At 35.8% G+C, this 72,089-nt stretch overlaps 1 protein-coding gene, 2 long non-coding RNA genes and 1 pseudogene across 3 annotated transcripts; 1 reads left to right on the forward strand and 3 right to left on the reverse strand.

The window, feature by feature from the left end:
* Positions 1 to 9,502: 9,502 nt before the first annotated feature.
* LOC145116147 (uncharacterized) lies at positions 9,503 to 10,553 on the reverse strand. Its single transcript, XR_013711892.1, has 2 exons — positions 10,358 to 10,553; positions 9,503 to 9,988 (listed from the first exon to the last, which is right to left on the reverse strand). It is a non-coding gene; the product is annotated as an uncharacterized LOC145116147 (long non-coding RNA).
* On the forward strand, positions 9,724 to 10,676 carry LOC145116148 (uncharacterized). Its single transcript, XR_013711893.1, has 3 exons — positions 9,724 to 10,148; positions 10,217 to 10,471; positions 10,547 to 10,676. It is a non-coding gene; the product is annotated as an uncharacterized LOC145116148 (long non-coding RNA).
* A 7,290-nt stretch (positions 10,677 to 17,966) lies between these two features.
* LOC145112356 (pentatricopeptide repeat-containing protein At5g14080-like) lies at positions 17,967 to 19,777 on the reverse strand (annotated as a pseudogene).
* Positions 19,778 to 26,894: 7,117 nt separating this feature from the next.
* LOC145112357 (protein FAR1-RELATED SEQUENCE 5-like) lies at positions 26,895 to 29,961 on the reverse strand. The gene is made up of 6 exons (XM_079048528.1): positions 29,297 to 29,961; positions 28,987 to 29,184; positions 28,467 to 28,810; positions 28,324 to 28,388; positions 27,484 to 28,098; positions 26,895 to 26,900 (listed from the first exon to the last, which is right to left on the reverse strand). The coding sequence occupies exons 1-6, from the start codon at positions 29,959 to 29,961 to the stop codon at positions 26,895 to 26,897; spliced, it is 1,893 nt and encodes a 630-aa protein (XP_078904654.1).
* Between the last annotated feature and the right edge of the window lie 42,128 nt (positions 29,962 to 72,089).

A 72,089-nucleotide genomic window follows, 5' to 3' on the forward strand; every position in this document is an offset into this window, starting at 1 on the left:
ACAACAACAGTGAGTTCATACCCCTACGCTTTTATGAATTTTAATGTTTTCAGGGGGGGGGGGAATACAAGCCAAACACAAATGATTTTCACAAGTTTTAAATTTATGGAATTGATACAGTCCAATTATTTCCACGTTTTATAAAATATTTCCATACTTTATCCCTTTCGTACTGTGTTGAGCATAAGGGACACTTTTTGGGAATTTAACTGCATAATATCCAGAACGACATACAAATCAATTACATAACATTTCAAGCAAACTATAATAGGTATAGTTTGGGAATTCAATACATAGCTTTTACTGATTCAGATTGCATACACAGGAAAACATATAAACTACGACAGATTTAGTTTATGATATACATATTTCAAGGGTACAACATTTGATAATTATTTAAGTATGATTATTATCGTATACCGCTTCCAACGGATTCTAATACAAGAAAACACTTTAGAATTACATGTAAACTAGATTGTACAACATTGTGAGGCTCTACTTCAAAACTGTACCCTTAGGTGTACAGAATTAAATCCTATCATAGTATAACCAGAGTCTCCTGGAGGGAGAGCGTGAGATTTGTGAATAGATCTATTCGGGATTGACAATCCCACACCTGAACTGGTAGCTACAGTTAGTCAGGCATGCCTGAGGTGACAAATATCATTTAACCAACACTTAAAGAACGTTGTAAAGGTCTCTAGGTCATATCAAGCATGGTTATACGACTCATAACAGTATTAATTAATTTTTGTTTACGGGATTTCATTCTTCATTAGTTTTATTTTAAGTAAAGAAACTACTATACATACTGGTGATAGTCAGGGTTTTTCAAACAGAATATGCTATACATACTGGTGGTAACAAGGCATACAAACTGATATGTTATACACTACTTCGGCATACAATATTCAAACATATAGGTTAGAAAATATTGGATTTTCTTGGGAAGCATACAAACATTTTTCATATTCAATGATAGGTTTTTATTACAAAAACATGTTTATAAACTCACCAGCTTTATGCGAATACTCTTTCAAAATTGCTTGTATTCTCAGGAAATCAATAGATAGGTACCACCTGGAGTTTTGAGAAGACGAAGTAAAGTAGAGTCACGTCTTTATATTTTGGTCATACTTTTGATGTATACAAACAAGAATTAAACAAATGTAAACATTTTTCATATATGTATTCAATGTTTGGTTGTGTTTACTATGATTGCTATGATACAATTGTTGTGATACTATACATGACGTCATCCATCCCCGAACGTTTACGTCGTTCCGGTTTGGGGTGTGATATATATATATATATATATATATATATATATATATATATATATATATATATATATATATTAATTTATTATTATATTAATTAGTGTAAATTGTTTTAATATCAATAAAATGAGGAAATATCTTAAACATAGTTGTTCCCCTGTTCATCGTTTTCTCTAACCACTCGTAGCCACTGACCGCACCTACACCACCAGCACCATCTCTGTTCATCTCTTCTAGTTCTCTGACACCTTGTCTATCGGCAATAACATGTCATCGGTAGCCACTCCCACCTCTGACTACTTCGTCCCCCCTCCCACCGTCGTCTCCTTTTTTTTACCTCCGTTTCTTACATGTCTCCTTTCATCTCCGTTTTTAATCTACCTTGGTCTTGTCAGCTTCTCCGACCACCTCCCCGAAAACTGTATCATTTTAGATATAAATAAATACAAAACCGAGATCAACATGGTGGTAGATGAAAATTGCATCATTTAAAATCTAGATGAATACGAACCCCTTCTGAAAAAACATATTTTAAACAAGAAAAAAGGTGTATACGAAATCGATATGGAACATGGTAATAACTCTAAGGACTCGTTGTGGATCAGTTTAGGCCAAAATCTGTTAGAATCGCATCTTGTGGTGGTCAGGTTTTCTTTGCTGGACTTTAGGTGTTTGTGTTTATGCTTGTGTGAAAATATAAACGTGGATGATGATTGTTCCGATAGTTATGGTGGTTGCCATAGAGATGATGATGAACATCCCAGAGAGAGGGGATAATTCATAACACATAAGGGGGTGAGAGTCTTAATTTTTTACAAGTGGGTCTTCGTTTTCACCATCTTCATTTTTTTTAATTCAAGTAGCCATGGTAAAGAAAAAACAAATTCCCAGTCAATTATTTTACTTGTACATAGGTTCAATGCGGGTCTTTGTTATTCTTCTATTTATGCTAGATTGTTTTGGTGATTCAGAAAAAAAAATCACAATGGAACACGAATTCGGAGATTTAATGTTGTTTTGTCTAGGATTTTAATGGGTTTAGATGTTTTTAGGTCTAGAATTCAATGGGAAGATGACTGGAAAATAACTTTGTAATCAAGACTCTTACTACTGGTCTTGTAAACCGTGTTAATAAAAATAAAATAGTCAAGATTTCGACCACCAAAGAAGATGACACGAGAGCTTAGAAGGTGGAGAGGGTGAACGGATTAGTATAAGGGGTAGGGGTAACTATGGCCCATACATTCGTATAAAATCATAATAGCAAATAAATAATATACAATTTGAATATGAAATCCATAAGGGTAAAAATGTATTTTTATGTTTAGTAGGGACCAATTACGCAACAAAATAAATTTTAGGGGACTCACCGAGTTAAAAATAAAAGCTAAGGACAAAAAGTGCATGATACCCCGAACCAAAGAGACCATTCGTGTAATTTACCCAATAAAAAAATGTCCTTGTTATTGTAATCTCCCCGATTATGTGACTTTAAAATCTTGATCTTCATATTTGTTTCATTTTCCACAACAGCCTTCCACTTTTAAAAGGTTCAAAACTTTAGATTTATGTTTGAGAAAAAACCCAAAACTTTCTCATGGAATTTTCGATGAAGGTAACACAATACCAAGATCCTCCTAATAAAAAGATTGATGTAGGAACATATACATAAGAATGAAGTAGTTGTAACTTCCCAATATTGACAAAGGTAACTGTCACACCCTGGCCGTCGGCGGAAATATCGGGCAGTGTAACGTCATTTCTTGTATCATAGTTATCAACTTCCTGAAAACACATGCAATTTAAAATACGTCAACATAAAGTTGGTAAGTTCACAGGTTTTGACTCTAAGTAGAAATAATACTTTTTCTCAATTCAAAAGTATAGTTTTGAAAGTATCGTATTGACTCTCCAACATTTAGTATATATATATCCTAGGTATAATGGTTTACTTACCAAATAAGTAGTATACCTATAAGTCTCATACAAATTTTTGTAATCCCATACAAACTAAGGTTGCTACGTATAAATCTTATTTCAATTCTATACGAGTAAAACCGCTACGTATAAATCTATTTTAATTCTATACGAGTAAGTAGAATAGGTATAGTGGTCTACTTAATATACAAGTAATATACCTACTAGATTCTTATACTTAGAGTATAAGTCTTTTAGAAACTTATACTTAACATTCATACTTGTATATCGACAAAGTATAATGCTTCTAAAGTTGTGATACCATGAGTCTGTAATCGCGACTGTATGACTTAGTTTTATACCTCTGGTTATTGTTACAAGGATCACACCTTGTGGTAGTACAAGGATCACACCTTGCGGTAGTACAAGGATCACACCTTGCGGTAGTACAAGGATCACACCTTGAGGTAGTTTCCACACGCTTCATCGACGTCGAAAGGTAGTAAATTAGGAAAGTTCGTCACCCGAAGCCTGTTCATACACGACTTCCTCGCTCACACGGGATTAACGGTCACAGGTCAAAGAACTACCACTAAGATCCCCAATCTTAGATGATGAATACAGTAGCTCATGTAGACTTTGGCGGCGTTCTATAGTTCTAACAAAAAAAGCAATTTCATGTCTAAAACCCTAAGTTACTAGACTATGCTTTTAAACATTACTCCTAATTTCATAACATTTAGGCAGTATAACAGCTATAACTTGATGTAAAACCAGGTTTTATCTTGACATAAAACCAACAATAGCATATAACACACTTAACAAACAATAGATATAACTTCCGAGTATAACTCTGCGTCTATCACACAACATAGTATATATAGAAACCCGGAGTATAACTCATAAGCTACATCACACATAATATATATATATATATATATATATATATATATATATATATATATATAGAATTCCCGAGTATAAATTCGGGTATATATTAGCATACTTCTATAATACTAACGTGCTAACAAGTTTAACATAGTTGTGAGATTTCAAAATATCATATCTACTATAGGTATATATGAGACAAAATAACTATATCCTGGTTAATATAACTATATATGTTGATACGAACATACTATCACATAGACATAATATTAACTTATATACAATATTTAGCTTGCGTTTTCCCCCGAAAACATTAAAAGTGGGGCCGTGAAACTCACCCTAGTAGCGTGATCTATAGAATCTAAGCGGTCAGAGGCTCGTCGTTGTTAGGCTCGGGAAGGGAAATGGCCTTCGGAAACGAGAGAGAATGAAAGGAAAAGGTGTAAGGAATGAATGAGCTTTGATCGCTATTTATAGGCTGTTCTGGGCCATTTCACGTCGTGACATACCCAGGGTCACGTCGTGAACATCCATGAGTCACCCCGTAGCTTTAAAACGTGTTTTCTAGCCTCGATTAGTGTCCCTGAAACGTTTCACGTCGTGAAATTAATGTTCACGTCGTGAACCATGACGGCTAGGGTTTCTGCCACGTGCCATGCACTTAGACAGCTGCATCTTCGGAAGGTCGTAACTTTTGTATACGAACTCCGTTTTTAACGTTCTTTATATCCACGCGTAGGTAATACCGAGTACTACAACTCTCTATTATATTCTAATAGTTAATTCTAAGCCTATTTTAAATTCCTCTTGTTATAGAGATATTATAGTGTTAGAGTTTATCATAACTTCTTCACGCGAAGCCAGATTTCGACATTCTCTATATTTTTGGAATCGTATGGACGTATACTTTGAGTGGTATCATAAAGAAAGTTCATATTTGTATTAGAATTTATCATGAACTACATAGTAAGTTTATCACATTACTAGTTTCACAAAATCACATTACATGATTGGTATAATCACATGTGATTGTTATTGACCTATTTTGACTAGTGTTACAGTAACCTTCTTTTGTTTGCCAAAAAAACATGGCTGACAAAAGTCAACTGTCACACTATTTGAATTAGTGAATTCTACCTTTTGAATTTAATATGTTCGTCCTTTTCTCACTCATATATCCAAGTCTTTGGTTCCACATAATAGACATTTGTATATCCTCATTAACCGCGTTTGCCTAAAATTAGAAACTACAACTATATATAATCTTCCCTGCTTCTATCCTCGAGCAACTACCACGTTCCTTTTTGTTACTTTTCACATGAGATTATCGAATTCTCAACATGGCGATCTTCTTCATCCAACTACCCAATAGATATCAACATCCTATGTAATTATAGAATATATACTTGTATATAATATTCTTCAATGTCCATTATGTACCTATTGTAGTCCTGAGGACAACATCCACAACACGCATTATATCGAGAGTCTTGTTATCTTCTAGCCTCACCTTTTCCATTGTAATGCTTAAAATTTTGCATTCCTTTTTTGTAACATTTTGCATGAAATGATGCATTTGAATCAATGATCCATGATTCAATCGAACTTTCAACCCAACAAAATAGGGCATCATCAAAGTCGTTACTACATTCACTCCATTCTCGCCTTTTTTCACTGATGATTTTGAGCACTGATATCTGAAGTGACCATTGTCTTTGCAATCTATTTTTGATTCTTGGATTGAAGGAAGATGTAAGGGAAGCAGTACGAATAGCCGAACCAGAATCTTTGACTCAGGCTATCTGTATGGCTATCAAGATAGACTAAAATCAGACCAGGGGATTGAGCCGCAGTAGGGTTGGTTCTGGAACTCCAAAGCAGGGAACAAATGTCATAGAGAAAAACAACACCACCACACCAACAGCTTCAGTTAAGCAGGGGGTTAGTGGACCAGGTGCGTTTAAACGTCTTACTCAAACGGAGCTAGCGGAAAAACGAGCACAGGGTTTGCGTTTTAGGTGTGATGGCAAGTTTGCTCCAGGGCACAAGTGTCGTAGCAAGACGTTGCAGGTCCTTATTGTGGACGAGGAAGTTGACGATAGATTTGACTTGGAGCATGCCCACTTTAATACGGCGGATGTTTCGCTCAATGCGGTTACTGGGTTGAAACCTCCTACGACGATGAAAGTAAAAGGTGATGTCCGAGGACTAGACGTGATTGTTTTGATCGATAGTGGGGCTACGCATAATTTCCTATCAACGTGAATCATACACCTCTAGGGGGTTGTTATAGTAGGAGAGGGAACAGTAGGGGTCAAGCTAGGCAACGGGCTGATGGTTAGAAGTCAAGGAACCTGTAAGGGTGTAGTTCTCAACCTACCAGAAGTGCAGGTGGTGGGAGATTTCCTTCCATTCGATGTTGGAGGATCTGATATCATATTGGGTATACAGTGGCTGTGAACTCTAGGGGACATGAACGTTAATTGGGAAGAACTACGCATGTAGTTCTAGGATGGAGGTCCGCTTGTGACAATTACAGGTGATCCAACCCTATCGAAATCCTTGGCTTCACGTAAGACATTTAGTAAAATGTTGCAGCAAGAGGTGGAAGGTTTCTTGGTACAATTGGCTGCCAAGGTTGATACTAACGAACCGCCTGAGGTACCGGCTGCAATTCAAGCGATTCATGACGCCTACTCGGATGTGTTTAATATGCCTAGTGGTCTACCGTCGAACCGTAGCCATGAGCATGTCATAACTCTGAAAGAAGGAACTCCACCAGTCAGTGTGCGGCCGTATCCTTATCTGCATGTCCATAAGAATGAAATTGAAAAACTCGTGGGGGAGATGCTTAGTGCTAGAATTATTCAGGCTAGTACTAGCCTGTTTTCGAGTCTTATGTTACTCATAAAGAAAAATGACGGGAGTTGGTGGTTTTATGTGGATTATCGTGCACTGAACAAAGTCACAGTGTTAGATAAATTTCTGATTCCGGTGATTGATAAGTTGTTGGATGAGTTCCACGGGGCTACCGTAGTTTAGAAAATTGATTTGAAGGTCGATTATCATCAGATTCGTATGAAGGCGGGGGATATTCCGAAAACCACTTTTAGGACCCATGAGGGTCATTACGAATTTTTAGTAATTTCGTTCGGGTTGACTAATGCACATGCTACTTTTCAGTCTCTAATGAATAAAATCTTTCATCCGTTCCTGAGACACTTCGTGTTGGTTTTTTTCGACGACATACTAATTTACAGTAGAACGGAACCTGAACACGCGCTGCACCTGGGGAAGGTTCTGGACACGTTGCAAGCTCACCAGTTGTATGCTAATAAAAAAAATGTTTTTTCTTTCAGAATAGGATCGAATATCTGGGCCATATAGTGTCAAAGGAAGGGGTAGCGGCTGACCCAACTAAGGTTGCGACCATGTTGACGTGGCCTTTAGCTAAAATGCTTCGTGAGCTTCGGGGATTTTTGGGTTTGATGGGCTATTATCATAAGTTCGTTAAAAATTGTGGGAAGATTGCTTGGCCATTAACGGAGCAACTTAAGAAGGACAACTTTAAGTGGACGGAAGAAGCCACAAAAGCATTCCGAAAGTTACAAAAGGTAATGACTGAAGTCCCCGTTCTTGCATTACCTGACTTTGATAAGGATTTCGTGGTGTAAACCGACGCATCGGGATACGGTTTGGGAGCGGTGTTGTTACAAGAGGGAAGACCATTGGCTTATTTCAGCCATATTTTGGGAACGAGGGCCCGGTTGAAATCCGTATACGACCGAGAGCTTATGGCGATTGTACTTGCAATACATAAGTGGCGTCCATATTTGTTGGGAAGGTGTTTTAAGGTACGAACAGACAAAAGGAGTCTAAAATATTTGTTAGAGCAAAGGACTGTTATCGAAGATCAGCAAAGGTTGTTATCAAAATTATTGGGTTATAAATTTGTGGAGGAGTATCGTCCATGGAAGGAGAACAATGTGGCGGACGCTTTGTCAAGACGGGTTGAACCTCCATAATTGTCGACCTTGGCAGCCACGAGCCTCGTTGATTGGGAGGGGTTATGGAAGGAGGTTGGAGAAAATGAAGAATTGAGTGCTATCCGACAACGACTCTTAAGTGGTGAAACCATGGCGGGTTATACGCTGATACGAAATCTGTTGTTGTTTAAGGGGCGACTGGTGATACCAAGTAACTCGGCTTGGATACCAGCTATCTTCAAAGAATTTCATGCTAGCGCAGTGGGAGGGCATTCGGGTGTTCAAAAAGACTTATCAGCGGCTCTCGAGGGAGGTCTATTGGAAAGGAATGAAAGGAGATGTAGCAAGGAGGGTGGCGGAATGCGACACGTGTCAACGGCAGAATTACTCGACCATGGCGCCGGGTGGGTTGTTACATCCTTTAGAATTACCGAACAAGGTGTGGTACCATGGATTTCATTGATGGGCTTCCTCGATCGGAAGGATACACGGTAATTTTTATTGTGGTCGATCGTTTGAGTAAGTATGCCCACTTTGTACCCCTCAAGCATCCCTATACAACGGTTACGGTGGCTAATGTGTTTCTAAAGGAAGTCGTTAGACTTCATGGAATTCCCGAGTCTATTGAGGACAAGGCCATTTTTTAGGGCGGGAGTATTGATACGAACACCAGCTAGGCCACGTTGTTTTTAATTAGTCAAAGAGTTAATACATTTTATTAGGAACCCATTACTTTATTTTGCATGCATGTTCTTAGTTAGTGGTAGTAGTGGTATGTTTGCATATTTAGTTCCCTGTAACTTTCGTTGAAGGAAAAAACAAAACAGAAAATTGCTTCAAGTCCTTGTCTTCTCTCTTAAATTCTTGGGAGATTAGCCTCCTCTAATTGGCTTCTATCAGTTACAAATACCCAATACCCAGATTTCAAATAGGCATTTAATACCCAAATTTCGAATAGGCATTTTGTCGAACACCTGGTATGTTTCTTCTTTTTCTTCAAATATCTCTAATGATAGCCTTACCAATTCAAGTCATAACAAAGAGAGAAAAAAATGGATTTATTAAATGAAGACTTCCATTAACAAATACGCATCCTCAGAGCTAAATAATTTCTACACTTATAAAACATATAATCAAACATCATTACATCCTCATGTGCGCATCCTTCCTCGTCCATCTGTCTCTCGGTGAATTCTGAACATAAACATCAAATCCGGCGGTTCTAAGGTATCAATTTCTCACCTCTTCTTTTAACTAGTCCCATGTCTTTTTCTCGACTGCTTTTATTTAGGTTACGTATCTTTCGAGATTCAAAATTTATAGGAAACTATGTTTATCTTTTATGTCCGAGTATTTTTGAAGATTATAAAATATTATAAGCGAAGTATTTAGTTGTCTTTTTAACTATTCTAAATATGGAAATCTTGGAGCTTTAAAATGTTCTATGAAATTATATACATCAAAGCACATGCAAGAATAGAACAGTACCATGACACATTGACAATATATCGGAAAGCATCCATCTCAAGCTGATATAATGTTCTCTTTTTGCAGTATATTGATCGTGGAACAGAAGAAAGCATATTACTTGTTGACAACTGCATACTTCACTTCAAGATTTTTGAAAAAGACTTGTATATATATTTGAGGGTTGCTTATGGGATCCATAAGAAATTTGGATTTTTCCCCAGGTTACTCAGTTGCTGCCATCGATCAGTCCTCCAACATTAATCTTCAGGTACTCTTCTCCAATATTCAGATGATAGAGATTTGCATGATCATCATCAGATATATTTTCTATATCTCCACCAATGAGTTTTATACCTTCAGCAGGAGCAGGTATGCTATCGAGACCTGCTGGACTGAGTCGATGTCATTTCTAGAAGAACCTATTGTTTTTGATGGTAATGATTTTACCTGAAACAGAAAATAGATGTGTAACGATCAGCATTCAAAAAGATTATTCGATTTTGTACGGGTCCAGGAGGGCATCTCGCAGATCATGACTGGCTCACTGTTGCTATCAGAATCCGAATCAAAGCAAGAAAGGTTGTTATTTGAAGCTTAGACATTTCAAGTAAGATTGCTTTTTATGAAATTGTTGTTTACAACAAGAAGATCCCTAACTTTGTACAGAAAGAATAGGAATCAGGAGCCATGTAAACGGAATCCAAATGTAGAATCAGATTATGGTCGGCTTTGGCATTTCAATCGACCACAATACCAAAAAATTTCGAGTAGCTTGAGGTTATCATGGGTATGACTATACAAGATAACTATACTCACCAATTTCTTTAGAGACTTTCTGAGCCCTTGCAAATTCAATTCCCTTCCTCATCGCAGGATTTGTCGATCCAAGTTATGTCGATTGCAATAAATTTAGGAAGATTTACACTTAAGGTAGCCAAATACATGTTTTTTTCTTTCTGAAAAAGGAAATCAAATAAGCTAAGAAGAGCTTAAATGGATTTATAGGTCTGGAGGCTATATGAAACAATCATATGGTTGTCAACAAGTTGTCTTGAATAAAGTAATCATCAACAAAGCTACATCTAAGCAAAGAGAAACTACTTGAAGGAATTACGAAAATGATGATATAGAGAACAAATTAGAAAGTGAAAGAGTATACTTTGAAGATAAGGAATTCAAGAGGGGAGGGGAGGAGTGTAATGACAAAAGTATGCAGATTGACCAAGAATATGTTACTATAAATATGTAGTTTTTAGACCGTTACAAAACGCTCATATTCTTCATAGTCTTATTTCAATTTGAATTGATTACAAGAGTGACCGTTGCCTAACGGTAAGAAACTCAAACAAATAATGGGTGCATGTATTTTGAGATTGAATAATAAAATAGTGGACAAATTACATAAATGTTACTATATTTTGATAACCGTAGCAACCAAAGTGATATTTAAAATTTTCAAATGGAACGACACCATTTGTTGTTTTTTTATTAATCAGACCATTATTACTATCTACAATTAAATTTTAGATTTATTTGATAATATCGCACTTAAAAAAAAAAAAAAAATGACATGTTGAGTTTTACCATTTAGTCATTTTTCAAAAAAAACCTTTCAAATGGCCTTGCCATTTCTAGAAAACTAACTACTCCAGAACCGCTAAACTGCATTTTGGTTTTCAGAATGCTATGACACTCTAGATTCTTCTCCATGTTAACTGCATTTTGGTTATCACAATGTAGGACATAGTAATATTGTTTCTTGCCCAACTCTGATTCGGAGTTCTTCAACCATATAAGCTATCATATAAGCTATGTGGCAGCTTATATAATTGCCATATATTATACTTTTATAAATGATAAAGCAACAACCTTTTGTAATTTGGACATTCGGCTGATGGATGTACCCACAATAGTGAACCCATAAATTGTGTTATTTTCTTTGAATCTACCCAACCTCCCAAAATCTACATCTGTGTTCTTTTTATTGAAATATAAAGCAACCAGAAGAGTGCCTTTCAACTAGCATAGAAACCACTTGACTCCTTCCCGATGCTTCTTTCTTAGATTTGACATGAATCAACTAATAAATATCACTACAAGAGCAACATATGGCATAGTATATACCATAACATACATCAAACTACCAATTGTTGTGACATAAGGAACTTTATTCATTTCTTATTTGTTTGCATCCTTCTTTGGGATTGCTTCTTTGAGAATATCAGAAGACTCCCCAAACGTGTGCTTTTGGCCTTAACATTTGTCATGCATAATTTCTCCATGACTTTCCTGGTATACTTTTGTTGGGAACGCTTTAGAATACCAGCAACTGTCTTTGACTATGCTCATGTATAGAATCTCTTTGGTAGCTCCTAAGTCCTTTATCTTGAACTTTTTGAAATACTACTTCTTCAATTTGTTGAACTCATGTATGCTTGATCCAGCTACCAACATGTCATCAACACTCAATCTATAGATGATCTACGAGGAACTAAACTTCTTTAGGAGGCAACAAAGAACCATATAACAACTCACATAGTAATTCATCTACATAATACTATAAAAATTAAAGTACCATTACCTTTGAGCTTGTTTCAATCCATATAGATTTTTCTTTAACTTGCCCATCATGTTTTCTTTACTAGCTATCTGAAAACCTTTTTGTTGTGCCATGTAAATATCTTCATCAAGGTCTCAATGCAAGAATGCAATCTTTACATCTAGTTGCTCTAAATATAGACCTTTTGAAGCACATTACCAAAGACCACTATTTGGCCTTGTACTTCTTGATCATGTCCATCTTCGTCTTTGACCTTGAATACCCACATCTTTTGTAGTCCTTCATTCCCTGTTGGTAGCTTGACGAAGGACCAACTTTGGTTATTTTCAAGTAAGCTTAACTTGGCTACCATTACATTCTTCCACTGTATGGAATCTTTCATACTCAAGGCCTTTAGATAATATTTTGTCTCCACATTCGACAAGTAAACTATTGTTGGAGAATATCTAGTTGGAGTTCCTCTTTCTATAGTAGATCTTATGCTAGTTGGGGTTTCAATTTTACCTCATTCATCGCTTCACTTTCTAAAACCAGTTATCCTCTATTCTCCCACTATCTCCAAATTCCTCATACTCATCGTAGCTCCTATTTCTTCCTACAACTCACATATCTCTAGAGTAGACAGGTCATGCAGTGTCATTCTTTGTAATCGAATTAAATAGAAATTAATATTGTTCGTGTGGTTTCTACTTTCCTTTAAGATTTTCTCCAAGGGTACCTTTATAGAGGATATTCTCTTTGAAAATGATATCCCCGCTTCTCATGACAATTCTATCTAATCATCCTATAAATCATATTGCATAACATCCAACTCATACCCAATGAAGGTACACTTTGTTGTCTTTGCCTTAGTCTAGTCTTCATTAGTAACCTTAATCCTGATATGATATAATAGATAGAATATAAACTTTCAAATATGTCAAAGATACATATTTGTCTTCTCATTCTTCCTTTAGAATCTTGAAGCCTATGTGATTAAGGGTCCATGGTTGACTAAGTAAGCTACTATGCTAACTAACAAGGGGTGAGCATTTGGACCTCCGGACCGGACTAGATCGGGAACTTGGGAACTCGGCATGGACATGTATGATTTATTAGATTAGGGTTGGTTCGCAATTCGTTGTATCATGAGAAAAAGTTTTGGATACAAAACAAAATTGGTTCATCTGGGTCCGTGTACAAAACCTGTTTTGACTGAATTTTTAAAAGATCAAATCTCATTCAACTTTTTTTTTTTGTGTGTGTATATTGTATTCTATTAAAATTAAAAAAAAAATGAAAACCTCATTTTTTTTTAAAGTCGGATTGGCATGTGGATTTTTCTAGCATGTAGTTTAGAGTTTTTACATGATTTTGGACTATAATTTTTTCGTTTTTGATTTTATATTCTATGAGTTACAATCCCTCGAATTTGGGATATCAAAGCTCGAATTTTTCGCTTTTTCAAATAGTTTTTGTATTTTTATTATGCTAAAAGTATAAAACATTAATATCTCATTCATTAGAAGTCATTTTAGCATGCGACATTTTCCAACGTGTAGTTTAGAGTTTGTATATGATTTTAGATAATAATTTTGTTGTTTGTGACTTTATATTCAATGACTTACGGTCATCCGAAGTCGGGATATCAAAGCTAAATGTTTTCAACTTTTCATTAATTTTTATATATATTTTATATAAGCAATCATAATTTTTTTTATCTAACTAGAACAATAAAGAAGAATTAAATTTTAAATCTAAAAGAGACATTCAAACATACAAAGCTAACCCTGGACCGGTATGACTCCATAGGTCCGGTCCACGGTCGACCCCTTTGTGCAGTGTGGTCTGTACAAATGCTCACTCCAAGTGGTGTAACTGAATTTTCCCAAAACATCTTTGGTAGACATGCATGTAGTCTTAAACTCTTTGTCCTCTAATTCAATATTATGTTCATTCTTTCAGCTATTCCATTCAAATATAGGTATTTATGGAATTCTCTACAACATTTTGATCTAATTTTTCAACACAATATTAAAAAAGGATAAACCACACGAATGGTCCCTATGGCTTGTGGTTTGTTTCTATTTCGTTTTAAGTCCCATACCAACTTAAAATGACCATTTTGTCCTTATTGTTTTTTTTAAATAAATATATATATATATATATATATATATATATATATATATATATTCATTTATTATTATATTAATTTGTGTAAATTGTTTTAATATCAATAAAATGAGGAAATATCTTAAACATAGTTGTTCCCCTCTTCATCGTTTTCTCTAACCACTCGTAGCCACTGGCCGCACCTACACCACCAGCACCATCTCTGTTCATCTCTTCTAGTTCTCTGACACCTTGTCTGTCGGAAATAACATGTCATCGGTAGCCACTCCCACCTTTGACTACTTCGTCACCCCTCCCACCTTCGTCTCCTTTTTTTTACCTCCGTTTCTTACATGTCTCCTTTCATCTCCTTTTTTAATCTACCTTGGTCTTGTCAGCTTCTCCGACCACCTCCCCGAAAACTGTATCATTTTAGATATAAATAAATACAAAACCGAGATCAACATGGTGGTAGATGAAAATTGTATCATTTAAAATCTAGATGAATACGAACCCCTTCTGAAAAAACATATTTTAAACAAGAAAAAAGGTGTATACGAAATCGATATGGAACATGGTAATAACTCTAAGGACTCGATGTGGATCAGTTTAGGCCAAAATCTGTTAGAATCGCATCCTGTGGTGGTCAGGTTTTCTTTGCTGGACTTTGGGTGTTTGTGTTTACGCTTGTGTGAAAATATAAACGTGGATGATGATTGTTCTGATAGTTATGGTGGTTGCCATCGAGATGATGATGAGCATCCCAGAGAGGGGATAATTCATAACACATAAGGGGATGGGAGTCTTAATTTTTTACAAGTGGGTCTTCGTTTTCACCATCGTCATTTCTTTTTTAATTCAAGTAGCCATGGTAGAGAAAAAACAAATTCCCAGTCAATTATTTTACTTGTACATAGGTTCAATACGGGTCTTTGTTATTCTTCTATTTATGCTAGATTTTTCTGGCGATTCGGAAAAAAAGAATTCACAATGGAAAACAAATTCGGAGATTTAATGTTGTTTTGTCTGGGATTTTAATGGGTTTACATGTTTTTAGGTCTAGAATTCGATGGGAAGATGACATGAAAATAAATCTGTAACCAAGACTCTTAGTACTGGTCTTGTAAACCGTGTTAATAAAAATAAACTAGTCAAGATTCCGACCACCAAAGAAGATGACACGAGAGCTTAGAAGGTGGAGAGGGTGAACGGATTAATATAAGGGGTAGGGGTAACTATGGGCCCATACATTCCTATAAAATCATAATAGCAAATAAATAATATACAATCTGAATATTAAATCCATAAGGGTAAAAATGTCTTTTTATGTTTAGTAGGGACCAATTGCGCAACAAAATAAATTTTAAGGGACTCACCAAGTTAAAAATAAAAGTAAGGGACAAAAAGTGCATGCTACCCCGAACCAAAGAGACAATTCGTGTAATTTACCCAATAAAAATGTCCTTGTTATTGTAATCTCCCCCATTATGTGATTTCAAAATCTTGATCTTCATATTTGTTTCGTTTTCCACAACAGCCTTCCACTTTTTAAAGGTTCAGAACTTTAGATTTATGTTTAAGAAAATAAACCCAAAACTTTCTCATGGAATTTTCGATGAAGGTAACACAATACCGAGATCCTCCTAATAAAGAGATTGATGTACGAACATATACATAAGAATGAAGTAGTTGTAACTTCCCAATCTTGACGAATGTAACCTTCTTTTGTTTTACAAAAACACACGGCTCACAAAAGTCAACTGTCACACTATTTGAATCAGCGAATTCTACCTTTCGAATCTAATATGTTCGTCCTTTTCTCACTCATATGTCCAAGTCTTTGGTGCCATATAATAGTCATTTGTATATCTTCATTAACCGCATTTGCCTAAATTTAGAAACTACAACTATATATAATGTTCCCAGCTTCTATCCTCGAGCAACTACTAGGTTCCTTTTTGTTACTTTTCACATGAGATTGTCGAATTCTCAACATGGTGATCTTATTCATCCAACTACCCTATAGATATCAACATCCTATGTAATTCTAGAATATATACTTGTATATAATATTCTTCAATGTCCATTATGTACCTAATGTAGTCCTGAGGACAACATCCCCAACACCCATTATATCGAGAGTCTTGTTATCTTCTAGCCTCACCTTTTCCATTGTAATGCTTAAAATTCTGCATTCCTTTTCTGTGTAACGTTTTGCATGAAATGATGCATTTGAATCAATGTTCCAGGATTCAATCGAACTTTCAACCCAACAAAATAGGGCATCATCAAAGTCGTTACTACATTCACTCCATTCTCGCCTTTTTCCCATGATGATTTTGAGCACTAATATCTGAAGTGACCATTTCTAACCTCCTCAACTTTACCACCTATGTTGGATTTTCTACACTTGTCTTCTATACTCAATATTTTTTAACTTTACTTTGCATTACTTCTACGAATATCCTCACCAAGGATCAAATCTGAATTCCTTCAAAAAGTAAGCTTAGTAGTTCCTAACGAATTGCTAATTGTTGTGACTATTCCAGACTAGCGTACAAGAATGATGATAATAACAAACACGCATGGGCTTCATTTTCAAATTTAATCTCAATAAATATCAATATAGATATTATTTAATTAAACTCATTAACATGATCTGTCACCACCGATTTGCCTTCGTCTTTGTATTTACCAACTGTCGTATTAAGAAAACCTTATTATTCGATGTGGCTTTTTTGTTCGTGTAAGATAATGCTTTGATTAGACCAATTCTTTGTTTTATCGTTGATGAAATTTAAGTAACCTTCATTGACAACAAAAATCTGACCACACCAAGAACTTTCTAACCCAATAGATCCCAATCCTCTGGCTTTATCTCTTCAAATTTATTCTCCAACAAGGGTTGATGTAACTTCTTTTGATAGATATAATCATCGAACTGCATCTTCCACAATCTGAAATCATGACCTTCAAATTTATCGATAATAATTTTCCTTCATTATACATAGCTTTGATACCAGTTGTTAAGAGTATGGGCTTCAATAAACAAACAAGCACGATAACACTACAATTAAAGATGCAAAGAAGAAAAGGAACCCAAGGATTTAACATGGTTTAATCAATCAAAGAAATCTAGCTAGACAAACTAACACCTCACCAGTAAAGTAATGCCCTTCAAAGTAAATATCTAATGCTCCTTCCAAAAAAAACAAAATTGCCCCTGGCTTAGTGACATAGAATTCTCGCAAGTCTAGTATGGTCAAAAATTTAATAAAGGGACCATATCACCATGTATGAAAATGAAATATTTAAAGAATGAGATCTAAATATTGACTATAATGAGATCTAAATATCGACTATGGAACATAAAAAAAACATCAACCATGTAGATGAACATACCTATAAGAACTTGCTAAGACCATGCATATATGAAGCAAGAAACCGAATCATTGTTTACAGCCTAACAATAAACAAATAAAGAACCAATCATTAAAAAAGCAAAAAGAATAGTAAAGATCGAGAAATATCAAGAAAGATGATAAATTCAAATTCTACCTTTTCTACAAAGATATAACACGAATTTTCCTAATATACCCCTCGCAATCTCTGCATCGTGTTGAAAAGACTTGTTAAAGACTTAAGGAATGGTTTCAACTTCATTTTGTTGAGAAAGCAAGCCCTTTAAGTAGAAATCCATACATTGTTTCTTCAGGTTACACTCCTTTATCCAACGTCTTCCCAATTTCATGTGGCCCTCTTTTGCCTTATCAATTTCAAACAACTTTTCAATCAAAAACTATAACTCTTCAAATTGGGTTCACACCTATTTGCAAACATTTCTTCCCACAACCGTTTAGTAGGTCAGATCATACCTTCCATACAACAACCTTCCATAAAATGATTACAACATGAAATATCTATATCCAACCCTGTTCTCTTCAACTCTTGACGAATCTCATAAGCTTCTTTAACTTTCCCCGCCTTACAAACATACAAAATCATTACATTATATCTTTCAATATCTACAAAATACTCTGATTGAATCTTGAAAGTTGAAATCATCCACCGATTCCTTATGCTTTCCATGCTTACACATGTTTCTTCTCAAATCTCAAGTGTAAGAAGCGTAGGAAATCTTTATTTTGAAACCAAGAATTTGAAGAACATCAATGCAACTTGAGGCTCGTTTGTGGATACCGATCATATTAATGTCTTAATAACATCATCTTCAGTTGGGAAATTCCCGTTTATGATTACCTTGCCTAAATCTTTCAGAAATTACCTGAAATATGAAGTCTCTGTAATTGCTAGTTCTTGGTGCCACTCCAAGTTTTCTCTTATCTTCAAGACTTTCTCCACTTCGACTACATTCTGTTGCTTTAAGGGCTTCTGCAATGATTCTATATGCCATGAAATCAGGTTTGCAGTCTCTTTTCATCAACATCGAGCATATACATCGCCTCATGCACCCTACTCTCTAAACACAACCCATGAAGAATCAAAAGTGCAAGATTCGAACAATTTACAATTAACCAAATCCAAGTGTAGTAAAACAAATATCTCTTGTGAACATTTCATCGAACACTTGGTGGGCATAATTCAAATTCCTTGTGGAATAAAGAGCAATGAATAGAAAATTAAAAGTATCGGGAGCTATATAAGGGATCAAGAATCTAATATCATTGAATACCGAAAACGGGTCAAGAGGTTTATTTCCGTGATATGTAATGAGATAACTCAACTGTAGATGGAGGGATTGATTTGGGTTGTTAGCGTCAACAGGTGTGGATTCGAGGATGGACTAATAGGAAATGGAAGTGTTGGTGAATCCATGTCCTCGGTTGGTTGGACTGATGGTAGGTGGTGATCAGTGCTCTTCAATTGGGTTTTGATTTGGTTCATTGTTTAGAGGTTAATTAATTAAGCAAACTGAAAATATATATTTTGTGGAACATACAAGAACATACCAGAACAATTTATCACTTTACATTCTATATATATCTCATCAAAACTTGAAAAAATCGTACGTAACTGATATCTAAATTTTTTAATATTATGTCACAACTAATATCAATAAGGTGAATTGAGTTATTTAATTTTGTGTGCATTTCTTGGATTATTTACTTGGAAATTATTTGAACACAGCAATAGTAGAAACATGCACCTACATATATCATTTCTTGGCAATGACTTTATAGTTTCATTGGATGTTTTATGCTTATACACACAAAACTATATATATATATATATATATATATATATATATATATATATATATATATATAGAGAGAGAGAGAGAGAGAGATGAGGGTTCAATTGAGAAAAAAAAAGGTTGAGAATGGGGGAACCATTCTCAGCCAATCATTTAATGACCTTAAAAAACGCATGGTGGCAAACTTGTAAATAATCCAAATACATTAATGAGCGGTGGCAAATTTGTAAATAATCCAAAAACATTAAACCGTCAGGGCACTTGAGTAATTTGATAACACGTCAAATCTCGACAGAAAAGCACCATTTCCCTCTTCGATACACCATAACACGAAAACCATTTGCAGAAGAATCGATAATAAGAAAACCATTTGCAGAAGCATCAAATAACATAAACGAAGAAAAATGTCTTCCGATGAAAACATGAACGAGATTATTTCCTCACTCTTGACAATGAAAGGTAACCATCGGCGTTTTTCTCGAGTTTTTAACGATTTCGAATCATTTCTAAAATTATCACTTGATTACTTCAAATTTCTCGTAATCTTCGATAATTATTAGTTGATTTAGAACTAAAAACATTGTTTTCACACTGTTCATTCTTCAAAAAAGGTTGTTTACTTCAATTTTTATGATACTCGTTCATTCTCGTAACCTTCCTTCGTTATTACTTTATTAACTTGAAATTTTTGTAAGAATCATCCATTATTAGTTGATATATAAATGATTTTACATCATCTCTTCATTTTTCATCTTTATTCAAAACTATTCTGTCAAAATACAAACGTTACTTCACATTTCGCTTATGTTTTCCTAATATTAACTACTTACCCTTACAGAAACAACACCAACAGTGAAGAATACATATAAACGAAAAACAAGAACAAATCAAAAAGGTAAATAAAATATGTTTTGTTTACTTCTGAACACAAGCAAAACTAATATTCAAATGTGAATATGTATGTTATATTCATATATGAATAGAACATAACTTGTTGTCATACATACATTATTCAAATATGAATACAACAAGAATGACTTATATATGTTCTATTCACAGATGAATATAACAAAACATATTCATATGAGAATAAAAAAATATGAATACATATGTTTTATTCAAATATTCATTCGTGAATATGTATGTTATATTCATATATGAATAGAACATAACTTGTTGCCATACATACATTATTCAAATGTGAATACAACAAGATTGACTTATATATGGTCTATTCATATATGAATATAACAAAACATATTCATATGAGAATAAAAAAATATGAATACATATGTTTTATTCAAATATTCATTCGTGAATATGTATGTTATATTCATATATGAATAGAACATAACTTGCTGTCATACATACATTATTCAAATGTGAATATAACAAACCATATTCATATGAGAATAAAAAAATATGAATACATATGTTTTATTCAAATATTCATTCGTGAATATGTATGTTATATTCACATATGAATAGAACATAACTTGCTGCCATACATACATTATTCAAATGTGAATACAACAAGAATGACTTATATATGTTCTATTCACATATGAATATAACAAAACATATTCATATGAGAATAAAAAAATATGAATACATATGTTTTATTCAAATATTCATTCGTGAATATGTATGTTATATTCACATATGAATAGAACATAACTTGCTGTCATACATACATTATTCAAATGTCAATATAACAAAACATATTCATATGAGAATAAAAAAATATGAATACATATGTTTTATTCAAATATTCATTCATGAATATGTATGTTATATTCACATATGAATAGAACATAACTTGCTGCCATACCTACATTATTCAAATGTGAATACAACAAGAATGACTTATATATGTTCTATTCACATATGAATATAACAAAACATATTCATATGATAATAAAAAAATATGAATACATATGTTTTATTCAAATATTCATTCGTGAATATGTATGTTATATTCACATATGAATAGAACATAACTTGCTGCCATACATACATTATTCAAATGTGAATACAGCAAGAATGACTTATATATGTTCTATTCACATATGAATATAACAAAACATATTCATATGAGAATAAAAAAATATGAATACATATGTTTTATTCAAATATTCATTTGTGAATATGTATGTTATATTCACATATGAATAGAACATAACTTGCTGCCATACATACATTATTCAAATGTCAATATAACAAAACATATTCATATGAGAATAAAAAAATATGAATACATATGTTTTATTCAAATATTCATTCGTGAATATGTTTGTTATATTCGCATATGAATAGAACATAACTTGCTGCCATACATACATTATTCAAATGTGAATACAACAAGAATGACTTATATATGTTCTATTCACATATGAATATAACAAAACATATTCATATGAGAATAAAAAAATATGAATACATATGTTTTATTCAAATATTCATTCGTGAATATCAAACTCATTTATCTTCTACTTACTATTGAATGAAGGTAAGAACACTAACATTTCCGATAAAGATTCACCAACAATGAGAGAAACAAGATCAATGCAGAAAAATCAAAAAGGTATAAAATACATATCATATCTTATAAATGAATATTCTATATTCATTTATGAATATAATATATTTTCTTTGTAAAATGTATTTCAAAATTATTTATCTTCTACTCACTCTTTCATGAAGGTAAGAAGATTTGTATTTCTGATAAAGACCCCACAACTATGATAGAAACAGATTTGAAGAGGAAAAATGCGAAAGGTACAAAATTCCTATCATATCTAATATATTCATATATGAATAAAATTGTATATATTAGTTATATTTTTGTAATAAATAAATATTAATAAATCAACGAGTATATATCATATTCATATATCAGTAACTTATTCAAATATTATATGTTTTCATTTCCCAGATAAAAAAGAAACAAAAGTACCAAAGAAAATAAAGCATCAAAGCAGAAAAAGTCCATCAAAAAGGAAAACTCCTGAAAAACAACAACTACAAGATTCAGACTCTGATTTTGAAAGTAGTCATCCATCGAAGAAGGCAAAAAAAAGGAGTCACCAATCAAAAAAGACAAAAAGAAAAAAAACCAATGGTAAAAGAATTTTACTCAATGAAAAACAGATGTTCACCAGAGGCATTACTATCTATAATCCTTGGGATGAGCAAAGAACAAAAAGAATCTGTAAGATCTATGGGTTTTGGAGCTTTGTTAAAAATGAAAATCACAGATATACCACTGAAGCTGGGATTTTATGTTCTTTAAAAATTTGATTCTGAGAGAATGGTGATAGATATTGAAGGAAAGGAACTGAAAGTAACATCAGAGTCTGTTCATGACATGTTGGGCATACCAATTGGTGGAACCAAACTTACACAACTGGATCAATGGCCTAAGGATGATACAAGTTATGATGAATGGAAGCAACAATTTAAAAAAGATTCAATCATCCGACTGAGTGTAATCAAAAATGTTATTGTTTCTACCACACAAGCTGATTTCAATTTCAAATTGAACTTCTTAGTTCTTTTTGTCAACACGTTTTGCGAGTCAACATCAATGAGAAGATGCAACATGTTTCCCTTGAGTTATATTTCAAGAAAAACAGATATCAGCAACATAGACTGGTGCAGCAATGTTTTGGACTGTCTTGTCAGAACAAAAAACTCATACATACCATACTCAGATACCAGCTTCTTTGTTGGACCTTCAGCTTTCTTGGTGGTAAGTTATTATAATGTTTATACTCAATTTTTAATAATATTGATTATTCATAAACTAATAGCAAATATTCATATATGAATAAGAAAAATATATTTGTTCACACGTAATGATTTACATTACTTATTCATATATGAATAAGTAAAAAATAATATTACTTGTTCATATATGAATATCAATTAGTTATCATTTATGTGCAGTTGTTCTATGCTGATAACATCCACCCAGAAGCTTTAACAGTAACACGTAAACGTCCAACAATTTGTTATTGGAGTTCAGAGAAGATTAGATATCGAGAGACATTTGAACAAGAAAAAGGTAGATTTGGACTTGGAGAATTAAACGAAGAATTTGTTAATGAACAAGATGAAGGAGATACAGATCTCGAAGACAGTGATTCTGATAAAGATGAAGATCATTCTGTTGAGGTAATTAGTTTGAACATGTTAATAATATATGATTACATTAAATTCTAATCATACTTCTTTTTATTACATAGGCATATGAATCAAAAATATCTAAAATGCTTAATTGTTTCGAGAGGATGAAGGAAAAGCTGAATTCAAAGTTCAATGATGTGATAACAAAGTTCCCTGAAAAGGAAAGTTTTAGGATTTTCGAAGAAAAGATGACAAATATAACTGGTGAAGAAAAAACAGAAGGCACAACTATTTTTGAATTTCCAAGTAATCAAACTGGATTTGAAGGGATCAATTTGACACCAATAATCGGTCAAAAAACAAATGATCAAAAAGAAAATGAAGATAAAGAGGGAAATGGTGAAGAAGACAATGATAATGATGGAAGTCAACCAGAAGAAGATTATTTGCTTGATTCAAATGAAGCAGAGAATGAAAGAATAAAGAATGATGGATATAATAATCAAAAAGAAGGTGAAACTGAAGTAAAAGAGAAAGATGGAAAGAACAATCAAAATGACAATGATGAAGAGAAAAAAGCTGATGATAATGAAGAAACAAATAATCATGAAGAGACTATTCAACAAACTGAAAATGAAAATTTGTTGGATAAAGTTGTTGACAACATTGTGGACAATGTCCTTGGAATTGAAATTTCAAGTTTAAATAGTCAAGAAGATAAAATATGGAATCACCCTGAAATGAACACTATTTTCGATAATATTGATATAGGTAAATTTTGTCTTACTTTTATTTTAAAAAAATATATAAAAATATTAATACACAATAACAATTTTGTTTATTAAATTTTGACCAGGGTCACCAATGAGTACATGTAAAACTAATACTCTTGCAAAAAAGGAAAAATCAGAAGGTGTACATGAACAAGGAACAAAAGTTGAAAAAACAAAGGGAGATTATATAGGTAAATGAATGATTTAAAATATATTACAATATTTATATTGATTTTTTAATAACATTGTTTATTCATAAGTGAATAATACACTATATAAATGAATAAAAAATAAAAAATATTCATATATGATGTATATGTTTCAGGCAAGGAAAACTCTGAAGATAGAAATAAAGGAGGAACAGAAGCTAAGAACACGAAAGATGGAGGTGAAGATAAACATACAGAAACTAAGAAAGGAAATGCAGAAGATAAAGGTAAATAGTTGAATCACTAATAAATGAATATAATAAGTTTTATTATTCACAAATAAATAATGCAATATACAAAAAAATAAAATTTTAATATTTCTTATTCATAAATAATGATATGCATTACTTATTCATAAATGAATACATTACTTATTCACATATGAATTACTTAATCAAAGTTCTTTATCTTTCAGGAAAGAAAAAGTCAGAAAATGAAAACAAGAAAGGAGAAAAAGCTGACAAGACAAAAGGAAATAAAGGAGGTAACAATTTGGATAAACATTTCAAAATATAAACTCAAATATTATAATTAACTTACAACTATTTATATGATAAATCTCCTGGCATGCAGATACTCATCCAAGCTTTAGTCTAGGTCTCAGTCAAGATTCAGATCAAACTTCAAGTAAAAAAATCTAATGAATCTTCACCAAAAAAACCATTTACAAAGAAACAAATCAAAGACGACCATCAGAAGGTTGTTATCAGATTAGCAAAGAAAAATGTTCTTAATCCAAATCCAATCTCTGTATCAATTCCTACTGAAGTAGGACCATCAAAGCATGATCTGGATCAACCAAGAGAGAAGAAGCTTGCTGATGCTTTCAAATCACCTTTCAAATGCAGAATAACAAACACAAAACCCAAACTGACACATCAGGAGAGTATTGTCTGTGAATGGTTGTTCAACTTACAAGGCAATACATCGTAAGTAACTTTATTTTATATACATTCATATATGATTATTATATAGATAATAATCTATGACATTTTGATTATATATTTGCAGAGATGTGGTTGTCCAGACAAAATATGGGCAGATAACAGAAAGAGCAGTTATGGAAAGTCTATATGCAAACACAGAGATTTTTGGAGAAGTTTTAGACACTTGGTCTGATTTACTTAACCACCAAGAACTGGAAAGGGATTTTGGAAATTCACCATACAGACTCTTCTTGAAAGTTGGAGTTTCTGTAAGTTTATGTTCTAACCTTAATTCCTTCCTTATTGATAAATGAATACACCAATATGATGTATTCATTTATGAATATTATATTTTTTACAACTGAAATTCACATATGATTATACAAAATATGATGTATTCTTTAATATAATTATATATATTCAACTGAAATTCACATATGATTATATTGGTTACAGACTGCTTATCTAACTTCAACATTGTCCGATGAAAGAAAGTATGAAAAATTCAAGGAGAACTTTCATTACAGTACCAATGGGTACAAAAAAATCTTGAACATAAAAGATATTGATATGGTATGTTAATTAAAGTTGTTTTTTATATATATTTTATCAACAAACTACTTACCATTATATACATAAAAACAGGTATTCTTTCCAGTTGTTAGAAGTGCTCACATTTTTGTGATTGTCTTCAACTTAAAGAAACCATCAACTGAAATTCTAGACAACAGTGCAGTTGAGGGGGATTATGAAGGGAAATACGGAGTACTATTGAAACCTTTGGTATGTACCCAATTCACAACAACATAAAAGAACCAATTTATTATATATCTAACTTTTATTTTATTTAATGATCAGAAAAATTTGTTTGTGAGATACTTTAAAGAAATAAACCATCCAAGAGCAAATGCAATCTCAAAAGAAAGTATCAAACCCCAACGACTTGAAATGACATGGAGAACAGTTAAAAACAAAGTTGATTGTGGAATCTTTGCAATGAGACATATGGAGACCTATATGGGACAACCACTCTCAAAGTGGAAACCAGGTCTTCATAAAGAAAGTGCAATTCAACAAACTACTTTAGAGAAGCTCAGGCAAAGGCATGCACACATAATGCTAACTTCTGAAATTAACATGTTGAAGGCTAAGGTGTTGGATCTTGCTGAAAAATATCAAAAAGTTGAATTCAAAGTGCGTACTGATCATGCATACAAGGCTATGCAAACAATTCAAAAAAGGTTAAAAGAATATTGATGATTGCTTGTGATGAAGTGTGATGCTATAGAACAGTTTGTGTTGAAGATGAATGGATTTGAAATACATGTAAGACGATTATGCGAAACAAATTTTAGATGGTTTGTTAAATGTTCGTTTTTATATTTTGTGAAATGCTTATGAACAGCTTTTATTATCTTTGTTGAATGATTATGTAATAGAAACAACTTCGCTTATTTCTGTCAGATTTTTATATTTAAATATTTTCAAAGTTTATTTATGTTTATTCATAAATGAATACGAATATGATATATTCATTTATGATTAAATTAGGAGTAATATGTCAGTATAACAAAGTTCATATATGAATATAACAAATTTCAGATATGAATATAACTAACTTATTAGTAGAAACAAGTTTGCTTATTTATGTCATTTTTTTATATTCAAATATTTTCAAAGTTTATTTTTATTTATTCATAAATGAATACGAATATGATATATTCATTTATGAATAAGTTCAAAGTAATATGTTAGTATAACAAAGTTCAGATATTAACATAAAAAAGTTCAGATATGAATATTACTTATTTATTAGTATAACAAATTTCACATATTTGTATTCATTTATGAATAATTTACAATATCAATATAACTTATTTTATAGTAATTTAAAAAACAAATATCAACATATCAATTTACCATATCAATATAAATGTGTCTTATTCATACATGAATATTATTGTTTATTGTTTTTATCTGCATATATTCATAAATGAATAAAACCAAAAAACATAAAAAAAAAACTAAAAAATCCCTAACTTCTTTTGCTGATTTAGCAGCTCCAACTCTTTCTGGACAAGTACGTAAATTGTGTGGAACTCGTTTTCCACATCCTGAACACATTCTATGTTCTTTTTTAGAATTTTCATATGCTACTTCACCTGCACTTGGAATTCTTTTCTTGATTCCAGAACCTTTATTGCTTTGAACTTCAGGAACATTAATATTAATCTCTTCTGGAATAGGAATAGTAACACCCAAAAGCTTGCATACGACTTTACCATCTGTCTTGCTTTTCAATCCAGGAGAAATATAATCACTCTCAAATTCCTTCAACAACATTTGTTGTTTCTCAGCAAACAAAGCCAATCTCTTTTTGTCATCTTTTACAATATCCAAACATGATTCAAAACTATAATATGAATCATTGACTAGCTTTACATTCTCACAATCACCTGAATCGGATTGAACAGAACTAAAACGATAATTTCTTGATATCACATCCTTTCTCCATCTTTTCAAAATGTACCTTTCAGGAATTTCTTTAACACCACATCTCATCATTATTGTAAAAGCATGTCTGCATAAAACACCCATACGCTTAAAATGTTCACAACTGCAATTTATTTCTTTCTCTTCAGCTTTTATTTCAACCTGATACAAAAACAAAATTTACACATTTACATTAATATAAGAATACTCATATCAACACTCATATATTCATATATTCATATAATATTCATATATGAATATATGAATATTGATATTCATATATGAATATTGATATTCATATATGAATATTCTCATATTCATATATGAATATTCTCATATTCATATATGAATATTATTACATTTTTCATAAAAAACTAGTAAAATTACCTTAAATTCATTTTTAAAATCACTTTTACTGTTGTTGTGCTGCACAATGTAAACTTCCCAACCATCTTCAATACCAACATATGAGTATGTACAGAAAAAACATGCTTTATATATTTCTTTTTGCACCTCAAAAAATAATGTACTTGTATAAACCTTTGATGCTTGCAGTTCTATTTCTCGAGGTGTTTGCATTTTATATGATGCTTTCTTTGATGCCTTATCAAGCTCTCGTTGAGTATTCCTTTGCTTTTGAATGGCAGTGTCGTAATTCATCATGAAATTCAAAAGTAAGTTCCCACTTTCTGAGTATGTATTAAAGAATGAATTCATACTCTCTGACCTCGATGTAGTCTTCATCAAACCACACATTGGAATATCACTAAAATATCCAGGTATCCATGAATCACATATTGTAAACATGTCTTTAAACCATCTTGTGTCTTCAAGATTGAATTCCTTCATAAGCAAACCCCACTTCATCTGATATCTGTATTAAAAAAAAATATTCATAAATGAATAAATAATAATAAGTAAAATAACAATCAATTTTCATAAATGAATATACTAATAAGTAATATATTTGAAATATATTAAAATAATACCTTTTTTTTCAACTTTTTCATTATATGCCACATACATAATCGGTTCTTTGAATTACAAAACACATTCTCAACAGCTTGTTTTATTGTAGCATCTTGATCGGTTAAAACAAGTGATGGTTCTTTCCCATGAGTTTTAAGAAATGCTTTAAGCAACCAAGAGTAAGACTCAATGCTTTCATTGCTTAGCAACCCAGATCCAACAGTAACCGATTTTTTATGATGGTCAATAGCAGTAAACGGAACAAAAACCATTTGATATCTAACACACAAAAAAAATGTTCATTAAAGTCAATTTTTGATGTATTAATAAGTGAATATAAAAATATTCATATATGAATAAGCTATAAACAAAAGTAGATAAAATAACTTACTTGTTTGTTCGGAAAGTCGCATCAAACGAGATAACATCACCAAATTCAGCATAATATGCCTTCTCCATTTCATCAGCCCAAAACATACAGTCCAAAACATCATCTTGACAATTAAACTCAAATGAGTAATTTGGATAGTGAGCTCGACGGTCATTCATTGTGTTTACTATCATTTGGGCATCTTTATAACCAATAACCCTGTTGATATCTCTCCTTAAATTTTTATAGTCAACTACTTTGGGCTTTACAAACTCATACCCACCTCTCAGACTTGCCCTCAACTTATGAGCCATAGTTGGACCTATTTTTGATGTGGAAGCACGCACAATAAACTCTTTTTCTGAATATGACATTTGTCTTGCTTTTTTTAAATCGCTTCTCTTCTCAAGTGGATAGTTGTGAAGTTCATCAAACTGAAAAACTTTATAATCTGGAGTTCCATACACAGATTCAAATATAATCTTTGCTTGACAACCAATAGCTCTTGAATTTGAATTTCGTTTCCTCCTAACACCACTTGTACCTAATGTGTCACAAGATTTCTTTTTCTGTTTACCACCACGATTACATATAACATGTTTCTTCTTTATAATCTTGTTATCAAACCTTGATTGTGTGCTCAGTCTAACATCAAAACCACCAATTTCAGCATAATCAGAATACATTTTGATAGCCAACTTTAATGATTTGAAGATTAAACCCTTAAATGGAATAAGTTGAACAGGTACATCTGGCTTATAGACATGTTCTCCAATTATATCATCACAATATTACGCATCATGTACTGAACTTGAAGATTCACCACCTAAAATAATAATGCATGAATAAAACAATAATATATATGAATACATGAAACTCATATAAATAAAACAAAAAACATTCATATATGAATAAAACATTCATATATGAATACATAAAATTCATGAGGATTCAAAATATATAAAATAAAACATAACTTATTCACATATGAATAAAACGAAAAAAATAATAAATTCGAAATTACAATTATCACACGTTTATTCATATATGAATAAGACAACAATTTATTCATATTAACATATTCATATGTAAATAAATGATAATCAACAAAATTAAAAACAACAAAATAATTCAATAACTGATACCTTCAAAAAATGAGTTCTCAACATCTTCTTCTTCACTCTCACTCATAGAAGAATACAAATCACCATCAATAACACTAGAATTCGACATAATACACCAAATGATCTATATAAATAAACAAAAACAATCTTAATATCGAATATATCTCACAAAAAAAAGTCGTAAAGATGAAAACCTGGTTAATTTCGAATATATCTCACCTCAACGTACAAAATATCTGAAAGAAACTTAAATCATATATGATCAGATGATGTAATTAAGCAATCTCTCTCAGTCCAGAGCGTAAAAACTACAACGATATTTCCGATTAAAAATTAAATCAGCTCCGATTTGAAATAAATATCTCAAACTACTTAACAAAAATCCGATGAAATAACTCCAATACATATTCGAAACTTGATAATCTTGATAATGAACTCCGATGAAACAACTCCAAAACGAAGATAATAAGCGTAATTCCAAACAAATTATAAAAAACAATAATCTTGATAATGAACTCCGATCTATCCGATTCAAACGATATACATACCTGATCAAATCGGAAACTGAATACGAAGTAGAAAACTGAAACACAAATGCGAAACTTCACGATTAATGGAATGAATACGTATAATTGCTAACGAGTTATATAAAGAAAATAATCTTGATAATGAATTCCTCATATCCGATTCAAACGAGCTAAAAATATCATCAAATTGGAAATTGATAACAACGAACAGGTAAGTTCTATGTAAAAAAGTTGCTAATTTACAAATATACCCTTAATGAAAATGGACACGCACATTTTTTTTTAATTTGAACATGTTAGATAAATGATTGGCTGAGAATGATTCCCCCATTCTCAACCTTTTTTATTTTCTCAATTGAACTTACCTCTCTCTCTCTCTCTCTCTCTCTCTATATATATATATATATATATATATATATATATATATATATATATATATATATATATATATATATATATATATATTCGTTTTTTAGAGGTATATGTAGTGGGGAGGTTGGGTGTAGATTCATATGTTCTTCAATTGGGTTTTGATTTGGTTCTTTATATTTATCCTTTGCTGTAATAACTAACCGGACCCTTGCATGCCACTTAACATAAATTTATAGGTTTTTTCATATATATTTTCTTAAATATTAAAAGAAAACCATAGAAATTTCATGTAATGAAAGAACCTAATATTGTTTTTATTTTTCTATCAATTACATCGTTTTTCTCTATCAGCGCAATCATAGTTTGTTACAATTCAGTACTCCCAATCGAGTTACTTAACATTAACTTTTATGTTTTGTCATTTATATTCTCTAAAATACAAAAAGGATATCATAAAAATTTCCGCTAAAGAAAGAACCAAAGAACCTGATATTGCCTCATAAATATAATTTGAATTAGTTTATTACATATATGTTCTTTAAGTAGCTTTTTAATTTTAAATCCGTCTACGGTGGTTGATTTCATCTTCAGTGCTTAGAGAATTTTCACCATCTTCAATTTATTAGATATATTGGAGCTATCGTTACATACCTACGCATTATGAGTGGGACTAAATTGGACACCGGTAGTAGTAGTTGTTTTAGAGGGTATTTTGTTTTGTTTTGGTATGATAGGTTTATTGGTTGTTCAGGCTCTAGAATCTTTCTATGAAAAGTTCGATTCAGATTTCATTAAGATCAGGAAAAATGCTCTTGAGATACTACAGAGAAGAGAAAAGATGATCTGAATGAACTTGTCCAGGTTTCGGATGGTGGGGAAAGATGCATTGGCTGAAACCGATAAGAATTTATAGAATAATGTATACGATGTTCTTAAGGTAAGTTTATAACTGCGGTTTTATGACTCGCATTTTACAGCTTTATGACATACAATTTAACACTTGTATTTTTAAAAGCTTTTTGATAGTCAGGTTATGAAACGCACATATTCCTGTCGTAGAAACTTTGCTTTGCTTACCGGTTATATTAAATTATTTATAACGATAGTTATAATTAATTTCTAATATCTTGATAACCTTCATATGTGTAAAAATAACGTATTACCTTCGGTTTTAAACCACAATAATAATAATTTTTACATATCTTGATTTTTGCACAATACATATAAAACTTAAATTTTAATTTATTTTATGTATTTGTACAACTTTTGAGGAAAAGATGAATTTGCCCATTTTTACTACAATTGTCAAAAATAACCCATTTTTACCACAATTGTCAAAAGTAACCCATTTTTACCACATTTGTCAAAAATAACCCATTTTTACCACAATTGTCAAAAATAACCCATTTTTACCATAATTATCATAAATAACCCATTTTTACAAGTGTTTGTGGTAAAAATTTATATATTCAAAAATTTACCATTTTGAGTGTAAATTTTCATATTTAACCATTTTTCATGCTTTCATAACCAAATTTTTTTTAACATATTCTTGGACATATTTTTGTGATTTTTAACATACATCAAGTGAAACCATTTTTCACCTAACAACTAGTTTCCATTTTTAACAAAACACCAAGATAACTATGTTCCAACAACTTGAGACTTAACAAAATCTCGAGTTCTTGGAGTGTAAGCATGTAATATCAACATTTCATCACAAATAAACATACATACACACAAATACATGCGAATATACAAAGATTTTACACAAGACTAGACTTGTATCCTCCCCCAAAAGAAGAAAACTCGAAAGTAAGGGGTATGAAGCTCACCTTGGGGCCTTTTCGAAGTGTAGAGGAAGATCAAGAAGGATTTCGAGCCTAGCTTGCCTTCTTGAAGGGATTTTCGAAGTGAGGGGTGTTCTAAGAGCATATACACGAAAATAGAGTTGTATGAGGAAGGATTTTTAGTGTAAACTTGGAAAAAAACAATAGAGTTTACCAAAAACTTACTAAGTTTGTGAAGCTTGAAGAAGATTTCCACACACACACCCAACGAATCTTAGAGAAAGGAGATGAGAGAAGTGTAGAAGGTTTGAGAGGAAATGAGAAGTGAGTGTGAAATTTGAAATGAATTGTAGGGAAAGGGATGTATGTTGGACAAACATACATTGCCTAGATGCATGCAAGGTAAACACTTGGTTGTATGTGGTATATTATTGAGGTGTCACACCTTTTATCCCCATATTATATTTTTTTTATTTCCAATCGGACATAGGAGGGAAGAACGGGAATGTGCTTTCGTTTTTGAAGAGTAGCCGAAAACACCTTAGGCCCATTATGGTTTTTCGGTTTATATGCGTTTTTGGGCTTGGTTCGGGCCCAAGAAGGATTTCGGTCCAATAATAGGCCTAAAAGGAATGGATTTGGCCAAATAAAGATTTTCGGTTTAGTGAGAGGGCCCAATAGAGATTTTTGACCCATTAGGGCCCAAAGAATGGTTTTCAGCCCAATGAGATTCTATGCGAAAGCTTTCGACCCAAAAAAGGCCTATTAAGGGGTTTTCGACCTACTAGATGGCCCATTAGGGGGTTTTCGACTTGAATCACAATTTTTGGATGTATAACTTAAATAGTATTGAGGTTTGATTTATACTAAACGTAGTGTTACAAGGTTACACAAAGAAGTTATCTTGTACAAGATAGAAATCTTAGCCCTATCCTGCTGGTTGTGACATCATCCCCCCGTTAGAGGGAATTTCGTCCCAAAATTCTTTCCAAAGTAATCCTTGAGAACTAGAGAAGAGATGGGGGTATTTTTGCATCATTTGATCCTCGCGTTCCCATGTGAATTCATGTCCGCATTTGGCACTCCATCGAACCTTCACAATCGGAATGCGGCTTTGTTTCGTACGTTTCATTTCTCTATCCATGATTTCAACTGGTTCCTCAACGAATAGTAGATTTTCATTCACCTCAATCTCATCAAGTGGGACAACGAGGGTTTCGTCTGATAGGCATTTCTTCAGGTTTGACACATGAAAGATAGGGTGTACGTTGCTAAGCTCCGATGGTAGCTGCAGCTTGTAAGCCACTGGACCGATCCTAGCAAGGATCTCGAACGGTCTGATGTATCGTGGATTTAACTTTCCTCGCCTTCCAAATCGTATCATCCCTTTCCATGGAGATACTTTTAGCAGCACGTGATCTCCTACTTGAAATTCTAGGGGCTTTGGCCTTTTGTCTGCGTAGCTCTTCTGTCGGTCTCGAGATGCCTGGAGCCGTGCTTTGATTTGGACGATTTTCTCAGTTGTTTCCCTGATGATCTTGGGTCCTTTAAGAGTACTATTTGGTAACTTTCCCTTTTCCAGTTGGGTGTCTCCTACTTCAGCCCAACAGAGAGGCGATCAACATTTTCCTCCATAAAGGGCCTCAAAAGGAGCAACTTTGATACTTGTGTGATAGCTATTGTTGTATGAGAATTCCACCAGTGGCAAATGGGCATCCCAAGCCTTGTCGAAATCTATCACACAGGCCCTTAACATGTCCTCCAATGTTTGGATGGTCCTCTTACTCTGTCCATCGGTTTGGGGATGGTAGGCGGTACTCATATCGAGCTGAGTTCCCAACGACTTCTGTAGCGACTGCCAAAATCGATAGGTAAACCTACTATCTTTGTCCGAGATAATAGATATAGACACGCCATGTAATCTCACAACCTCCTTTATGTAAATTCGGGTCAGCCTTTCCATTTTATACGTTTCCTTTATTGGTAGGATGTAACACCCCATTTATTAAATAAATAAATAAATAAATTAATGAGCGAGTAGTAGCCCAAAAATCAATAATAATATAGCAAAGTGTTGGTCTCGAGGGTTAATTGTCACGATTTTATAAGTTGGGGGTTAAAAGTGTAAGTTTCGGATGGGTTTTGTAAGAATTTATGTAGGCAGGGACTAAATGGTAACTTCTGGGACTTCATTTGAATAGATTTTAGAGGTTAAGGGGTTGTTTGGTAAGTTAGGGATCGAATTTGAGAGTAATTATGGACTCAGGGTTCAAAAGGTAAAATTGGATTTAAATTGATAACAAAATTGGGAGGAGGGACTGAAGTTAGACAATTGGATCAAAGTTTGGAAGGATACGGGATATATTCGACGACCTTTCCTTCCCTCTCATTCTAATGGAACAGGAAACCTAAACCTAACCTTCTAGCAGCCGCCATCACCTTATGACCCCCCAGCCGCCATCTCTCTCCTTCGCGTTCGTTTTCTGATCAGACGAGGCCGCCAGCGACCACCTTGCCAACGGAACGCCACCATGATGCTGCTACCGGCCGGAGACGTCATGGACAGCTCGGAGAGCCACCGAGATCGAAGCTGAATCTGGTTCGTTATGCTTGGGTTATGCGCGACTAGGAATCCATCGGTAAGGTTAGCCGTCTCCTTCTTCTCCTCTCCGTCATCCCTCTCGCTGTTGATGTCGTGAATGCCATTGCCGCCGCCGGTGGCTTTTGGGGCTGCTGTGGTTGTCCTTTCCGGCGACGCCAGCCGTTTAGGATGTGACTGGATGGTTAGATGTTCGATGATATGTGATGTTACCATATTTCTTGGAATTTTGTGTGCGTTTTGTGGCCGGAAAACCCACTGCCACCACCTCATGGTGGTGGCTGCCACTGATTGTCGTTTTTCTGCCACCCTTGGCCGCCACCAGTCACCGTAGAAGGTGGCTATGTGTGTGTGTATTATGTGTGAAGTTATTTATGCAATCTTTCGGTAGGAACCACCACCACCATTGGAAATGATGGCTACCGCCGCCTTCTGCCGCCCTCAACTGCTGCTGTTGCCGCCATCTCGGGACGTTGTTGCCGCCGTGAGCCATCAGGTGGGTGGCTGGACCTTTCGAGCAAAGCGGGATCGTGGGTTGTGTGTGTCTTGTCTAGCCAGAAAGTCGGGAATAGCCACCTCCACCACCGTGAGGTGGTGGCTGCCGCCACGTACCACCGCCGGCCACCGCTAGGGTGGCTGTGTGTGTGTGTGTCTATTTTTGGATTAAGCGTTGTAACTGTAATTATCAATGAATAATAAAAATAATAGTAACTACCACCGTAAGGTGGTGGCCGCCGCCGTGAGCCGCCTTTGACCACCACTACCCGAGGTGGTAGTGGGTGGTGCCCCACAAGCAAAACCCTAATGGACCTAGCCAAAACCCTAATGGGCTTAAAGATTAATTTTGGGCCTATTGGGCCATGTTTGAGTGGAAACCCTAATTAGGGTTTAGAAAACCCTAATTGTGAGTAATTGGGCCTTAGACTTATTGGACCCACTTTTGGGCCATTGAGATTTGATTGTGTATTAAGCCCAATTTCTCCATATCATTGATCTAGTAAAGTAAAGGACTTAATGGATTAAGTTTTTAATGGGTTAAGTAAGAAACACTTAACCCTAATCGTCATTTTATGTGAAACCCTAGTTTCACTTGGGCCTTGAGTTGGGCTTTTCGATTGAGTTTTGGTAATTGGTTTATTAATGGGCCATCCAAGAATAATCAAATGGACTAGAGTAATTAGTTGGGCTTTAGGGTAAGGCCCATACGAAAGATTGGGCCCAATTTGGAAAATTGGGCCATAGATGGGCCATAGTTTGGGCCTAGATGGTTGTATGATATGGGGCCCTTAGAATGAGCCATGTTGGACTGGACTGAACAACTTGGCCTTAAGGGAAGTCCATGTAGAGGTTTGGGCCCAATTTGGAAAGTTTGGCCATATGTTGGGCTTTGATCCTAGTTGACTTTGGGCCTATGGATTGGGCCTTGGGCTTGGGTAAGCCAAGCTAGGGGTAATGTAGTAATTATCCAAAGTATGTATTTATAGTTATATAGCGGAACCCAATTATTAATTGGGTGTTATTTTGATATTGACAGATCGGGAATCTGTCATCCATCAGCTATGGTTTTGTCAGCAGGACTTCAGCAGTGTGAGGTGAGTTTTCCTTCCAGTAGGAACGGGTCTACGGCCACAATGCCGGCCCGTTTAGTTAGCAGTAGTTTCGGACTTCGGCCCGATGCAGTAGTTCAGTGTGCTTGATGTCTTTGTGATTCAAGCATGTCTTTGTGTTATGTGTTCTGGATTTCGGTCCGATGCAGTATGCAGTATATGTGTTTATGCTAGTAGTTATGATTAAGCTATGGTATGTTCAGTCAGTTTCCGGACTTCGGTCCGATGCAGAGGGCAAGGCCCTGGTTAGTTCCAGACTTCGGTCCGATGCAGTTTCCGGACTTCGGTCCGATGCAGAGGGCAAGGCCTTGGTTAGTTCCGGCCTTCGGTCCGATGCAGTGGTCAAGGCCCTAGTTAGTTCCGGACTTCGGTCCGACACAGAGGGCGAGGCCCTAGTTAGTTCCGGACTTCGGTCCGATACAGTGGGCAAGGCCCAGTATGTGCTTTATATGTATTAGTATGGTATGTGGTAGATTGGGGGAGCTCACTAAGTTTCGTGTGCTTATGGTTTTCAGTTTTGGTTTCAGGTACTCAGCTTTCAAAAGAGGAGCTCGGGAAGATTGTAGTGCACACACCATTTGTTCAGCCTGGGATGTTTATACTCTGATATATTTGACAGTTGTTATGATATTTTGAGATACATTGTTTATGATTCTTATATGACGTTTGATGAATATGGTTTTATTACTTATTTAAAACGAAATTTTCAGACTGTATTTTTGGGATGTTACAAGTTGGTATCAGAGCCTTGGTTTGAGGGATTCGGGTGTGTCTGAACTCAAACTAAGGAATTGGTATAGAAATTTTCAAAAAGGAAATCGATTTTTGTAAAAAGGATTTTGAGGAAAGAAAAGAGTTTTAGAAAAAGCGAAAAGAATTTTGAAAAGAGAAAAAGGTGTGGTGCATGTAATCCGCCGAGCTCAAGTAAGTACTCCCAAATTACCCGTACAAGTTCATATGATGATATGAGTATCAGCTTTATGAGAACTGCATGCTAGATTAGGACTAAGGATCTAGGAAGGATGCCTTATGTGCCTATTGTATGTGTATCAGCTTTATGAGAACTGCATGCTAGTTTTGGGCTAAGGATCTAGGAAGGATGCCTTATGTGCCTGTTATATGTGTACCAGCTTATTGAGAACTGCATGCTAGTACAGATTAGTCAGTATGATAGCCAGAGTAGTATATGCTTGATTATGTGTACTCAACGCCCGAATGCTGCTTGCTTTATGCTTTTAGAAGTTCTAGTTGTCTTTCACTAACTAGTAAACGAATATGTTAAGTTACATATTGCAAGGACTAAATAATTTCAGAAGGTTAGGTATAGCTCTATTTCGCAGCTCTTGTTTGAGTCCAACCGTTGTAGGGTAGGATCTCTCATTTGAAGAATTATCTAGTCTAAGTAATATGTAATAGTATTCGTGAGCTAGTTAGGGGAATAAAGCAGGGACTTCTTATGCACCTTATGGCGGAGAGTGGGTTGGTGATTACCATAGGGCAAGCCTAGGATGAGATTAGCAAGAGATCAGCAGTAGTAGTAGAAGGGACTTGGTGGAGTCGAGGCAGTACTTGAGGAAAGTACAGATAGATGTGGAAGGTAGTATGGGCCCGTACTACTGAAAGCAGAGGATCCGTACTCGAATCAAGGGAGGCTGAGATAAGACCAGGGAACTTGTAGTGTGTGATATCCCTCGAGTTTTGATGAGTATTGTGATGTTAGTGATGGTATGTTGCCGAGTATAGTGACGCTACATGGTAGACCAGATGGTAGTTCTGGTGACGACCAGGGATCAGGCTCGGACTCTGGAGCCGGGCAGGTTGATGATCAGGTGAGGGAGTTCATTCCATCTGAGATTACACGCAGTATCATTGACCAGACTCCTTTGATCTCCAGTATGATCAAGGAGGGCATTATAGAGATTTGTGACGAGAGGCCGAGTACATTCTGCACTGAGATAGCAGTCACGATAGGGACGCGTACATTGATGTTTCGGGAGTTCAGAGCTTGTGAATCTTCAGATTGTCATGGGGGTTAGGGATCCCATTGTTAGCAGCAGATTGTTGGCAGATGTCGCCAACACTTTTGTGCCAGACATTGTCTCGAAAGGAGACAAGATCTGACTTACTTCCTGTCTCCTGAGGGATAGAGCACGAGATTGATAGGAAGAGGTTGGTAGTGAGTTGAGTGATGATGCGGTTGATGTTGTGTCATGGGATGAATTTTAGACCAGATTCTGGGCAGAGTGTGCCCAGGCGATTGAGGAGCAGCACTTGGAGAAAGAGTCGTTAGATCTCCACCAGACGATTGAGACTGTGGCAGAGATCACTGCCAATTCTCGGGAAAGAGCTTATATGGTGCCATAGTATGCAACGGATGAGGAAATAAAGAAGGTAAGTTATCAGAACATACTGTAGAATAATAGCAGGGAGATTGTGAGTATCTCGGAGTGCAAGACCCTGAATGATATGACTTCTAGAGCCCGATAACGGGATATTGACTTAGAGCACACTAGGAAGAGGGAACTAGATCAGTTGCTTATAGTGAGAGGTCTCGGGAGGAGACCGTAGATTTCAGATCAGCTTCTGAGAGGCCAGCGGGGTCAGATTCGGTGCATCACTTGCGGGAAACTGCACAAGGGAGCCTTTTGTTCCAAGGGTTGAGTAAGTGTAACCCTGAGTTATCCTCGGTTTGTGTCTGAATTATATTTTCAAGAGATGTCATATGCCAATTGCATGCCGAGAAGCATTAGCGAGTAGTGATAGAGCAATTCCCCAGATTACAGGATTGGGAAAGTACAACGTCATCTTCGTTTATTCCAAGACTGAGGAACAGCAAGAGAAGTACCTGAGGGAGGTGCTAGAGACTTTGAGGAGGGAGAGAATTTTCACAAGGTTCTTCAATTGTGAGTTCTGGTTGCGCGGGGTGCAATTTCTTGGGCACCTTGTCAATCAGAAGGATATTCTAGTCGATCCGGCCAATATAGAGGCCGTGATGCAGTGGGAGATTCCGAGGTCTCCAATTGAGATTCGGAGCTTCCTGGGTCTAGCGGGTTATTACCGGAGATTTATTCGGATGTTTTAGAAGTTGTGTGATCTTTTGGACTGGCTAGTATTGAAACACTAGCAATGGTAAGCGTGGTTTTCAGCAGTTTGGGCATAGAATGGTAAGAAGGATTGAGAATCCTTCCAGTATTGTGTGATGTAAGACGTTAGTTGAATCAAAGTGGGGAAGAATCATCCGAGGATTCAGAAGTAGGAGCAGTTTTGAAACTGGGGTAAGTTTCGCATCCTTGTTAGGAAGGAAGACAACCCAAACGACTGTATGGTTTGCGGATAGTGTGAGATGGAAGTTCAGAAAAACATGCCAATAAGGAGATCGCGTTCCCGCAATGTTTGCTAGCAAGCCTTAGGGAATCAGGTTGGGGATTCCAAGCAGGACAGGAGTTCAGTTGAGTGCGGGTCAAGCGCGTGTTCGATCCAGTATGGAGAGTGTTGTAAGTCTGCGGGTGTAGCCGTAGGATTCACTAGCAGCCAGATAGTATTAGAGTGTTGTAAGTCTGCGGGTGTAGCCATAGCATTCACTAGCAGCCAGATAGTATTAGAGTGTTGTAAGTCTGCGGGTGTAGCCGTAGCATTCACTAGCAGCCAGATAGTGTTAGAGTGTTGTAAGTCTGCGGGTGTAGTTGTAGCATTCACTAGCAGCCAGATAGTGTTAGAGTGTTGTAAGTCTGCGGGAGTAGCCGTAGCATTCACTAGCAGTAGTTCCGGACTTCGTCCCGATGCAATAGTTCAGTGTGCTTGATGTCTTTGTGATTCAAGCATGTCTTTGTGTTATGTGTTCCGGACTTCGGTCCGATGTAGTATGCAGTATATGTGTTTATGCTAGTAGTTACGATTATGCTATGATATGTTCAGTCAGTTTCCGGACTTTGGTCCGATGCAGAGGGCAAGGCCATGGTTAGTTCCGGACTTCGGTCCGATGCAGAGGGCAAGGCCCTGGTTAGTTCCAGACTTTGGTCCGATGCAGTTTCCGTACTTCGGTCCGATGCAGTGGGCAAGGCCCTAGTTAGTTCCGGACTTCAGTCCGATGCAGTGGGCAAGGCCCAATATGTGCTTTATATGTATTAGTATGGTATGTGGTAGATTGGGGGAGCTCACTAAGCTTCGTGCTTACGGTTTTCAGTTTTGGTTTCAGGTACTCAGCTTTCAAAAGAGGAGCTCGGGAAGATTGCAGTGCACACACCATTTGTTCAGCCTGGGATGTTTATACTCTGATATATTTGACAGTTGTTATGATATTTTGAGATACATTGTTTATGATTCTTATATGACGTTTGATGAATATGTTTTTATTACTGATTTAAAACGAAATTTTCAGACTGTATTTTTGGGATGTTACATAGGAAATGGGCGGATTTGATCAACCGATCGACAATCACCCAGATGGAATCCAGTTCATCTACCGACTTAGGCAATTTGGTTATAAAATCCATTGGTATTCGTTTCCATTTCACTCGGGTATCACTGGCTGTTGTAATAATTGCGAGGGCTTCTGATAGTCTACCTTCACCTTAGCGCAAGTCAGGCACTTGCTTAGATAGGTAGCAATCTTAGCTTTCATATTCGGCCACCAATAATGTTGTTTGATATCCAGGTACATTTTGTCGGAACCCGGATGGATGGAGTATCGTGTCTTGTGTGATTTATTCATGACTACGTCTCTGAACCCTCCAAATTTTGGTGTCCAGATCCAGTCCATGAGATAGTATGCTACGTCCTCTTTGATTGCGAGATTCTTGTCCATTCCACGCAAGGCTTCGTTTGCGATGTTCTCCGACTTCAAAGCTTCCAGTTGAGCCTCCTTGATTTGCGAAGACAAGTGGGAATGGATGGTCATCGTTAGTGTTCTTACTCGGTGGCCCGAGTGTTCTTTTTGGGTTAGGGCATTGGCCACCACGTTAGCCTTGCTCGTATGGTACCAGATCTCGCATTCGTAGTCATTCAGCAACTCGCCCCATCGCCGCTGCCTCATGTTTAGTTCTTTCTGATTCAGTATATGCTGGAGGCTTTTGTGGTTTGTGAAAATGGTGTACTTCGTCCCGTAGAGGTAGTGCCCCTAAATTTTTAGAGCGAATAACATCTCCCTGTTGGATTAATGTCTAAGTCCATAACTATAATTGGTAAGACTTGACCCGACCCGGCATGGTCCATTTGGGTTGCATGGCATCATGCATTTGGATAGACTATAATGAGAGAAATAACACTTAAGGTTGGTTAATATATTATAAGTTCTAATATATTAATAAGGTTATTTAATTAGTATTGATCAAGAATTAATTTGGAATTAATTAAGTGATCAAAAGGAGACTAATTAAATATATGGGTTGATTGTGTAAATCATTCATTCTTATATATGTGGGCTTGTGATCCAAGATTCCTTATGTTGGACTAAGTCCATGAGGTGACCCATAGATACTCCATGGAAGTTAAAATCCATGGAGCATAAGGAATGGGTAAAGTTACGAGTTACATGGTGTAACCCTAATAGCCACCATATAAAAGAATCCCATGGCTCAAGAAATCATGCACTAATGTGTGAGTGTGAGGGCTAGACGATTTCAAGGAGTGTTCAAGTTTCTCTCAAGTTATTCCAAGTGTATTTGGTGTTGTGTGAACCATTTGAGGTGTCACACTTGGGGCACTAGGCACTCAAGCTTCATGAAGACATTCTACATCAAAGAGGTATGTATTCTATCTTGTTATATTTATTATTTTGTATGCTAGATTAGGATAATACCTTGGATGTTCATAATTGTATGTATAATAGAGAAAACATAGATCCAAGGTATTTAGGGTTGCATGTACACTTAGGAGTGTTAGAATGCTCATAACCCAAGAGTGGTATCAGAGACTAGGCTTGTTTTCTTGTTATACTTGCAAAAGTAGCTGAAAAATCGAGTTGGATGCATATATTCGATTGTTTTGGCTGGAATTGGACTAGGAACATTACCCTAAGATGTTTTTGTACTTGTAAACTTGTTTTTGATGTGGTAATGTTCATGCTAATCCAATTTCTAAGATAATTGTCATAATTTCAAGATTTGTATTAGTTTGTATGTTCATGCTAATTTCTTGAAGGTTGATGATTTGAATTATCTTGTTCTTATGAGGTTCTTAGATTAATAGAAAAGTTGTGTGAAATAGTTGTTTTCAATCCATTTTAATCTAAGAGTTGATTCCAAAGTGTGTTTTTGTAACTTGTCCTCAAGTTATATGAAAAGTCACATTTAAGAATCATAAAACTCATAAAAGTTGGCAAAGGTTACAAAATGAAGAGTCTAGTTCTAATTAAATGGTTTTATGACTCCATAACTTGTCCTCAAGTTATGGAGGTTCAAGAGTCTCTTCATTAAATTAAAAAAAAGGTGTAACCTTAATTAGTTCCATAAGTTACAATAAAAAAGTTATTTTTTTTATTAATTAGTTTAAAGTCTTCCATAACTTGTCCTCAAGTTATGGAACTTGAAGAGTTTTTTTTTTTTTTTTTTTTTTTTTTTTTTTTTATTTTTTATAATTAAAACTACTTTAAACTCATAAGTTATGGAATTAATTAGTTTTGAATAGTTTCAAAACTTGCCCTCAAGTTTTGGAATTTGAAAAGTTTTCACTTATGAATACTTTAATTCCAAGTTAGCCCTTAGAATTTTAAAAGTTAAAATTCAACCCTTATACTTTATAATATTATAAGTTAATAATATTTATATATATGTATAAGAGTAAAGTCAGTCTTACCGTTAGTAGGCCTCATTCACGAAGCCGGTCTATAAGGGGGGTATAAGGTTACTGCCTATAAAATGGCAGTTTAATGGGTGTCCACTCTCACCCACCGCTTCCTTGACTGGTGGAGGGTCGTTAGCCGAACGGGTAGGACAAGGACTATAATTCATCTTCATTAAAAGTATTAATGATAAATACTAAGTAACTAAACTCTTATTAATACCCAATCTTAGTTACTTAGGAAAATGTGAATAAGGTGCTAATCCATGAAATTACACTTTGCACTTTGTTTAAACCGTTAGTGGAGCGTGTGTGGTTAACCGACACACTAACCTAGATTTAACAAAGTAGGCAAAGGGTAACTTAATATTTATCATAGTATCGGTGGAGCTCGTGTGGTTAACCGGCACATCGATTGAGGGGTAAATATTAAGGGTACCAAGTATATTTGCATGGTTACTTCACACCTTGTTTTGTGATCCTCGGCATCCCAGTCACAAAAACTGAAGGGCACACTCGAGATTGAAACATGCCATTGAAAAGTTCAATGAATCTCAAAAGATCTAGGAGTTTCAAATCCAATTAAAAACCTAATTACATTATTTCGTTTTTCATGGTGGAAATTGGTAAATCGTCATTTACCTACCTTCAACTATTTTATAACTCGGATTACGGCATCCCTCTTCTAAGTTATAAAATAGTTTGTTGGGTCCTAGCCTTAATATTTCATATTGGGTGTCATATTAAGGACTTTAAATCAACTATCTTGAATATCTCCCAAAAAGATGTCTGGTGTAGACATTTATGATCTTCCTAAATCTCTTGAAACAAGCTTTCCTAAATGAAGATGATGTCCCATGGATATCATACTTCTTTCACCTCCTCCAATTATTCTCCCTAACCCACAAGTTCCTAAAAAGTTTAAGGTCACTCAAGCCTTATTGGCAAGGCAAGGTCTACGTGTGATCACATCTTGGAGATGTAGTCACATATTGACAAGCCGGGAGAGTTGGGTGTCAAAGTCTTGAGAAAGTTGGTGGCTCAACTACTTTCTAAGTCACATAGTGAGTTCTTTTGGGAATCCTATGAGACAGACTAAGACAAGACCCTTAATGATCTTATCTATTTGCTAAGCTCAACTTCCTAAAACGCTATGGACATTGACAATGATGACATTGGATATCCAGTAAAGCTCTCTCTTCCCAATGGAAAGGGATCGGCCATAGTCAACTCGGTTGACCCAATGGTAAAGAGAGAGGCGAAGTCTGAGATAGTCCCATTATCAAGGGTCCATAGGTAACTATTGCCAAAGGAAGGGGCATTGGTTACGAAGCTGCCTAAGGATGTTAAAGTCAATAAGTTTGGCTCTACTTCAGGTAAAGTCCATTGTCTAACTCTATTAAGTACATGCTGATTCTGATCGCAAAGATGGATTTCAATCGCATGGTTCGGTGATCAGAATTTTGGGCTATTACTTAAGAGTTATGATATTTATATTGCTTAGGAATAGATAACAACAAGGTTTTCATATGGATTGTAAGGATAAGTTTTTCCGCAAAGTTTTAAAATAAAAGAAAAAGGTTTTGATTTTATTTATTTTAAGTATCCTTACAATGGCATTTGTGAAAAGTTGTTGCTTATAAGATTCCATTGATAGCAATATTGGAAAAATGGATTTGATTCTTTCGGTTGTGGTAGTGTCTAATATTACCAAATAAGGAAAGATTCTCATCACCCAAGGTTCAATTGGACCGAAACTTGGAATCATGCAAGTTGTATAGTATGATGAATGAGAACTTTCAGCTTGGAAAATTAAGACTAATTCCTTATGTGAATAAGGAAAGGACTAAGGGATCGAGTACACATTCTTGTGCACTGGTCAAGTCCACCACAAAAGTTCAAGAAGACTATTCGTCATGATTTACTTAAGTTCAGTAAATATGGTTATACTTATAAGTTTAAGTATAAGTCTGTAGCATTGGAGAAGTTTCAATGTGAGACAGAACGAATAAGAAGAATCAAAGTATGGCAGAAGATAAAAGTTTCTCAAATCTGAAAAGATGGGAGAGTACTTTAGTATCATGTTTATGATCATCTTAATGATTAAGATACCATATCACAATTGGTCCTCTAAAGTCATCTTAGTGCATTCTTATGACTAAGAAGAGGAGTCATGAATTGTTGAAATGGTTAAATCAAAAAGATGAGTCATACTTCATTCCAAAACAATTCTTAGAGTCATACTCCAAGATTGTAACTTGAGTGACATATCTTAAAGAGGGTTTGTTAACACTAGTCAAATGTAAGAGTAAAAGGTTATCTACTCTTGTACATTTGAAATTGGTAAGTTGTGATGTTTTGGATAAAACAGAGACCAACTTAGGCCAATTGTGTAAAGTGTTAGTCTTGATAAAGAATCCGCACTATCTCTTGAATATTTGACAAGGGAGTCTTATATGTCAAGAGGACAGTGGGAGTCTTAAAGCTCTTGAAAGTTTCAAGACTTAATCAAGAATAAAACCTAAAGTCCTTCACTAGCACACGACTTGAGGTTTATAACCTATCGTGTTGAAATTTTTGTGCCTATTCAAGTTGGCTTTGCATAGGAGTTCTGAGAGTTCTCAATTGGTTGCACAACTACTTGGAAGCAATGGTAGGCACCTGAGCTGCCAAATGGCAAGAATTTAAGATTGCATAAGTTTAATCAATATGAGTTTGGATTTGTCACTAACCTTGTCTTGTGATTATGGTTTTGACAAATTCACATGGATAAGAACACATACACTATTAAATCTAAGTGTCATAAGGTTTCTCTCCGCTTCATGAAAATGATGGTGAGGAAACACTTTCACTAAGTAGATTTTAGCTAGATAGCAATTGTGATATTTGCATTCTCAAAGTCGTTAGTGGAGCGTGTGTGGTTTACCGGCACACTAACATGGACTTGTGAGAAGTGGCAAAGGTCTAAACAATTGAGACTATGATTACGGCATCCCTTTTCATAGTTCTAAAATTGTTTAGACACACATGTGAGCTATCTAAGAGAGGTGTATGATTTTGATAAAGTTTTATCAAAACAATCTAGTATCAGAAATCTGAACTTTGGTAAGAAAGTCAGCTGATTTCTGAGTACATGTCAAAGCTAGTGGGATCATAAGTGTTATGCTAATAATCATCATGTTAGTGGGAGCATGATAATTATGACAAAGGTTGCAAGTTAGCAATGTTAATTATAGAAAACAAAAGTTTCAATTCGTGAGGTTGCAAGGGTTGAAAAAGTTGTTTTGCTATAATTAAGGGAGAGGAAATTATACTTCATTTCAATTCTAAAAGCTTAGATTGAGATTTTAATCGTATTTAATCAAGGATATATATATGAATTTCATGTTGGAATGGCTCAACATAAGGAAATTCTATATATGGGTCCATTATTTGCGTTCTAAAATTCGATTATGATTACGGCATCCCTTTTCATAATCTGAATTTTGAGAACTTGGCAAATTGAAATGGAAATATTATAGCAGAAGACTGGTTTAGTCTTTATGTGAGACATCATGAATCGTGTCCCATATGCTTCGGATATAGGATCGATTACATGTGCTATATTCATCCTTTCTAAAATTTTCCAAATGCCTGGGGCATTATGAAGGGAAAAGGTCTAGAATTGGATATGACTAAAATGATTAAGCAATTGTCGAGGACAATCTAAGGTTTACCAAAGATTGGTTGCTCAAGGACAGTTGGAAGTATAATGTTAATTCTGGAAGGACCATATTGACATAATCTGTAAGGAGGCAACTCTTGTTCAGAAGTGATAGTCAAAATGGAATATGGAAATGTTTCAAAGTTAGAAATTATTCAATTTGTGTAAGATTAGGAAACTTAATGAAAGAAGGATGTTTCCAAGGAGCTGATCTCCTTTGGAATGCTCTGTAATGATTGTTGTCAAGTCTTTCTGACTTCGTGCATAATCATTAAGAGTATCAATGCATATAAGTTTAGAATCTAACAGATTTCAGTAAATGGCATGAATTTGGAAATCTTGCATTTGCAGTAAGGATTTGGGACTGTGAAAAGAGGATCATTGGAGTGATGTTCAATTGATCTATTTTACAAAGTAAAGATCATAGACAAACATAGTATGCATAATTGGTGTATGGCATGACTAGTGTTTAGAAAACATAGTGTACATGCTTGGAGCATGGGACAACTATTGTTTTAAATTCAAGTATAAAGTTGATAAAACCGAAGCAATGAATAATGAGTAATCAGTATGGTGATAAATAAAAGTGTTTATTTATATTCATAGGGTTTGATACCATATTTGATTCATTTATTCTTGTGTTTCACTTTGCATGTTTTGACTTCCAGAATAACTAAGTCGCTCTTCCTGAATGATTAAGTTATTCAAACCATCCACAGTCGGTCATATGTTGGAAGTAGATATGAATCAAGACTGTCATGGGTTGGTTTGTAGAGGTCCAAGTTGGTGGACAAAGTGGTGCTACAACACTCATGAGTGCTCATAAGTTCTGAGTATTGGATTCAACCCGCGCTCATTTGAATCACTTCATGGATTTTATCACGAGTGATCATGAGACGATAATATCTTATATTCTTCAAACCTAGAGATATGAGTTGTTACTATGAGTTGGTTGTACATTGATTGCACGAAAACGCATTCGGTAACTCGATGTTATAAAACGTGCCTTTGTGTATGATTCAACAAGTAGTAGAACAAGCCATATGAGTCGAAGTTTATCCATTCCTTTTACCTTCGGGATAAAAGCGATATCTGTGGGCCCCTTGATGATTTAAAGATGATACATGTGAGTGCTTGGCCAAGCCAGGACTGATTTGATTTGTTCAATCAGTCAGTCATCATGAATCGGAAATCGGGAAACAACAAATAGACAGAGAGAATGATTGATAATCCATGTCTCAGTCCATATGATATCTAGAATGGAGGAATATATGATCCCTTATCTAATGGACAAGTCATTGACAAAGGTCAGAGTTCATCGACAAGGTCAGAGTTCGACAGAAGCTTTTGAGAGCTACGATTGCTGATCGGTTCCTGAAGTCATACACAATAATAGTTTTAGACTTATCCAAGTGGGAGACTGTTGGATTAATGTCTAAGTCCATAACTATAATTGGTAAGACTTGACCCGACCCGGCATGGTCCATTTGGGTTGCATGGCATCATGCATTTGGATAGACTATAATAAGAGAAATAACACTTAAGGTTGGTTAATATATTATAAGTTCTAATATATTAATAAGGTTATTTAATTAGTATTGATCAAGAATTAATTTGGAATTAATTAAGTGATCAAAAGGAGACTAATTAAATATATGGGTTGATTATGTAAATCATTCATTCTTATATATGTGGGCTTGTGATCCAAGATTCCTTATGTTGGACTAAGTCCATGGGGTGACCCATGGATACTCCATGGAGGTTAAAATTCATGGAGCATAAGGAATGGGTAAAGTTACGAGTTACATGGTGTAACCCTAATAGCAACCATATAAAAGAATCCCATGGCTCAAGAAATCGTGCACTAATGTGTGAGTGTGAGGGCTAGACGATTTCAAGGAGTGTTCAAGTTTCTCTCAAGTTATTCCAAGTGTATTTGGTGTTGTGTGAACCATTTGAGGTGTCACACTTGGGGCACTAGGCACTCAAGCTTCATGAAGACATTCTACATCAAAGAGGTATGTATTCTATCTTGTTATATTTATTATTTTGTATGCTAGATTAGGATAATACCTTGGATGTTCATAATTGTATGTATAATAGAGAAAACATAGATCCAAGGTATTTAGGGTTGCATGTAAACTTAGGAGTGTTAGAATGCTCATAACCCAAGACTCCCAGCTCGAGATCATGAGTGGTATAGTTTACTTCATGGGTCTTCAGTTATCTGGATGCGAAAGCTATCACTTTCCCGCACTGCATGAGTACGCAGCCTAACCCTTGATTTGAAGCGTCTCAATACACCACAAAGTCTTCCGTTCCCTCTGGCAGAGACAACACCGGGGCACTACAGAGGGCTTGTTTCAGGGCGTGAAAAGCAGCTTCCTGTTTCGCACTCCAGGTGAAAGGTACACCTTTTTGGGTTAGAGCGGTGAGTGGCTTGGCGATCTTGGAGAAATTCTGAATGAACCTGCTGTAATAACCAGCAAGGCCCAAGAATTACTAGATCTCCGTTGGTGTTCTCGGGGTTGCCCATCCCTCAATAGCTTTGATCTTGGAAGGGTCTACATGTATCCCTTCTTCACTGACTACGTGTCCCAGAAAATCCACCCTGCGGATCCAAAAATCGCATTTGGATAATTTCGCGTATAGCTTTTCCGCCTTTAGGGTCTCCAGAACCTGCCATAGATGTTGGTTGTGTTCCTCCTTGCTCCAAGAATAAACTAGTAGGTCGTCGATAAAGACTATCACTTAGTTGTCAAGGAACGGTCGGCAAACTCGGTTCATCAAATCCATAAATGTTGCGGGTGCATTCGTTAGACCGAAAGGCATAACCATAAATTCATAGTTCCCATAACGAGTTCAGAAGGCCGTTTTGGGGATATCCTCTTCTCGGACTCGTAGTTGATGGTATCCGGATCTCAGATCTATTTTCGAGAAGTAGCTGGCTCCTTGCAATTGGTCAAATAGATCGTCGATCCTAGGAAGAGGGTATCGATTTTTGACGGTGAGCTTGTTGAGTTCACGGTAATCAATACACATGTGGAAGGAACCATCTTTCTTCTTGAGAAACAAAATCGGAGCTCGCCAAGGTGAGAAGCTCGGTCTTATGAATCCCTTGACTAGCAGTTCGCTCAATTGGCTAGATAGCTCTTGCATTTCTACAGGGGCTAATCTATACGGCGACTTGGCAATTGGCGTGGCTCCGGGTACTAGGTCAATTCGAAATTCGACCTATCGTTCAGGGGGTATTCCTGGGAGGTCTTCTGGAAAGTCGCACACCTACGGAATGTCCTTAATGTTCTTTTCCTCTTTCTGTTTGTCCACTACGCGGGCTAGAAAGGCGTGATTCTTTTTATGCAAGCACTTAGGTGCCTTGACGCACGAGATAAGACAGAGGTTTGCACTGGGTTTATCGCCGTAGATAATTAGTGTTTCGTTGGTGGGTAGGTGAAGGCGAACGGCCTTCTCGTGGCACATAATATCGGCATGGTGGGGGCTTAACCAATCCATACCGATAATCACATCAAAACTTCTAATATTAATCGGCATCAAGTTGATTTAAAACGAGTGATTACTTAATGTTAACATGCATCCTATGAAAATGTCGTTTGTTGTTTTTGTTTTCCCATTAGGCATTTCCACCATGATGGTTTGTTTAACTTTTTGGGATTATGATTTAGTAAGTGTTTGAATTTACGACTCTCGAAACTCTGTTCTGCCCCACTATCGAATAAAATGCATGCATAGATGTTGTTGAGGGGAAACGTACCAGTGACTACGACCAGATCCTGCACCGACTCTCCTTGTCCCATTGTTAGTACCCTGCCTGATCCCCCTGCACCTTGATTGGTGGCTTTGGGACAGTTCACTTGAAATGGCCAGTCTCCCCGCATCCGTAGCATGCTCGAAGACCCCGACATTGTTGGGTTGGTTGTTTTGTTGTGGCTGAGATCTATAATAACGGGCAGTGTGCCCTTTTTTATTGCAATTGGTGCACTGTAACTCTGGGCATGCGCCGTTGTGTTGGAAATTGCATTTATCACACTTTGGTAGAGTGGTTGCGTACGGCCTTGCATGTGTTGGTGTTTGTGCAGCTGGAGTTGGTGTGGTCTGAACTGTAGCAGCGTGAACTACTACGGTTTGCTGTTTCTTAGATGATTCTTGAGTCTGTCGCCCTTTTCTTTTGCTTCCCTGATTTTTCTTGTTGTTATCCTCCTTCTTTGTTTCAGCACCGGAAGTCTTCGCGCCCTTCCCATCCCCATGGTGGTACAACTTTTGCGCTAGGCTCTTAGCATTCTCGAATGTTGAGGGGTTCGCAGCATTTACATTCCACTGGATTGGAGGATTTAACCCCCAAATAAAGCGTTCAACCTTCTTGCACTCAGAAGTTATTATTCCTGGGCACACTAGTGCCAGCTCACTGAACCTGGCAATGTATGCTTCAATGTCGGAGTTCTGCACGGTAAGATTCCACAGTTCTTGTTCGAGCTTTTGTACTTCACCCCTAGGACAGTACTCGTCCAGCATCATCGTCTTGAGGTCTTCCCATGACATAACATTTGCGACTGGGAGTGTTAGGTCCTTGATGTGGTCGTTCCACCACGAAAGAGCCCTGTCCGCAAAGGTACAAGCTGTGAACTTCACTTTGCTCTCTTCGGGACAGCCACATATTTTGAAGACCGATTCGATCTTCTCGAACCACCGAGTGAGAGCTATCACACATCCGCTTCCATTAAATGGCTTAGATTTTGCATTGGTGAAGTCTTTATAATTGAAAGTTTTCGGGTGTCCTTGATGATCACTGTGATTGGAACTTCTTGTCCCATTTCTGTTTCCTCCTCTGTTGGTGCCTTGGTTGATGTGTACTAAGGCTGTAGTAACTACAGCCGAGACTGCCGCCTGAAAAGCAGCAGAATCAATCTTCGGTGGAGGCGGCGGTGGCAGTGTTGTTGTAGTGTTTTTGCGAATATATCTTCTTGGAATTTCCTGCTCTGAGACAGGAATGGCGATGAGTTTATGAATCCCTTTGTTTCTAACGGTTACGGTGGTTCGATTGTACTTATAAATGAACTGTATTATATCAAATATAAATGAAAAGAGAGAACATAGCAGATAACAACATCACAAATTAAACACAAAACCGTTTCATTAATGATAAATTCTTAGTACATAAATTCATGAAAATTGACCTTTAAAAGGCTACAGCAGATAGAGAATAAAAATCTGCCAACATAACGAACCTGCGAGTAGTGTAATCACTTAATCGTAGGGCCAATCCTACATATATAAAGTAAAAGAAAAGGGAGTCCCATCAATAGCAGTAGTGAGTAGGATGGGTCCTACTCACGTCGGATGTATCTAGTGGTGCCGATGACGAAGTAGAAGCACCCTGAAGTCTTGCTAGCTGACGCTCGGTGACTCGCATCCTCGCCTCTGGTGCGGCCTGCCGCTCCTGATATTCCCTCACTATGTTCTGGGTCTGCCTCTCTGAATGCTCCACCGCGACCCTCATCTCGTTCATCTGATTGGCGGTCGCTTGGGCCTGATCGCCAATATCCCTAGTCCTCCTAACCATAACCGGAAGGGCTCGATCCGCTGGCCCTCCATGACTAAGGTCGTAAAATCTCTGCTCCATGCCAAACGGTGGACACTGACCCTGGTGCCTGCTCCACCTCTATATATACTGTGCCCACGGGGGCATAGGGCCATTGGCGCCCATCCGATATGCGGGCACCCTAGCCATGTAGGGTGGGTCGATGACTTCAAACTCTGCGTCCGAGTCATCATCTTCCTCCTCATTGGCTTCCTCGTCGACTTCTTCCTCTTCCGGGTCTTCCACAGGCTCTTCTTCCGGGTCCTCCTCTATCAATCCCCCATTTCCCTGATTGGGAAAGTAGGGATCGTCTGGAAAATGAAATCCTACCATGTCGTCTGCACAAGAATATAAGTACAAAAGAAGATATAAGAAGATACATGAAGACTCCACACAATGCCAAAATACTCCTATAGTATTTTAATTGCTTATGTTTGGTTCCTTAAAATTTTTGGGTATAAGGTTGTTAAGTTTTAGATTCGATGTCCACCCCGATCACTCCCAAACACATGTTGGTCTTGAATAAATATAGTTGATCAAGCTATATTTATCCCCAATACGATTACATAACTCCCTGGGTTTAACCGCGATGTCCAACTCTTCTAAAGACTTTTAATTGTTTCTTACTATGACACCACTCCTAATATGCGCGCACATGCATATATTTTATTTTTGTTAGAGTATTTTAGTCCCATTGTATTTATAGTTGCATATCTTGTATGGTTAGATATGCTAGTTCACTATAAACAATGCTCTGATACCAATCTATCAAACCCCGGAACCAGGACGGCGGAAACGTCTGGGGGCGGGTGACTTCCTCTTATAATATCATAACAGTTGATCATAAATGAGACATAGCAACCAAACATCATACATTACAGATACCAACATGCTTTTTTACAACTTTGTATTTGTTCATGAAATTACATCCAAAAATAACACAATGTATGATATTTCAAAAATACAACAATGATCCAAAATCCATAGCTGCAAAACCTGCTTACCGAGTCCCTGAGAATACAAGTAATTTTGAAAAGCGTCAACGTAGAATGTTGGTGAGTTCATAAGCATATTTTTAAGAAAAATTTGTAATAGTTTGTAAAACTCCAGAAAATCCAATATTTTCTGTAAAAATAGTTTGAGAGTCTCTTTCCAAAGTCGTGTGTATTTGCATGCATGTTCTTTGTTTTCCTTTGTTTATATTTGAAAAGAGTATGATCCCAGAAAGTCCTATATTTTCTGTATATAAAAGTATTGTGGTCCTACAAACCGTAAGTCCGCAGTGGTGAAATTAGTTTACAAAATAGACGAAACATAATTGTGTATTTTATAAAACCAGTAGAGTGCATATTCTTCGTAAATTCAAATAAGGTTGTTATTCTCAATGTGAGTCGTTATAACCATACTAATATGACTAACGCGCCTGTCTTGACGTTCTTCAGGTGTCGGTTTCTAAAGATACTTGTCACCCTAGATTGGCCCGTCTAGCTGTAGAGAAGGTGTGGGGGTATCAACCCTGTGTAGATCTATACACAATTACCTCGCTCTCCCTACAGGAGACTCTGGTTATAACTACATGACTTACGATGTACGCTAGGTAGGTACGGTGAAGGGGTGTCTCACAAGAGCCTCAACAAAATTTGCACGAATTTATAGAATAATGTATACGATGTTCTTAAGGAAGTTTATAATTGCGGTTTTATGACTCGCGTTTTACAGCTTTATGACAGACAATTTAACACTTGTATTTTTAAAAGCTTTTTGATAGTTAGATTATGAAACGCGCATATTCTTGTCGTAAAAACTCTGCTTTGCTTACCGGTTATATTAAATTATTTATAACGATAGTTATAATTAATTTCTAATATCTTGATAAGCTTCATATGTGTAAAACTAACGTATTAACTTCGGTTTTAAACCATAATAATAATAATTTTTACATATCTCGATTTTTCCACAATACATTAAAAACTTAAATTTTAATTTATTTTATGTATTTATACAACTACTGTGGGTAAGATGAATTTGCCCATTTTTACTACAATTGTCAAAAATAACCCATTTTTACTCAATTGTCAAAAGTAACCCATTTTTACCACATTCGTCAAAAATAACCCATTTTTACCACAATTGTCAAAAATAACCCAATTTCACCACAATTATCATAAATAACCAATTTTTACAAGTGTTTGTTGTAAAAAATTATATATTAAAAAATTTACCATTTTGAGTGTAAATTTTCATATTTAACCATTTTTCAAGCTTTCATAACCAAAAATTGTTTTAACATATTCTTCGACATATTTTTGTGATTTTTAACATACATCAAGTGAAACCATTTTTCACCTAGCAACTAGTTTCTATTTTTATCAAAACACCAAGATAACTATGTTCCAACAACTTGAGACTTAACAAAATCTCGAGTTCTTGGAGTGTAAGCATGTGATATCAACATTTCATCACACATAAACATACATACACACAAATACATGCAAATATACAAAGATTTTACACAAGACTAGACTTGTATCCTCCCCCAAAAGAAGAAAACTCGAAAGTAAGGGGTATTCACCTTGGGGACTTTTTCGAAGTGTAGAGGAAGATGAAGAAGGATTTCGAGCCTAGCTTGCCTTCTTGAAAGGATTTTCGAAGTGAGGGGTGTTCTAAGAGCATATACACGAAAATGGAGTTGTATGAGGAAGGATTTTTAGTGTAAACTTGGAACAAAACAATAGAGTTGACCAAAAACTTACCAAGTTTGTGAAGCTTGAAGAAGATTTCCACACACACACCCACGAATCTTAGAGAAAGGAGATGAGAGAAGTGTGGAAGGTTTGAGAGGAAATGAGAAGTGAGTGTCAAATTTGAAATGAATTGTGGGGAAAGGGATGGGTTCAGCCGAATTAAGAGGAGAGGGGAGAGAAAGGGGGCTTGCATGTATGTTGGACAAACATACATTGCCTAGATGCATGCAAGGTAAACACTTGGTTGTATGTGGTATATTATTGAGGTGTCACACCTTTTATCCCCATATTATCTTTTTTTTTCCGATCAGACATAGGAGGGAAGAACAATGGCCTTTGGTTTTTCAAGAGTAGCCGAAAACACCTTAGGCCCGTTAAGGGTTTTCGGTTTATATGCGTTTTTGGGCTTGGTTTGGGCCCAAGAAGGATTTCGGTCCAATAATAGGCCCAAAAGGAATGGATTTGGACAAATAAAGATTTTCGGTTTAGTGCGAGGGCCCAATAGAGATTTTTGGCCCATTAGGGCCTAAAGAATGGTTTTCGGCCCAATGAGATTCTATGCGAAAGCTTTCGGCCCAAAAGGGCGCATTAGGGGGTTTTCGGCCTACTAGATGGCCCATTAGGGGTTTTTCGACTTGAATCACAATTTTTGGATGTATAAATTAAATAGTATTGAAGTTTGATTTATACTAAACGTAGTGTTAGAAGGTTGCACAAAGAAGTTATCTTGTACAAGATAGAAATCTTAGCCCTATCCTACTGGTTGTGAAACCTGGCGAAGGAAAGCATCAAGTGTGTAGTATAATGAAGAACATGTGTTGTAGGGAATAATGGGAGGCAACATTTGGCAAGAAAGGCGAAGGTGGCAGGAGTTGTATAGAGTGGGCACTATTCATGCTTTGGTTACTGAAGAAATTTTTTGGCTTTTCTTATGAAGTGGAGGGTTTATATATGGTTTTAGATGGCATGTAATGTAGCATTGTAACATTGATTAATATTTGTAAAGTAACAATAAATCATCAAATCGAATCCAACTATCATTCTAGTTAAGCCTAATTGTGTTATATTTTGGCTAATATATAGAAAATGTCTCTTGTAGTTGAGTCTGTACTTGATTCGAGTCTTTCTCTTGAAATTTGTAGAAGTTAATCAAACCTTGTGAAGCTTCTTTATTAGTGAGCTTGTTGTCATAGACTTGACTCTTCAAGCCCACCGTGTGGCAATTATTCCTTAAACTAAGTCAACGTAAATCGAATCACCAACACAAGATCAACGAAAGGAAGAAAGTAGTTTGACACTTGAAAGCTCTTTATTGCTCTTGAGAACTCAAAGTCAATTACAAGGTGAGGATAAAGGAAATGGCAAATCCCTATATATAGAAGAGGCAAGAACTACTCGAATCACCACCATCTACGTCCTTGCCGCGCTCGGTATTTCTTGATCTCATCTTGAAATTGACATAGTAAGTCTTCTAATTCCCAACTTGCCGCGTTATCTGGTAGATTTCAACATTTAATAAAGTATTCTTTGAAACTCGACACTCCCTGCTTTCGTATGGTCTGTTCCAACTATATCTCCTCAATGTTACAGTTAAAAGACCTAATGACCACCATGGGTGCCTGCTTTGATATTCCATGTTGTGGGTCTTTAAAGTCCTCTTGATACGGATTGAGCATACTTACATGGAAAACTGGATAAATCTTCAACCTGGGTGTGAGTTCAAGTTTATATGAAACATTTCTAACTCTTCCAATCACTGAGAATTGTCATTCGTATCTTCGTACCACGCCCTTGTGTACTTTCCTCAATTTATTGCATTGTTGGTGTAGAAGTTTCACCATTACACGATCCCTAATTTTGAATTCTACATGTCTTCTATTCTCTTCGACCAATTTCTTTATTTTCTTGATTTCGTTGTCTAACCTATTTCGAGCCATGTTTTCTTGCTCATGCCACTCTTTTTCCAACTTATAAGCAGTCAGGCTACTTCCCTCATATGTTGCAGCTAATGCATTTGGCATCAAAGGTTGTTGCCCCGTGACAATCTAGAAATGGCTTTGACCCATGGCTTCACTTCTTTGCATATTGTAAGAGAATTGGGCTATGTCAAGAAGCCTCGCCAAATCCCTTTGATTAGCACTCACATAGTATCATAAGTATAGCTCGAGTACGACATTCACTCTGTCCATTTGCCTGTCGGTTTTGGGATGAAAGTTGGTAGAGAAGTTTAACTCTGTTCCCATTTGCTTGAACAAATTTTTCCAAAATCTTCCCCTAAACCGGCGGTCTCGATCACTAACTATGATTTATGGCACTCCCCAATACTTCACTACGTACTTGAAGAATAGCTTGACTGTTTCATCCGTAATGGAATCCGTTGGAGTTGTTATGAAGGTGTCGTACTTCAAGAATCTATCATCGTAATGATAATGCTCCCACATCCTTCTGACTTTGGTAGACATGTAATGTAGTCGATAGATACACTCTCCCATGGGACCTTAAGGGTAGGTAATGGCTCCAATAATCCCGCGGTTTTTTTATCTATTTTTTCTTGTTGGCACACAAAGCACGTCTGTACATAACATTCAATGTCATCTCTCATATGTGGTCAATATTAAGTACTCTCTATCAAAGCTTTTGTCCTCTTAACTCTTGGATGTACTGTCCATTTTAAATCATGGCACTCCATCATTATTCTTTGTCTAAGATTGTCCCATTTAGGCACAAATAACCGTTCTGCTTTCGTGAAAAGTAAATCTCCTTGAAGCCAAAATCGCCGCGTCTTCCCTTCTCAAGCCATAGCGATTAAATTCTTAGCTAAAGGATCGTGCTCTAGGACTTGTTTGATCTGATCTTGTAAGAAGAATTATGCTTGACTGATTGAAGCGAGAGTGCCTTTGCTACTAACTACATCGGTAACGACGTTGGATTTCCCTAGTTCGTACTCGAGCACATAATCGAACTCTGCTAAAAAGTCTTGCCATCGAGCTTGTTTCGGGCTCAACTTCTTTTGTATTTGGAAACAGCTTGTCGAAATATTACTCATTTTGATCACAAACTTGGCATCGAGTAAATAGTTTCTCCATACTCGTAAACAATGGATAATAGCGGTCATCTCCTTTTCTTGTACGTTCTAATATCTCACTGCCTCGTTCAACTTTCGACTCTCGTACGCTATAAGGTGCCCATCTTGCATTAAGAATCCTCATATGGAAAAGTTTGAAGCAACAGTATGTAACCCAAATGGATTTGTGAAATTCGGTAATCTCATTATTAGTTCTTGCATCACCGCTTCTTCCAAATATTGGAACACTTCTTGACAATGAGCATCCCATGTCCAAGTTTTATCTTTCTTTAGAAGATCAGTCAAAGGGGTTGCCTGACTGGAATACCCTTTGATGAAACAACGATAATAGTTTACCAACCCAAGGAACGAACAAAACTCGGTTACCTTGGTTGGTGATTCGAATCTTGGATGGATTTAATCTTCCACTCATCCATCATTAATCGTCCATCTCTGACCTTGTGATCCAAAAATTCTACCACCCGGTTGTGCAAACGAACACTTATCTAATTTTACATAAACTTTGTTTTCTCGTAATACTCAAAATACATGCGTGAAGTGAGAGATATGTTCCTCAAAGGAGTGACTATAAACAATAATATCATCTGAATACACCACCATAAATTTTTCGAGGAATGGGTGGAATAGCTTATTCATTAGAGTACAAAACGTGGTGGGAGCATTGGTCAAGCTGAATGGCATGACTATGAACTCGAAACATCCATACCTCATGACACAAGTTGTCTTTTGGTCCATACCCCTAGGCAATAAGAACTTGATAATATCCTCCTCGTAAATAATATTGAGAGAAGTAGCGTGCTTTCCCTAGTTGATCTATTAAACCGTGTATAAGGGGATCGAGTATTTATTCTTCACTGTTACGTTTTTTAATGCCCCATAGTCGATGCACATTTGTAGCGGTCCATTCTTCTTTCTTTGAAATAGTACAGGGACGCCATAACGGGCTTTCGAGGGGCGGATATAGTCGGCATCTAGGAGTTCTTTTAATTGTTTTTGTAACTTTTCAAGCTTAGGAGGTGCCATTGGATAAGGGGTCGTAGATGGTGTCTTTGATCCCGATTCCAAATGAATCTCATGATCTTCTTGTCTCCTCGGTGGGAGCTTCTTTGGCAATTATTTAGGCATCATATGTTGGAACTCCTTAAGGACTTGCACGATCTCCATTGCGACTTCTTTCATCGATGATACTCCCTCTGAATCTTTCTTTAGCATCGCTAAGTAACATGGATCATGTTTATTGAAACCCTTCGTAAATTGCATACCTGAAAGAGTCTTGGTGGTATTATTGCTACCTCTTTCCTTAGAAACCATACAAGTGTGACCTTCATCTAAGATGCATAATGAATTAGCAAAAGTCATCAGGAAGCACATACCGTATCAAAGAATTTCAGATCAAGAACTAGTTGGAAGTGTTAGGGTGCAAAGCTCTTCATTGGATGGTGTCTTAGGCTTTCCCCTATTCGATATGGGTTATGAGTTGAGCTAGCCTATAAATACTTGTATAGTATTCATTTTATAGGTATGAGAGAGCTCACATTGTATAGATTTCTAGTGTGGTTCTAGAGAGAGAGAGAGAGAGAGAGTATTGTAGCTAACAGGCACATGGTTCTACATTTTTGTACTTCTCCATTATATATACAACGTATCGTTAAACATTAATCCAGGTCTTATCGATTATGAATTGATACTCAATTCCTCATTTTTCATCTTCCATGGGATCTTACATGTGGTATCAAAGCTTAATCTTTAAGGTTTAAGAACTTTTTCATGACCAATGATCCTAGATGACAAGAATTTCACGTAATAGACTCGAAGATTCAAATTCTTCGGTGAGTCTATCCAATGCATCTATTTTCTTTTAATTCTAAATTTGTTGATCCAATTAACTTTTGATTTCGCCCAATCTAGTCATGTATTCATTCGAACAAAATTTAAGCCCAAAATCTTTCAATTTGCTGATCGAATTCATTTTCATATCTGTCATTCCAATTTATAAATCTATATGTTACTGTTCGTATGAATTTATTTGAAGCCAAAATCACTCGAATCCATTTATTCACATGATTTATTCAAAATCCCGATCCAAAATTATGATCCAGAATTTGAGCCCAATCTACAAATTGATATTGTTCATAACAATATTTGAGCCCAAATTGATTTATCTGATCTACCGTATTTCGTGTTTCATTTTTGAGCTTCGATTGAATCATTTTTAGATCAATATTCATTTTGTTTGATCAAATCTTTAATTCATATTTCTAATGTGAATCGAGTTTGGATTTGGAATAGAATCCATCTGATTTGGCTTTTGATCTAACTGATTAATTCTTATTCTTTTTCATGATCTTGATTTGTTTTTTTTTCTTGTTAATTAGAATAAAAACTTAATCATTGTTCATTATTTGTTGTTCTCATGATCGATTTGAATCTATTTGATGTTTTGATTGGTGAATCGAGTCTTGAGCTTGCATCAATCTTTTAAAATTTTTGGTTGATAATTTTTTGTGAAGAACTTCTTAAAGAACACTCAAGAACAAATAAAGAATGGTCAAGAACAATCGATGATATACTGGGTTTTGATCGAAAAATTATTGATGCTGATAATCGTTTAGTGTTTGTCAGGAATGTAAAATCAATGATTGACTGGGATTTAGAATGAAGAAAAGTCAAATAGTAAAGTCAAAATTGTATTTTGTCGATGTGAAGGAGGTCGCAATCGGGACGAAACTTTTCACAAATATTTATTTCGCATTTGAACCAAGTATTTGACACTTAATCAGAATTCAGAACGAGTTGTGATGATTTGTTCATAAATTGAAAATTTTCATAATTCTCGAGTCTCCTAAGCACTTCTGTGTTATAATTTTCAATGTTGAATGGGTCTCGTAAGTGTTGTATCTCGCTATCATAGTTAATGCATCTAACAATTTGGTCAAAGAACAGATAGCGAATGTTTCGTTATTGCCATATTGTTGTGTTCTTCATTCATCAGAGTCAAGGAAATTGGGAAGTTCAAATATGAAGCTTATGGTTCGGCTTTGAGAATGTTGGATTTATGGTGTTCGATAATTGTAATAGCCAGTTTCGAATTGCTTCATTATTCGGGGCTGCGACCCGATCATCAGTTATCATAGGGCGTGGGAGCTTTGGGAATAAAGGATTTGACCCTTTTTGGATGAGCATATTAAAGTTTAAGTTATCCGAGTGTTCGATGGTGTTTCGGAGCCTAGTGGCATAATCGTATTTTTTAACTCGGTCGTTTATGAATTTTGGGTTTCGTTCGAAGAGTTTCAAGGCTATGATAGGTTGATAGAAGTGTAGGGCTTCTCGTCACCTTTCCGTAGATATAAAGTTCATCGGAAATGGACTTAGATCGAGGAAGTTATGGCCTTCAGAGTATTTAGGGTTCTAGAGGGGACTTTAGTACGCAGGGCGTACCAAGGGAGTACGCAGGGCATACTACTACGGAGGTCAGTATGCTTGGCGTAGAGTGGTGTACGCTAGGTATAGTGTGAAGGGTGGTGCGGGGGTGCGAGGCCTCGTACAATACGCTGGGCGTACGAGGGTAACTTAGAAAACCCTAATTTTTGTGTTGTGCCCTATATAAGCTTTATGATAGCCCATTTTGATCATTTCTAAGATACCCTCCATGCTCTAAAAACCCTAATTTGAACCCCTAGCCCATGTTTGGTGATCTTGAATCTTTTGTGACATTTGTGGAGGGTTTTGTGGATTTAGAAGAAGCAGGAGAAACTTGAAGACTTGTTCTTTATAGGAAAGCTTTGAGATCCAGCATTTGCATCTCCTTTTGGTAGCTTAGGAGGTATAAAGTTCAAACCGGCATCTTTTCATTTCATGGATTTTCTTCTTAGTGCATTTTTGGTCATTTTGACCCCTTTTGGTTGATGATTGGTAGTTAAAGTCGTTTTTGAAGCTTGATATCATAAATATGGATATGTCATGGCTTCCTTGGGCATAAAGGTGCAAACTTTATGGCGGTTTTGGTTCTGTGCAAGTATTAAGTCATGTATTTAGCTCTTTTAAACTCTAGCTTCCCATTTAGCCATGCATGCACATAAAGTTGGCAATTTTATGTGATTAACCACCTTGAGAATTCAGATCTGAGCTTGGATCCAAGTCTTAATGGATTAATGATAAATTTGGAAAGATGGTCACGCTTGGTGAGAACGTTGGGCGTACAAGTATGTACACTGCGCGTATAAGCATTCCATACGGTACGCTGAGCGTACAGGATGAGTACTCCCCTCGTACTCGGAAGACTTGGGATTTTTAGTTTTGGGCTTTGGTTTGGGCTTGGTTGTGTTGGGTCATGTTGGGCCATCTGGATTTTTTATAGTTAGGCTGTTGTGACTAGTTGGACTTTCTTAGGTAAAGGCTCACGAAAGGAATTAGGCCCAATTCGGAAAAATGGGCCATGTTTGGGCCTTAGATGTTTGCTTTGGATTTAGACCTTTGGTATCTAGTTTGGGCCTTAGCTTTGGGTGAAGCTTAAGAAGGATAAAAAGGTATTTTACCCTAATTTGGACTCATAGCGTGAGTCAATGCCTAGATGTTGACGGGTTGTCATTGTGGTATTTGATAGCGAGTGGATTTTAGCGGATCTGTAGTCAGAGATTATTCGTGGCATCAGCTGTTGATGGGGCGTTGTTTTGATATTGGCGGTTCGGGGATCTGTCAGCCAGCAGCCATGGATCGTCTATATGATTCGGCAGTGCGAGGTGCGTTTTTGTCACTATACTTACGGGTCGAAGGCACTAAGGCTGACCCTTTGGATTCGATATCCTGCTATGCATGTTATTGTTCAGTAGTGATCTGTTAGATCAGTATCCTGGTTTATTGGATGATGTAATGTTTAGTGATTTGTAGATCTGCCTGCCTGCCTGTAGATTGTTTTTATGTTTATCTGTTATATGTCGGCATTTTGTGTTTGGTTGAGGTTGTACTGCTTCGTGCTGTAGCCAACAAACCCAGGTGCATTCAGATACCAGCAGAGGACCGAGTGGTATGCCAGACTCATACTGATGGCTTGAGGGTATTCCATCCTGAGGATGACTGGGCCCGTTGTGTATTGGCATTCCAACCTGAGGGTTGATTAGGCCTGGGGTATTCCAACCCAATGGTTGATTGGACCCGATATGATAGTATGGATTGTGGTGAGACCGGACTTCTTTGTGCTTCAGTCTACAGGCCTACGACATTCCAACCCGATGGTTGAATGGATCTAACATGTTTGGTATTCCAACCCGATGGCTGATCGGACCAAACAGCTTATGATACAAGGGTATTCCATCCCGTGGATGACTGGGCCCATCGTAGACATGCCTAGTATTCCTGCCCGAGGCTGATTGGACCATGCATGAGTATTTGAGCATGCCTATTGTATATATTGTATGTTTGTGTGGTGGTATTTTGGGGGAACTCACTAAGCTTCATGCTTAGAGTTTTTTTGTTTATGGTTTCAGGTATTTCAGAGAATCGTGGCAAGGTGAAGGTGTGACCATACACATCCTGATTTTTATGTCATTGATCTTGGGAGGCACTGATTGTTATATAATGTTTTGAGAATACTAATTTTGTAAACATATTTATTAGTAAAAGGGTCATTTTGAAAATTTTAAAATTATTGAAATATTTCGGATGTTTCAAGTTGGTATCTGTCACACCCCGCTAAAGCGGAAACGCAAGATATGACAGCGATAAAGGTTTCATTGCAAAAGATAAAGATACATCACCATAATAATAGCTAAAATTTTACAACCCATAATTTAAACAAAACAAAATACAAGTTTCCCAAAATAACATTGTTCAAAAGTTAACTTCACAAAATAACTTCCACACGATGCAACATGCTCTATGATGATGAATCTTTATATCCACTTACAAATTATTTCCTGAAAAAGCATGTACAACGAGCGTCAACTATGAAAATAGTTGGTGAGTTCACATGTTTACTAAATCAAGGTTTGGTATAGAAGTTTCCATAAATAAAAGTACATTGCTATAATAAGAAACAAAGTCTGTTGCTATAATAATTAAACAAGTTTTATTGATACAATGAGTGTAAAAGTTTCGTTGCTAAAATGTTATGTAGGATTCGTATGTGCATCAAGTTTCCAGTCATCAGTTCACAACCCAAGCCTAATGACTGAATCGTGCCCTATTGACTACTATGTGTATCGCAAACATAGTAAATAAAATGGTAAAATGCACTCAAGCGAATCGTGTGAGTGAGGAGTTGTCTACCTCCTGATAGCGCTATCCATAATAACCATAGGCTCAAAAGAGTTAATGAGTTGTGTCTAGAGATTCCAGGGACTTAACCGCGATACAGTCCTCATGAATTAAAGTAACATACACATACATACGAAATATAGCAACCAAGTTTCATACGATTCAAAATAAATGCAACGAATATAAATAGTTTAGGACATGCTTTTCCACCCCAAAACATTTAAAAACCGAAAATAGGGGTACGTGTGAATACTCACAATGTTTCAAGTAGGTACAGGTGGTGCCTCGGAATACACCGACGCCTTACTACCGGGATCCTACGACATCAAACACATGCTAGTGAGTTTCTATGTTGAAATCTAATGCTAATATACTAAATTCTACATATAGGGAAATGCCCTTTTTTTGTTCTAATATTGGTTTTATATTAATTGGTTACAATTTTTCTTAAATGGTGAAATTTTATAACTCATGTGATTAAGACAATTTTAGATATTAATTTTCCAGATTTTTGTAATATTAATTGAGGGTATTTACACACATTTAAAGGTGTTTTAAGCTCTTAAAATCCAAAATATTATCAAACAGTTTCCAAAAATTCTCAAACTTTGCATTTTCATTCTAAATACAGTAGAGGTATTCCAGAAATTTTCCCTTGAATTTTTTATGTGATTAACTACTTTTCCAAATTTTTAAGCCTTCATAAAAATATAAATTCGTGAAAAATAACATCCAAATGATAAAAATTCCCAAAATTTTTATAATATTGCCATTAGACATACTGTTTAACCCAATTTTATGATTTTTGTGCATTTATTCTAATAAAAATTGAAATAAATAGAACAAAGTTTCCAAAATTACCCAAATTTTTTTTACTGTTATTAAACATTCTTAAGCTGAGAAAAATATAAAAATGAATTGCTAAACTGTATAACCAATTTTATGATTTTTGTGCATTTATTCTAATAAAAAATGGGTTTAAGTGTATTTAATCTTGGGAAAATAGAAAAAAAATAGCATACAGAAGAGAAAAATCATAAAAAATTTTATTTAGCATCCTAATGTATTATAAGGTGTTCTGGTAAATGTTCATGAATTTTGGATGAATAGAACTATTTTTCCTGTTTTTAGTCCATTATAAATACAAAAATCGGGGAAAAATAGGAATGCATTATGAAAAATTCTGAAAATACTTTTCTAAGTGTTCCACATAGGGCTGGATCTGCAAAATTATTAGATACCCTTTTCACAGTCTCTAAAGTGGTTTTATGATTTATTGGGACTAAACAAAAAGAAAATTCAAAACCATAGTAAACAATAACAAAAATCGATGCAACTTAATGAGAGGTCATTATTTACCATAGGGGTCATCCACGAATTTATTTAGGATTTATAGACCTCAGAAAGTATTTTATATGATTTATGGCCTTGTTTTATTGTAATAATTTTATTAAATTAAAGAAATGATAAAAACTCTTGGAATTTTCCAGATCCTCATATCATCTTACTGGGAACCTGAGAAAATTTTATTTCGAACACAAAAGGTTATCTAGATTTTTTTATGAATAAAATCATTTACATGCACTATTAACAATGTACTTTGATCATCAAGCTCTTTAACTTGATGTTCATCACATGGATCACGGTTTGAAGACCATGCATTGACATATTTTGTTCATAGTGATGTTTTCAAAGGAAATACTTGAATGCATAAGGTATATGAACCTTTAAAACTTGTAAAAATCCGTATTTTAGGGTTTGACATAAGTTTTGGTCCTTGGATTTCACCATTAAACAACATGCATGTTGTTTTTGGGTGAAAACTTACCACCATCATCATCAAACTTGACATTCATGAATATGTTCATGAATGTTCATAAAGAATGGTGTAAAAGAATGAGAAGTGCAAGAAAAACCTTTAAAACAAGAAAGAAAAGTGAAGGAAGATGAAGGATTTTCGTGATTACCTTGAAGAACAACCTTAGAAGATGAAGATTTGAAGGTTGAGAGGTGTTATTGGCTGGAGAATTTCGTGGGTTTGGAGAGAGGAAGAGAGAGTTTGAGTGTTGTAAGGAGTGTAGTGTGAGAGAGTGTGTAGAGAGGGATGTGAAGTGTAAGAATGGGTTTAATGATTAAAGTTTTAGGGAAAAGAGAGTATGAGTCAAGTATCAGAAAGTATCAGAAAGTCTATGTGGGATGTAGGCATGATATTTCTGGTTGTTCGCAAGTTGTTGTTAGGGTTTTCATTTTCAAGATTGGAAATTTCTTATGAGGTCGCAAGTCATAAAGTTCTTTATTAATGTCTCATACACCTGAGCCGATAGGAGTTAGAGGTAGTACATAATATTTTTTTGATCATCTTTGCTCGTCGAAGTAGTGGTTGGTAATGGCATAGCAAAGACTCAAGGGTTATTAAGGTTTGGTACATCATATGGTTTGGTTTTGGGTGAAGTTCTCGATCGCTATGTTTTGAGGATCATTTATGTATGTTTCTGGTAGTCTCTCAGTTAGAACTAGGGGTAGATTCATAAATGGATGCTCATCAGTTGTAGGGAAGGGTCTTCAAAAAGAATATATGTGGCCCTTTTTGAGTGAGCTTTTAGTGGAACTCGCATTGGGAATCGTGAATGTATCCGTGCAAGGTCTATTCTCAGAAAGATGTGGATTAGTAAATTTGTATGTCAAAGGCACCAGCTAGAGGGTTCAGTTTACCTGTGTGAAGTTCGGGCAAGTGATGAGGTTTCAACATTATAGCAGCAACATATCGGTCCGACGGTTAAGGAAATCAATATCTTGTATCTCATTGTGTTCAAGGAATTGTTATCATCAGGAATTGGATAGATAGTTTGATGGATAAGTGTCATGGATTTAGCATTGGTTCAGTATGGGCGGTCTGTCAGGGAGTCAGACCAGTTCGAGACTTCAGGCTTTAGATAAAGTATGTTGGGTTTCTGCAAGGGATTGTGGATTCGTCTTCTTCGAGTGGGAAATTCTGTTGGGTTCAGTTGCCTTGGGAAGGCAATTGTATGTTCAAGGTTGTGGTTCTGTCCTTCAGGCTGCCGCACATGTTGGGGATGATAAGGAATGATTTCGAGGACAAAATCAAATTTAAGTGGGGGAGAGTTGTAACACCCGATTTTCAATAGCTTCATTATTCTGGGCTGCGACCCGATCATCAGTTATTAGAAGGCTTGGGATCTTGGGAAAGAAAGTATTTGGCCCTTTTTGGATGAGGATGTTAAAGTTTAAGAGATCCAAGTGTTCGATGGTGTTTCAGAGCCAAAGGACATAATCGTATTTTGTTAACCAGGCCCTTTATGAATTTTGGGTTTTGTTGGGGGAGTTTCAAGGCTCTGATTGGTTGCTAGAAGTGTAAGGATTCTTTTCACCTTTCCGTGGATATAAAGTTTACTGGAAACTGTCACACCCCCAAACCAGAACGGTGGGAACGTTCGGGGGCAGTGGACGTCATGTTCAGTATCATAGCAATGCACAATAGTAAAAGAAGCAACAACATCATCCATTGCATTAATAATGTAGTTAATACAAGTGTGTTCTGAATGTATTTTCAAGACACCAAAAATCTAAATATCAAAATAAAAGACGAGTCTTGAACATGCTCCGTCTTCTAAAAAAAACTGGTACAGTGTAGATGTCTACTGGTGACCTGAGAATACAAGTTATTTTGAAAGAGTAGATCAGCATTTAAGCTGGTGAGTTCATAAGTATTTTAGTGTCAAATGTTTGTATAAGTTTGATGAAAATGTTTGTAAGTGTTTGATGTAAAGTTTGTAAGTGTTTGATGTAAATTTTTGTATGCTTCCTAGAAAATCCTATATTTTCGACTAAAATGGAGAGTAGTCTTCTACCAAGACTCGACTGTTCTGTATGTTTGTTCTTTTGTAAAAGTGAGCGTTTTCCCAAGTATATGACTATCATTACCAGAAAATAGTTTACATTACCTTTTATGTGAGAAGATCACTATATGAATGTAATGGGAAAATGAAGATGTACAGTAGTATTATATAAAGTAACTACTGAAGTACTAACTAACTTAAAACCAATTTGTTTAATTAAGGTAAAATGTGATGAGGTTATAACCATGCTTGATTGACTAGTATAAAACACGATGTTCCAAAGACATCGAAATGGTATGACATTTGTCACCCGTAGACCTGCAGGTACCACTGTAGCTAGCAGCAAGGTATAGGATGGTCAATCCCGTATAGATCTATACACAAACTCACGCTCTCCCTCCAGGAGACTCTGGTTACAAAATGTGACACAGCAGTATATTGCCATGCCATGAAGTAGTGGCTCACATTAATGTTATCTTGTTCTTGTATTAGTATGTATGTTCCTTCCTGTTCTAGTGTATAGTATGTTTCTTTTGTTCTAGTGTTGCCTTATGTACTTGTTATAATATGTTCTTTCTGTTCTTGTTATAGTATGTTCCTTCTTGTTCTAGTTATAGTATGTTTGAACTGACTCCTGTATGAACTGACTCTTGTAAGTTTCATTGTTCTAGAAATAGTAAGTAGTAATCCTCTAAACTATACCTATTATATTTTACTAGTACTGTTGTTTGACTGTCATTGATGTATAGAAAAGACTCAATTACTTACCAAGCAACTAAGTTAAGTATAATCCTTAAAATGTGTTTAATATTCATATATATCTATTCAATAAGTATAACTATGATTTAACCGACATTCGGACTAGTGATCCTACCCCGAGCCCACAACCAAACAAGGAATAGGAGTCAAAGTATCTAGCAATAATCCTAAGTCTGTTAAAGCATACTTATACGTAAATAGATAGACGAATATGATTTGATATAAAAGAAGTTTATAAAAGCTTTAAAAGTGTTTTTTAACAAGTTTGAGTATAAGAAATCCTTTTGAATGTAGTTTTCACATGTAAATGATTAACACAATTTCATTGTGTTATACTTGTATCCCCCCCATAAAATCATTTAAAAGTACTTAAAAGTGTAGTTGTAGGGGTATGAACTCACCTGTAGTGATTGGTTCGAATGTAAGATCGATATAGGATGCTAAGTATGCCATGTGAAGTCTTGAGCACAAACGGATCCTATTAAGCATATAATGACATATATATGTTTATAATTAGTGTATATAACAACTAACAAGCTAAGATAAACAACATTTGGAACTAGGAAACACTTGCAATGAAGTGTTACAATCACATATGATTGATTGAAGTGAGTTCACGACCACACAAGGAAGTGTTCACGGCCAAGTAGTGTTCACGGCCAAGAATACTTGAAGTGTTTACGGCCCAAGCTTGGTCTTAAGAAGGGTTTACGGCCATGGATGAAGGGTTCACGGCCATATCATGATCTTATGAAGGGTTCACGACCCAATGAAGGGTTCTAGGCCGTGAACTCTTGAAGAATCATGCCAAAGAGGTGTTGTTTCATGGGGATTCAAGTGCCAACTAGAAGATGAATGAGCTACTTATGTTTTGGAAGATTTTTAGGGTGTTCACGGCCCAAGAACAAATGTGTGTTCTTGGTGTTCTTGGTGAAGAAGATGGTGACTTGAAGATCTTGAAGGAAAAGTGATGAATTCAAGGATGTTATCAAAGGGTTTCACTTCTATACGAAGATCAACTAGTAAATAGGGATGAATCACTTACGTTTTTGAAGAGAAAGGAAGGTTTCCCTTGATGATACTTGAGAGAGTTTGAGTTTTCTTGGCTGAAAGATGTGAGAAATGAAGAAAAGTTGTCACAACTAGGAATTCTCATGCTTTGTAAACACTTAACAAGGATGACATTGTAACTAAAACTTGAAAACATGTATGGTGCTTATTCAATGACCACAAAATACCATCAAATACTCTATACAAACATTGAAATAGTCAACAAACGGTTGGAAACCCCAAAAATCCCGGTTCAAGTCCATTTTGGACTAGGATTTCCTTATTGGGCCTAATGGACCAATAAACTTCCAATTTGACTATTTTGGGCTAAGAGCTCTTAAATGGGCCCTAATTGGACCCACTTTCATAAAACTTAACCTTTTTGGGTCTTATAAGGCTAAAATGGGCTAGTTTATCTAAATGGGCCTTATTGGGCCATAACAAATCTAATTAGCCCTAGTGGGCCATAAAACTCATTCCTTGATGTATATTGGGCCGTGAATTACTCTAAAAGGCCCAATGGGCCGAAAACCATCAAATTGGACCCATATTATGGACTCAAGCATTAAACGCCCTAATTCTTTCTCTTCTCTCTCCCTCTCGGCCCAAATAATATATAAAAAAAAAGAAAAAGAAAAGAGAAAAGAAGTATTATGGGGGAATTAAATAGTAAGTGCCACCTCCATATTACCTTTCATATTCCCATGCATGGACCAACATACAACCATGCACCATCATTTCACTTCTCTCTCTTCCCTCTCTTCTTATCTTCGACCGAGAGGAGACACACACACACACAAATAATTCATTCCAACTCTTTCAAACAAACTCTCTCAAGAATACCTTCATTCCTCCATCAAAATTTCGAGATCTAGGGCATTTCAAGAGGGTTCTTCCATAAGAAATCATCATTCTTGGTAAGTTGTACTTAGATCCATGGTTTAGCTTCTTGAATCGTTTATAAATCTCCTT

This window comes from Lactuca virosa, chromosome 5 (assembly GCF_052849685.1).
Source record: "Lactuca virosa cultivar CGN04683 chromosome 5, Lactuca_virosa_CGN04683_v6, whole genome shotgun sequence".
NCBI classification, from domain to species: domain Eukaryota; kingdom Viridiplantae; phylum Streptophyta; class Magnoliopsida; order Asterales; family Asteraceae; genus Lactuca; species Lactuca virosa.

Bases quoted from the DNA above. Each gene is read 5' to 3' on its own strand.
- LOC145112357 (XM_079048528.1), bottom strand. From the start codon at position 29,961: ATGTATTCTGATTATGCTGAAATTGGTGGTTTTGATGTTAGACTGAGC. The intron at 28,389-28,466 runs GTACATTATTTT...TTGGTATTGAAG, and splicing joins AGCATCAAAGGTTTATACAA to ATGGTTGGGAAGTTTACATT. The intron at 28,099-28,323 runs GTAATTTTACTA...TTTTTGTATCAG, and splicing joins ATTTTAAAAATGAATTTAAG to GTTGAAATAAAAGCTGAAGA.